Source organism: Hyalella azteca, unplaced genomic scaffold (assembly GCF_000764305.2).
Source record: "Hyalella azteca isolate HAZT.00-mixed unplaced genomic scaffold, Hazt_2.0.2 contig15776, whole genome shotgun sequence".
NCBI lineage: Eukaryota > Metazoa > Arthropoda > Malacostraca > Amphipoda > Hyalellidae > Hyalella > Hyalella azteca.
Genome location: NW_025945615.1, coordinates 76,082 through 146,433, shown reverse-complemented (window position 1 = coordinate 146,433; position 70,352 = coordinate 76,082). Strand labels below are relative to the sequence as shown.

At 37.2% G+C, this 70,352-nt stretch overlaps 4 protein-coding genes across 4 annotated transcripts; 3 read left to right on the top strand and 1 right to left on the bottom strand.

Annotated features, from left to right (window-relative positions):
• The first annotated feature begins 26,196 nt into the window (after positions 1-26,196).
• LOC108681774 (serine/threonine-protein kinase BRSK2) lies at positions 26,197-40,503 on the top strand. Its single transcript, XM_018170849.2, has 13 exons — positions 26,197-26,448; positions 27,434-27,528; positions 27,879-27,964; positions 30,083-30,223; positions 30,591-30,741; positions 31,026-31,241; positions 32,091-32,290; positions 32,816-33,040; positions 33,666-34,069; positions 36,644-36,810; positions 37,076-37,253; positions 37,494-37,669; positions 38,042-40,503. Exons 1-13 carry the CDS (start codon positions 26,367-26,369, stop codon positions 38,195-38,197), a joined length of 2,277 nt encoding a protein of 758 aa, XP_018026338.1. The 5' UTR covers positions 26,197-26,366; the 3' UTR covers positions 38,198-40,503.
• A 3,633-nt stretch (positions 40,504-44,136) lies between these two features.
• LOC108681780 (fibrinogen C domain-containing protein 1-A) lies at positions 44,137-47,217 on the top strand. The gene is made up of 5 exons (XM_018170858.2): positions 44,137-44,641; positions 45,036-45,264; positions 45,501-45,603; positions 45,974-46,107; positions 46,478-47,217. The coding sequence occupies exons 1-5, from the start codon at positions 44,186-44,188 to the stop codon at positions 46,672-46,674; spliced, it is 1,119 nt and encodes a 372-aa protein (XP_018026347.1). The 5' UTR covers positions 44,137-44,185; the 3' UTR covers positions 46,675-47,217.
• Positions 47,218-48,923: 1,706 nt separating this feature from the next.
• Positions 48,924-53,489, top strand: LOC108681765 (microfibril-associated glycoprotein 4). Its single transcript, XM_018170836.2, has 5 exons — positions 48,924-49,497; positions 49,786-50,014; positions 51,720-51,822; positions 52,067-52,200; positions 52,466-53,489. Exons 1-5 carry the CDS (start codon positions 49,258-49,260, stop codon positions 52,669-52,671), a joined length of 912 nt encoding a protein of 303 aa, XP_018026325.1. The 5' UTR covers positions 48,924-49,257; the 3' UTR covers positions 52,672-53,489.
• A 340-nt stretch (positions 53,490-53,829) lies between these two features.
• LOC108681778 (venom phosphodiesterase) lies at positions 53,830-61,279 on the bottom strand. Its single transcript, XM_018170855.2, has 14 exons — positions 61,069-61,279; positions 60,467-60,619; positions 59,884-60,027; positions 59,326-59,436; positions 58,922-59,029; positions 58,458-58,692; positions 57,968-58,113; positions 57,575-57,646; positions 57,129-57,311; positions 56,746-56,998; positions 56,171-56,359; positions 55,104-55,305; positions 54,670-54,823; positions 53,830-54,449 (listed from the first exon to the last, which is right to left on the bottom strand). The coding sequence occupies exons 1-14, from the start codon at positions 61,234-61,236 to the stop codon at positions 54,258-54,260; spliced, it is 2,310 nt and encodes a 769-aa protein (XP_018026344.1). The 5' UTR covers positions 61,237-61,279; the 3' UTR covers positions 53,830-54,257.
• Between the last annotated feature and the right edge of the window lie 9,073 nt (positions 61,280-70,352).

Sequence of the window (70,352 nt, the reverse complement as noted above, 5' to 3'; positions counted from 1 at the left end):
GTATGGTACCAACAAAATAAATTACGCTCAACATCACATGCACACGAAACCGTTTTTGATTTGTCACGGAAATTCCTTTCGAGTCAGTCACGGGGGAGATCTGGTCTCACTTTTTCGAGACAACACCAGTGGCATCGCAAGTCTTGTTTCAGTAGAGCGCCTTCATCTGCAGATTGTTTCAGTAGAGCGCCTTCATCTGCAGATTGTTTCAGTAGAGCGCCTACATCTGCAGAGGCGCTCTGCCTTCAAAGGAGTTCTGGTCTAACTTTTTCAAGACAACACCAGCGGCATCGCAAGTCTTGTTTCAGTAGAGCGCCTTCATCTGCAGAGGCACTCAGTGTCAGTGTAGAGCAGCGCGGCATGTTGCTTCTCACAACACGGCGGACGCGACGGGAATTTCACGTACAACTCGTCAGAGGTGGCGCTTCGAATGGGTCATTTACTTGTAATTTTCGACCATAACACGTAAAAAATATAAAAAATAAACAGACATGAAAAAATAATGGTGGAATAATTGTGCTACTCTTCAAGTGCATTTATTCGTTTGAGCACAAAAGTAGACAAACACTTACTCAACAGGCACCAACGCAATGAAATGCTACTGTTGTATAAGAAGCAAATGCAAATCGCAAGGACAGCTTGGTGTGCCATAATTGAGCAATAATGAGATTCGTGTTCTGAAAATAAGGCACCAAGAATATTTAACTAAGAAATTAAATATCTCATGAGTCATGTCTAGCATGTAATGATTTCTACTGTTTAACAAACTAGTAAAAAAAAACTTTATTATTTGTATGGATACATTTCAATTTTTTCCGCAAGGGTAGACTCTTTTAAGATCAACTTTGATCACGACTGGAACCTCATAAAAGGTTAAATACTACAGTTTTCGACTTCTACATGAAACTTCGTTTAACAGACCAATGTGTAGCTTGACTTATAAGATCGAGATACCCATGAAAAATTACTCATAATATCGAGATAAAGCTATTCAGAGTCAAGAGCCCCGAATTTGCCTCACGCGGTGCAGGTGTCAAGCGTACACAAAAAGAGAGCAAGAAGAACCGAAAATATGCGCTGCATCTTAACAAATAGTTCGATAAGTTAATCATTGAATAGCAAACTTGTATTACCATTATGCATGCTTGCAGGAGCATCATGAGCTAATAAAGAATATCACTAGAGTGAATAAGAGTACTGACCACGTCGAACCAAGAAATAACGTATCCACGTACGGATCTTCATGTGCATTAGAGGTGACACGAGAGCAGAACTGCTCACCATACACGTATGAATAGCTCCTCACCCAACCACGACGGCAAGCCATGTATACGTGAGGGTAGCTTTATCTCATAACGCAACAGCAAATTAGTAGCGAGGGGAGACGCCGAGCAACCGAGGGAAAAAACTGAGGGTAGCCTTTGCCAAGTTCTGAGCAATGAAGACGTTTCGTCTATGTTTTAGTCTTTAGAAGAAGGGACTTTGGGAGCAATACCTACAACGATGAATACCCTAGATGTATTGAAAACGTTAATGTGCGATTGTTATTATCAATTATTATTATTGATCGCAATTATTGAAAAGAAGTACCGTATAAAATTATTGATTTGTGAAATTACTTTTATAAAAATTTATCAACCGCCATCTTACTCAAATTTTTTATTAAAAAATGTACTCAAAATAAATCGATGACAGATTTCCATTTTTTAAAATGATAAATGATTGAATGAAAAATATATATTTTTACAATAAACTTCTATAATTGAATAGTTCGCAAACGCTGTGAACACAATAAGAATACAAATTCATACCCATGTACCGTTCAAGTTGAATGGATAATGTAGTTGTAATCTTGAAGCGCTTCTATATGCTGGTAAGGATTTTAACGATGTAAAATTTTACGTTAGAATAATAGAGATTGGCATGCATTTGAGAAATTACAATACATTATTGTCGAACCGAATTCAATTACGACAGCATAATAGTGGTCTGACAGTTCGTGAACACGCAAATGAATGACAATTTTACAAATTCAGCGTTTCAGTGTCATTGCTGAAAAATGAATGCCGTCATTATGAAAATTACAATGAATACTGGCGGCATGCAACTAGCGATCATCAGACAGTTGGCCAAAAATATTTCGGGTATGATTTTCAATGGTGAGAATACGACAATTGCTTAGCTAAGAGCGACAGTTGCAAGAGGAAGAGCAGTATTTGTAGGTCCTGAAAGTCAACTATAGGCGGTTTGGTTCATTACACGAGCAATAACCTTAACATAAATACGGGGAGATTTTTATTTAAAAACTACTTTTAAACCGCGATTTACGTCATGCTATAACAAGCTATACATATCAAGTTCCGCCCGCGGTGTGGTTTGTATAGGTACCATAAACAATAGCACGCGAAATAAATTTTAGCAGTACGGTAAAATTTGCAGCCTTTAATGTGCAAATACGAACAAGCGAATAATATTCTTTACCTACGATGATGTTTACATCTATTCTTGCTTTGACGCCATAAATAAGGCGATACTCCAACTTCCCTGTGTTAAAAATCCTGCCAGGCATGTGAAGAATTGATGTGAGCCGTCTATAATTCTACTCTTATTCACACAGACCCATATATGAATGAATACTTGGAGCATCGGCCCTTAAGCCACAACTTATGACAAGCATGAAAATTACACGACATGCCACCGCAAGCACAAGAATAAATTGGTTGGAACTCAACTATCATCAATGCTGAGAAAATGATGAAACGGCATGACGGAATACGGCGAAACGTGGGCCCACGTAAAATACCTATGTCGACTCCGACATGCAATGTGTATGATAAATATGTATGCAAAAACAGATTATAGTCAATTAGTATGTTGGAGATGCAGTTCCAGTCACATTGGATTGGTAGCGTGACAGACTAATCTAAGTATCAATAGCGCTCCAACAACAGATATCCTGTTGGCATCAACCTTCGCATGCAGGAAAGTTCGCATGACCTAACAACCTTTGATGCGTATACGTCACTTTTAATAACACCTCACAATTTAAGCTCTACTCCGGATGCGTTATAGTGATGGTACAAATAACCTATAATTGTTTTGATTGTAATGGAGTCATTAATAGTATGTATACACATTGAGATTACTCTTTACGGTTCAGTAGTATAAAAATATAGTATGCGGATGTACATTTTTTCTACGAGTACAAACCAGGCATCACCGAAAGCATCTTATGCATTACAAACACTCCCTAATGGCGGTTTTAGTATTCATAACAACTGTCCCCAATTCTTAATTAAATAATTATAGAATAACAAAGCATTTCACATTGAATTCAGTAGCATAAAGGGCGTTTGCACCACAGGGTGGATGAGATGGATTTAAACAAGACCAGCTAGGGCGTTTCCTTAGCAGCAGGGAGCGTTATCGGCAGCTCATCATACGGGGCATTTCTCGCATCTACGCCTGCATTGCGATATGCTTATTATTATCTCTCACCTAAAATTAGTTATCATACTCTGCATTACAGCAAAATTACTTCTTAAAGTTGATATAAATTGAAATAATACCCATTGTGATTTTTCTCGACACAAATTATTGTCAAGACGAATGTATATGTTTAATTAAATGATCTCGGGGATAAAACCGAAGCCGCAAGCATAGAGACAAACAAAATCATGGATTCTATTTTCCGGATACAAATTATTTGTGTCGACAGAAAAACCTTTCATTCTTCCTTGGGTTTACGCACCCGGCAACAGGGAACGGGTCCGGCAGCTGCACCAGCGTCACCTGCCTGCAGTTGGTCCTTACTTGGACGCAAAGTTGATTCCTAAGATGGACACCATTAATTGAAACGAATGGCAGATCGAAAATTTATATTATTTACATTAGACTTTATTAGCAAAGGAACTACTCGAGTAATTTTCGTTCAATAAGAGTAAAAACCAACCTTCGGCCAAAGAAATTGTTCAGTCAACGCATTTTCATTTTGCCAGAGTTGAAAAAAAATTTTCAATTAAGACTTGCGGCAAACATGAGCGATATAAACGTGTATGTTACCACACAGTAGCCGCAGTAGACCAGTCGAGCTAATGTTTAAGGTATCATGTCCATGGATTTGCCCTTCCTGGAAATCGATACATGCGCAGCCTCGAGCTCGCAAGCGAAAGGCTATCGATAATCGATGCGAAAATGTAGTGCATGAAATGCCACAGGCCTATCGATTGCCGATGCATGGGCAGCAGACCGAGCCCAGACTGGAGTTACGGATGTCTGCTTGCGCCTTGCGTGGAGTTCATCCGGTGCTTTTGGGGGTTCGATGAATATGACTAATAAGGCATTATATTTAAAATGATGAACATGTACAAATATACAAATAGGGCTGGAAAATAAGTTCAGACGCATATCAAACGTGACATGACAACTCATGAGGTGCTGGCAAGATGTCATCTATTGCACAATTAACTACCGTACGCTAGATTTTCAGAATTTGACTAATCAATCGCTTGCGTTGTAAACGTTCAGTGTAGGAATATAGAGTGGATGGAGATTTATCGGCCCTTTTCTACTTACATACATAATGCGTAGACATTGATAATGATACCTTCATTGATAATAGTTATCTCGTTAATAATTAGCGCTATCTCGTGTGCGTGAGCTACATTTACCATTCGTATTAGAATATCCAAATTCAAATACCAATCATTTTCAATTTTCCAGAATTATACGGCCATTTCAAACCAATCCTATACCACAAAAATATAATACACTGAGAATTCTAAAAAGGTGCACACATTCATATTAAACTATTTCTTTAACACATCAACTAAGGGCAGAAGACAGCTGATGTAGACGGATAAGGCTAAAGAAAGATCGTATTAGAGCGAGCGTCATGAAGAGCGCCGCCTCCCCCCGTCACGGCCGTCTGAGCAGATCAATATACTGGCGCGGCCTCCGCCCCCTATTGTGCCCCTTACAGACGTTTTCATGAGCGAGCCATGAACTCTTGTCAATTGCAAGATTAGAAATGAGCTCAACAGGATTACAACAAAATTATAATCAACATGTGAGGCTCATCCGCTCATTCTACACAAAAATCGATCATTGATACGACCAAAACTGCGAATATTTTCAGCTAAGATTTTCGAAATAGTTATGAAATTCTTTTTTATACTGGTAATGGAAGATGAAAAACTATTCTACAAGGCTTTTCGATTAAATAACAACAACAAAATGCGAAATTCAATTCCTTCACTCCACCAAGCGCATGACAGGAAAAACGGTTCCAGCTTAACAATTAAGTTATGGAAACGAATCAACTATTGACCAACCGTATAAGCGAGATATTGGCGGTTTAATTATAAATAGTGAGCTTTTAATCGAAATGCAGTGAATGAGAGGGAACAAATAATTATTGAATGGACAGATATTAAAGTATGCTGCTTTTGTGAGACCTGAAATTGCACGGTTTAATTCGTTATGACTTTATTTATTTCGCTCAAGCGAGAATCAGAAATAAATAAAATAAAAATACTCAAATGCCTCGATGCTCTTAAAAACGTCGTAAATTGTTGCCATGAAATTAAAGTGTAAGTACACAAGAGAGTTTAAATACTTTTGCATCACGCATTGTATTCAAATCAATATAGCAATAGCGCGTTCTCGACGTCCGCAGAGGCGGACAGGGCGGCGACGGCAGTATTGACCGCACTGCAGCAAATTCTTGCTTGCACGATTCCGGCAATACAAACCGTCGATCATTACACGGGCGTGGTGTCGAATTGCGATGACCTGCACATTTGGTCAGAATAGATTTGTTTATTTGGTAGCAAGCAAATAAATCAAGGCTTGTTTTTCGGGCATAAATACGTGTGGCTCTATGCAACGACAGCACCTGAAGAGGTAACTACAAAAAAAAGTGTGGAATTGAGTATGATGAAACTCTCGTGGAATTCAAATATATCTTTCGTAGGCAGTAGAATTCAAATATATATCAACTACGCTGCTCACTTATGAAAAGATACAATCTCACTCATGTTAGTAAAAAGTACGAAAATAAAGTTTTAATTAATTATTATCAAGGTATGTAGTCGTTGAACGATCAATTGCCATTAATAACGATAAATTATGACAATTCTTTTGGAAACTATTTTATTTCCCAAGTAATTCGACTGCTTGGCATCTAAGTTGAATGGAGAGTAATTTGAGCTCAGGAATTGACAACAAAGTGATGCCTGTTTTGCTCTATCGATAACTCGAACCTTAAACTAAATTTTATGTGGCAGAAACAATGTATACCTAGAGAGGAACAACGAAGAATTCATATTATTTATAAATATTACGGCATAAACAACCACCATCAGGTGCGTCGAGCTCAACGCTCAGGATGAGATCACGTCGATGCATGACGGCATGCAAGGATGGATCTACAACAAGCGCTTAATTCCGTTGAAACAAAAATAAATTCTTCCTTGCAAGTTCGCTTCACATAAATTTTTACATATTAAATACATATAAAATAAAATTTTAGAGAAAAACTGTAACAAAAAAGGCAATTATATATGAAAAAACATGAATTCAATTCAATATTTGTTCCTCAAAATGAGTTTGTACAGATTAAAAAATGAACTCACTGCATCAAAACTAAATTTTGTACGAAGTATTTCGTAGTCAAGCGTTGTTAAAGCTTGTTAAAAATGCATTCAAGGACTTTTGTAATAGGAAAAACCAGTCCTGCATGAAGAAAGACGAGGCCTTGAATAAATAGTTGAGCCATCACGATAGCGCTGGATAATACAGCAATTAAGCCGACCATCACAAGAACAAAGATGAAACTGCAAGTCACGGTACTTCATCTCACGCTTATTGCAGGATAAACAATCAAGGATGATCATATGTGCCGGACGATTGGTTCAGCTCCTATTACATTAATGGAACAGCCAACTCCCGAACAATTCAAAATTCAACGATTATATATGTGCGTGGCACGATGATAAAATCTCAATTTATCGCTTGAATGGCGATACAGGGGTTAAATTTTAAATTTATAAAGGAGTGTTAAGTCCCGTTAGAAATATTTTTAATGTTATTTTCAAAGGAGACAAATACGGGAAGCCAGTCACCTGTGTGAATAACGTCGGTGACGCATGTGCAGTTTAAAGCAGAACAAGGCAAACAAAATCTCCCGCGTGTATTACTTGAAGACGAATTTGCACATTAAAACAGTAAAAACTAGTTTGCTTATATAAGCTACATGAAAAGAAATACTTGTACTTTCATATCAAGAGAAGTGAACCGCAGATGGTCAGATTTCCAAATGGAGAAAGCCTCAAACGAACAAGTTAGATTAATGAATAAAACTCCAGTGGAAGAAAGTAAGAACTGAACCTAAAAATAAGAGGACCTTAAGTAGGAATAAAACGCTTAATTAGTGGATGACCGAAGAGATTTGTCTCGCATTCGGAGACACTTTTCAATTCTCGAAGCTACACAAGCACCATGCACACCACGGCTTCTTTGTGCGACACTCGCTCGGTTCTCGTGACCACAGTGCACGTGTCAGGCAACCACGTGACGCTCAAACATGCTGAGAATATTTAGCGGCCAATGAATGGTCACTAAATGTGTCGCTGTCAGTGTCAGTATCCACACTTCAACAACGAGAATACTTTCACAACACTATTTGTCAGATAAATTCAATAAAACTTGTTAAAAATTATTGTCGGAATTTTTAATGTTTAATATAAAATTATATTAATCAAACAGTTATATATTTTCATTCTTACAAATGCGCTCATGTTCTCTTGGACTGCCGATCCCTTTCGCCTGGGTTCACAAGGGTTACTAAGGACCGATAATCAGAGGATCATAAAAATTTCGAGATGAACGAACTCGGGCGAAACTCAGTCCAGAGTGCAGAAACCCAGCACGACTTGCTCACTTTCTACGACAGTCGTTGAGACGAGCTAGGTAGCATTTTTCTTCTCTACTTCTGAATAATGTAAGCGATGTCTTGGAAAAAATGTATTTAGTGTCACAAAATAATACGTGGAGGTGCTTAATAAGATAACACGGAGAATATTAACAAGCTTAGGGAAGATTAGAAAATTAATAACTACGGCAGTTATTCTGAAAGATAATTTTCTTCTAACCTTTAAAGTTCCAGCTTTCAATTAAACGACGCGCGTGTATTTCTCGTACAAAATTCCTCGTTGAAAAAGCACATCTTGAACATTCTTTTGCTTGGGAGCCCATGAGAATTGAAGACGGCAGGGTCTCTTGAATAAAATTGCCTTCGAAAAGTGTATGGCCAAAGAAAGATAGTCGAATAAAATGCATTAGACGGAACTGGGCTTCGAAATGAATGTCCTCGCGCAAGTAAATGACACGGATGAGTCAGCGAACTTTTGTCACGAACAAATTAGTCTCCTAACTCCACTTTCTAGAGTAATAGTTCCTTCACGGTAAAATGAGGATCTTATTTACTGTTTAAGGATCTTATATTTAATCCAAATTCGGAAAATAATTTTATACATTTGTGATAGCAAACACAGAATGTTGATGCACATAATAAATGCACTACTTGCTCGCAGTAAATACACATCAAAATGATCAAACGCAGTTTTGCATTGAATATATACATATATTTCAGAAAAAATATTATGCGTATCAAATTGAATAAATGTTACATCCAGAGAAAGAAAAAAATCTATCATCAAAAGATTTTGTGCAGTTTGAATGAGGCAAATGAAGCTTTTATTAAATAATTCATTTAGTAAATATGAAGGCCACTCTCAAACAGAGAAATTTATTTGGTATCACTGGTCACCTTGCTGCAATCTTGGGGAGTAAAGATATCATATTGCCTCGGAAGCTGAAGTAGGTGAAATGGTTTTAAATCAGTAGAGAGGAGACGATGGAAGGATCCTTCGCATCGGCAATTCTTGTGAGCATTCAAAGCGGTTTTTGAAGATGGCTGACCAGCCTCTATACACATCTTCCAACACGTTTCTTTATTGAATTTAAGCTTTTTGAATATTAAAACAATGAAAGCAGATCCAATCTCTTTTATCGCCATTTTGTTATTCATGAAGATTCAGACATTTGGATATTGTAACAGCCAGAACTACCGAGAAAGGTTCACGATAGAACAATTTGGATTGCACAATGCACATAACGCGACCTGTACGAGGTTGGCAATTATTAGTCACAAAACCCATACACTGCATCGAAACTACGAAAAGCAGCTTGAAAATTCAAAATTCATAACAATACGTTTACTCACACTCTGGATTTAACACATATTCAATTGGATACAATTGGATACGCAATGTTGTTCCAAAATACAAAATGACTACAGAAGTCTTAAACGTTTAAATGTTTATGTTAAAAATGGAAAACCAAAAGTTTTTCAACTCAGAGAGTGGAAATATATATAATTACAATGTAACGAGCTAAAGGGTCACGAAGAGAAGCCACATACCGCTAACAACAGACACAACAAATGAGAACTTGTAAAAAGCAGAGGTCTGCACTAACTATGCAGCGGCGCACGACCATAACAGCAGTGTTACCTCGCTGGTTAACAACGTCGAGCGAGAACCGCAGCAGTTACAACCTGTAACTACAGCTCATTATGTTTCATATAAGTATGCATTTATTAAACTATGTCTATTCTGTGCGAATGTTATGCCACGTGTATCTGTCTGATTCCGAAAAGGACGCTAATGAACACGTGGTCGAAAAGATTGTAGTCAAACGAGTTTTATTTATTTGAAGTGCGATAAGCTGGAAATCTTAAACCATGGAACAATCAACAATAGCACTAGCTACTTTCAATACATCGTACGTAACATCAATAATTACTTGACAATTTCAATTCTACATAAACGACTAAGCCTAATTTCTGTCAGATAAAAGTGATGTCCCTAATTGCTAGTATTGAGTAATAGTGCTGAAAAGCGGGGATTGGAACGAAACAAGTTGAAAACAATAAACTAAAAAAATCAGCAATATTAGAGTTGTTCCTCTGTTTAACATAACGGGCAGCAGCGTAATGTTCTACCAAAAAAATGACTCAATCATGATCTGAGAAAAAGCAAAGCGAATTTACAAGGAGCTCTCCAATAAAAGATCTTGCTGCCGATCACAGACGGTCTGATTGCGTTGTCGTGTCGGTGTAATGGAGATGCGAGAGTTGATTTAACTATGAATGAAACTTAGTAATGGTAGAGGTTCCTTGGAATGGTACATGCATTAACTTCAAATTAAATGGACAGGAAATCGAACGTCATCAGTATAAAATTCTATTTCTTGAGCAGAAAATTTTGAGCATTGACGTAAAAATAAAAAACGGAAACACGCTTTTTTTAAACTTTGCGCAACACGAATTACGCATATACGGCCTGATAAATTGTAACAAAACGGTTGCTTCTAGTAAGTTGTTATCGAAACTAAACGATGAATCCATAATACATTGCTAAAACATACCAAGGCTAGATATGAGCTTTTTCAAGACAGAATGTATACAAAAACCACCTTGGCGCCACAAGAAATTGCAACGCAGCGATGCAATCAAAAGCGCAAGTCACGCACGCACGACCACAAGCTCGGTCAATTGGGCGATCATACCTAACACAGAAAAGCTGTGATTGACTACCACCATCGCAACCGAAAAGGAAATACTAAAAATAACAAATGCATCAGGCTTCGTAGCATCGTTGACACTGAACGGGTTTCAAATGAAGAGCAACTAAACGCTGCAGAGGAGTTATCGGTACAAAACGGTATCTATAGTTGAAATATGTGCCAAAGCACTAGTCTTGTACCATGTAAAATTTGAAAAGGCAACAACAACCCTTCAAAATTTGTAATCCAAAAAATGAAATAAACGGTATTAAAGTTAAGTTATTTTAGATTAAGTTAATGAAAATAAAAGAACCTGAAATGACAACTAGCTGGGTTCGAAAACGATAACGTTTACAGATTGTGTATATACCATAAACATTTAATTCCTTAAGAACGTGAACTCCGAGAATGCAACAGACCGACACGCCAGCACCACACCAGTGAATTTTCTTTAGAACCTCAAGAAAAAGAGCGTCACTCGAGCTACCGACGCCTGCACTCTTCCGCCGACTGCGCAAGATTGAGCCAGCGCGTTCTTAATACACTTCGTTGTACATAATCTCTCTTCTTCGTTGTACATAATCTCTATTGAACTTATAATCACAATTTGCATTAAATTAACTAAGGAGATTGCAATAATGAAGTTCAAATAAACTCAGAAATAACGTTGCAAACATCCGATAGATGTCTATGGGTTTTCAACGTAATCGATTTACATTTGTAGCTCAATTTGAGAGATAATTTTTTTAGTAATTTTAGAAATCGGTGACGTAATATTTAGAACACTTACAAACTATACTTGGACATACACATAATTTCGTAGATTTCCAATCGCAGTTAATTGCGAAGAGTTTTGATTGCAATGATAGCTCATATGAATTACCAAGAGAACAAGTTTTATTCGCTTACAAGTCTCTAAAACAGAATCAGTCGCAGCGAAAAGGAGCGCTCGAGCAATCTTCGATTTATAAGACACGAGTGTTAAAAGATACCGGAAAAGAATTCCAAAATACAGAATTGACTGTCGATCAAACCATACATGTGTTACATTACGTGGATATACTGACGAACTCTTTCGACGAGAAGCCATGAAAAACCCATCTTATAAATGAAAGAATATGTTTTCAACGGCTTATAGACTGCCTAATTAGAGGATTAATTCGAACGAATTGAGCAACATTCCGTCAAGTTGGAAGAAACTTGAATTCACGGCATGATTATTTTCCAATCGAAATCCATCAGTAATACTCGCGAGATAAATAACGCTTAAACTTTAATACATGTGCTGGTCCCATTAGTTTGGATGGATTGCATACAACATTGATGACTTGACAAAAATATTTTCAATATTTGTCGCGTCCAAAATACTTTGACCATTCAGGACTATTTGCGATAGACGATTGGAAGTCAACCTAAAAACATTTTTTGTTCTGAAACAGGTCGGAACGGCTTAGAATTAGATCATGAGCAATTTTTAGCGTTTGGAAAAACATTAAAAATTTAGCGAATTCGAATTGCAAGCTTATTATTTCGCGAGGCCTTAAACCCATAAGTTAATCGAATTATTTCGGACAAATAACTCAAGGAGTCGAAAGCTAAGAGAAAACCAATTTTAGACAAATTTTAAAATTACATAGTTAAGGTGAAAAGAGCACGTGCGGACTAAAACAATAGCTGTAAACTACGTGCTTCGAAGAGTTTCAAACATATATACACGAGTTGGGGAGAAAGGCTCGATTCCGGCAGCAGCTATTTGCTTTCTTCTCCTCAATTAAGCGTGCATGATAGGAGCTCTTCTAGCAGCCCATGCCAACATCATTACAGGTGATCAAGAACCGTACCGGAGCACCTGAAAGGATCACGTACTTCCTGTTCAGGTTCACAAACGTTACCTTAGGTACGCCCACAACTCTCATGCACTAGACTAAGCAGAGCGTAATGTGGAATATACCCAAAAAATGTCTGCCTTTCACTAGCTTATACATGTATACGAGTTCATAGTTCACTCGGGTTTCGTAGAGCATACCTATCTGGCAATTTACTCAAGGTGCATTTACTGATTTTTATAGCTTTCGAATTTCGATCCAAACTATCCTCAACATACCGAGCACCTGGTAACTCTGCGAGTGTTTTATGTTCTTTCATTATTGTTACGTATCGTGCATACGAAGCCGCAAACTATGCATTTAATACAAAGTTATGTGCATAAAACATTCATAAACATAAAAATTTTTTGAAAAGATTTTCCTTCAAAAAAAGTCCAAAAGTTTGTCTGGATGACTAGAATAAGTAAAAAAAACATCCTGACAAGTCATCAGACGACACCCGGAAGACAAGTTTAAAACTTCCAGTCAAGGGGCAAAAAATGTTCGCGCTCTTAAACTGTTGAGAGCGCGAACCTCTTGAATTAGTTTCGTTTTTTCCACAATAGTTACAATACTCCATTTACATTAGGCTGTTTCAGAAAACTCGACAATCGCAAAAAAAATATAAAATCTAATTACACATTGACTTCAATTGATTGAAATTTAATTCAATTAAAAAAAATTGATTCAATTAGGCGACAACGATCATCGTAACGATAAAGGCACCCGACGTCTATTACAGAGATTAGGTTTAGTCAACTTGACACATGTTGAACGGTAACATGAAGCAGGATGTATCAGAGGATTTTAACACTCAGTCACTCACACCAACAAATCTTTTCCAACTAGTTTTAAATAGGTATATTTTAGTCATCATTTGCTACCACTAGTGGGTGGAAAATAGAAGCACAATGCATCAGTAGCTCTTATACCATCTCAGAAGTTTGCCACGATAGGTTGGTCGTTCATATTGTCACATAACTCATAACATTGAACCTCAATTTGGCACCGGAAGTTATAAAGCGAGTCCTCTAACGCTCAGCACTTACTTGTTCACGCCTCCTAATTATTGCACTGAAATTAATGGACACGAAATATACGAGAAGCAAGTTCACACTATTTATCGTGTCGTCATTCAGTCACTATAATGTCGAGGAAAATGCCAAGAACATGCGAGATAACTAGGAGCCGTAATCGGGAATAAGACTCGACTTATGATCATATGAGGATATTGCACTGCATGAAACGAAAACAAGTTGGCACTTAAAAATAATTCTGAAATTTGATATTACAGTTCCCTAACCGCGATCAGGAAAGGAAAGATTTTCCAACCTATTCGTGTTAACTTTCAATGCACTAATTCAAGGGGTTTTAAACTGAGGTCTGCGGGCCGCATCGCAACGTAGCCTTGTGTCAGTTGAGATTCTCAACACATCTGAATTTTCTATTATAATTTTATTCCTTTAACGTTGGTTATTAGTAGAACAAATGCAGGAAATTGAGTTCACAATACATAATTTTCACCTACGTCATCATTTTTGCATGTTTGTATACGTTGAATATTGCTTTTGAGTATAAGAAATATATCTCGTATATGCTGCCCCCTGATAATCAATTTTCAGTGTATTCATCGGTATAAAAATCTTGCTTCCTCCAACAAAAAGACTCCGCCCAATAAGCAAGAGCAACGACTTCATAAAAATTGTTTCGAGGGACAATTACTGGCTAATAGGCGAATGCCACAAGGTATCAACCAAGTATGGAATCTGAGTTCATTCAATGGATGTCAGAACGTCAAGCGAATGCCGTAAGGTAGTAACCAAGAATGGGATGAAAATTCATTCAATTTCTATTCGAAATGTTTAGCAAATGCCGTAATGAATCAAAATCAAACCAATTATGACATACAATTAATTCGTTATTATTCTGGGGCTATACTTTCAAAACTCGCTAAGTAAACGTAAGTACTTACGCTCTATTTTCTCGTCTATGATTGGTGGATTTCGCTTGAAAGGCTGTCAATGATTGGCGGATGAACTTACGATCTCTTAATTTCTGAACGTTAAGCGAATGCCGTAAGGTAGTAACCAAGTATGGGATGAAAATTTATTCAATTTCTATTCTAAATGTTTAGCAAATGCCGTAATGAATCAACCAATTATGACAAAAATCGATTTTTTCATATTCTGAAGCGCTAAGAGAATGCCGAAAGATATACTTCGCTAGGCGAACAGGAGGGATGAGAGAGGTTATGAGCACGAGTGCAGGCAGCCGGAGGGGCAGTACGGGCAACCGGGCATACGCAGCGGCTTCCCCGCATCCGGGCCTCAGGACACCGAGCAATGGATGCGCAGCACTTGCGATGATCGACGCCAGAGCGACTCATGACTTCGCTGCTCAGCTGAAAATATCAATAGGCTGGCGCCTTTGCACAGAGCAGATATTCAAATAATCGTAATTCCTTATAACTGGTAAGTTTTCTATAGATTTCAGAACACTGGTCATTAATCAAGTTTATGGAAAAATTATTTAACTTGTTGTTTTTCAAAATTCAATGTCTAGTCGGTTTCTGTATTTTATGGAATATTTATCAATAAGCAAGTTTATTGAATTTTTTTAATTTTTTTGTCTTATACCTATATATACGTTATCATGACCAACGATTGGTAGACCAAATTTTTTTCTGGCCAAAAAGGCCAGAGCATGAAAGTATTAGCTTCGTCGATTCCTTTTAACTAAGCGCATGCAGTTTAAAAATAATTATTTTCGCGAGACAAGCTAAGAAACATCTCTAAAAAAATCAAGTAAATAAATGGGAGTAGTGATCACATTGTAAAGATTTAAAATTGCTTATAACTGAGAAATTTATATACATTTAAAATTGCAAGTGAGTGAGAAATTGCATATAAATATATACTAACTCGTGCCCATTTTACCTACTAAGCTATGACCGGTTATTTCATATATCGTTTACGTTTATCCATCAATGATGAATGAAAGACATAGAAACATTCCAGATCGATGTAGATGTAAATGTGTATTCTCTAAATCTTATGTCATACTAGATTAAAAGCATTGAAGTATGAATATATTCAATAGCGATGAAGTTTCATAAGGAAGAAGTGTTGCCAATAGGATGATTCTACATCCTTCAATGCAGACTCTTGCGTGGCCGCGTATGTCTGCAAGTCAGGTACATATAAAATATCTAAGTCAAGCACATTAAAGGTTGCGGCATCCACCAAGCACAAGGAGATCTTGTTATGCATTTCTGAAGCCAGACCCATGATGAGGGTAACAACTTCCCTTCTGTGGTATGAATGAAGTAAACCACACGTGATTCTAACTGTAGTACGGTATTCATTTTAGCTGTTCAGCCCAGAGCTGCCTGAGCTTTATAATCTCAGATTATTTTCCAAGATATTGGAAAATTAATTTGCTCATTTTCAAATAAATCTTAGATGTACCAATTAAAACAACGCTTCAAATTTTGATCAATCTCTTTTCCCCAATCTGTTCCTCTAGTCTCACTAAGAATAAAGTTTCAGGCAAAAGTATTATCCTGACGATAAGAATCCTGGATTCGCGCCGGAACAGCCTCTATGTACTCGTATATGGGGTGCCAGACTTCAATCACAAACATTTACATTAAGAAACTTTGACAAAATGTATAAATTGGTGAAATATTTGCAGTAAACAGCTTCACAATTGTTGTGAGAGCTTTCAAACATAATTTGTTGAGATCCGATTTGCGGACCAACTCTTTGAACTGGTTGGTTTTAGGAGTACACATCGCGTCGTTCGGACACGTGAGCGGGTTGAATTGCTCAGACCTAAGCTTTCCTGCGAGCCAATAATGATTTGATTAGGCCGATCACAAAGACTGTTCCACGGGAATACTGACGTTACCAAAGTATTCGTACAAAAATTCGCCATGGCGATCTCATAAATTAATAAAGTGTGTAGGTCAGCCAGGGAAATGGTCAATTCTATTACGAGAACGTTTGTATTAAGCACATTCTCGTCAACTGATGTGGCTTTGGCCGACACCTAGCTCCGATAAAAATATGTAGATATTAACCAGTCACGCCAATGCTGTTGAAAATTTATCGCAGAGGTCACAGCTACTGCAGTACACGTCATATTCATTCAAAGTAACAGTAGCGAATTTGTTATGAAACCCGATAGTAATTCATTTTATTTTCCTTACTTTTATTAGAAACACTCGTCTATTAATTTTATCTTAATTAAAGACTGATAATTTATGTTATCCAATTGCATTATTAATTTCATAATATCCTATTACACATTCCGTTTGAAAAAAAAAATGTTGGTGGGAAAGAGCGCCCGCAAAAAAATAGTTATGTACCATACGCATTGGCTTGAGGCAACGGAGCTCTAGTCGGTCGGCTGTCCGGCTGTCGCGGCCGGAAGCTCCGGAAGACGTCGGAGTCTTGACCGCCGCCAGATGGCTGGCGCACATAACTCCGCCGAAGACGGTCACGCAAAATTAGGTTACCGACTTACCGTTTTGAATAACGGAAGATGGGAACACAAATTAGCGTGTAATTATTAGGTAAAACTAGAAAATATACTGCGCTAAAGGGTGGAATAACACTTGAATTAGCGTAAAGGAAAACGCGAGGCAGTAAACCTAAAACTTAGAACTTACACTTAACGTGAGGGGCTTCGTAAGACTACGTGAGGGGCGAGGCATTAAACCTAAAACATACACTTAACGTGAGGGGCTTTGTAATTCTATCAATGATTACCAGAGGAAACACGAAATACTACCTTATTAGGGCACGAGAAAAACTACTTTAAAATCACGATAATAAATTTTTATTCGGGAAATGATAACAAAGACTGTTGCCAGTAACATTAAAGTTTTGAAGAACTAAAATTTTCTAAGAGACAGGTCCCTGCTTAAAGTATAACCTTCGGTCTACTAACGGTAACTAAAATTACTAGCATTTCACAGAAAGCGTTGCTGACCGTCAATCAAACCGTCAAATGATTAACAGCGACACAAAGAGGAGTAACGCACAGCATTAGGGAAATGAACCTCACCAGCATGAAAGTTAAGACATTGCCAGCTAGACCCCAGGCCAGTGAAATACTTTCGTGTTCAACCACCCATTTAATACATTAAACTATTTTGGAACTACATTTGAATTCATTCCTTGGCTTGCATATTTTTAAAGTGGTTCAACTCGGTTCATCTATTGAAATGGAATTTTTAACTAGGTTCATTTATTGTTTGTGATGAGATTGGCAGGTTATAAATTAGGTCGTTTGGATGTAACGTCCTCGAAACCGTTGATAATGAATTCGAAGTTTGGGTGAAATCATTAAAGAAATTAAAGAAATTATCACAAGAAGAGACTTGACGTTTGTTAATCTACGCGATGCTATTTTGAGTCGTCTCGGAATTTTAATTCGTGCATTTAACCGAGCAATTGCAGTAATTTCAACAAAGAAAACCATAAATTTCATTACACGTCCCTTGTTTCCATCACGTTGTGGTTTTTTGCGTAGCAAATATTTCTGAAGCCATCGTTTTGTTTTAAGAAGAATACTTTTATGATATTTTTCCGGCCACAGCGGATGTTTGAGCAAAGAAGTGGCCGACATCGGGAACGCACTGACACGGTGTTGGGAAGGACGCCGCAGGAGCGGTCGTGCGCAATACGACTACGAGCCCGCTGGCGTGACCGCAGGCCGGCATCATCATCGAGAGCGGGTGCAGCAGACTGAGCAGAGCGAACGTTGAGCGAGTGCTAGCTAGGTATGATGACGAATTTATTAATTAATTATTTACTGATTCAGGCTGTCCGCTATCTTGATCTTGATAACCGAATGAAAACTGATCTACACGTTCTTCTCTTTTCAGTTTTTCTGGGAGATTGTGAAGCCACAACTTGTAAGCCATGCATTATTTTGGGTTTTCATATTATCAATAGTGAATGCACAATGCACATACATGACAGGGAATCACTCAATCAGTGATGCTACTCAAGCACTCATTACCTACTCACAGTCGGAGAGTCACAGACAGGGGCGAGGGTGGCAAACGAGACTTCTTACTTCCCTTCCCCCTCATTTTTGATCTCTTTTATCTCTACTTTGGGATTTCAATCAGTAATCTTATGTATGATAATGCAGGTATACATGATACTTTACTGGTCTTCCCTCTACACATTATTAACACATAGGACTAAAACGTGAATGCTAAATGAATTCTTGTTAGCTAGCGGCCTAGCCACTATGACTGCTCACTAATAATAGTACTATAGTAGGTAGGTAGTTACTAGTTAGGTATGTTCGTCAGTTGAAAATCAAAGTTCGTAACGTACCTAGGTAGGCCTAACTCTCAAGTATCGATCTTAAATTTAGAACAGCTTTGCACAATCACAATTGGAAAAATTACTAAGATGCTCCACTCTCCAAAGTTCAAACTCAATATGAGAAATAGGTAGGTATCACCGGCGTAGAAACATTTTCCTAACCTGACTATGTTAGTACCTAATACCTATGTAGTTTTGACAGAAAGCATCGTTGTGCTCAATACGACTACCAAAATTATTTGTACACAGCGACTAGCCTATATTTGGCTCAAAATTAAAATATTCCTGATTAAATAATAAATTTACTTGAAAAGCGATCAGTCGTGCTTCGGTGCTGCCACCGTGCTAGGCAAAACAGCATGATTCTTTGAACATATTTTAGAGTTAATCAGTTATAATGGGCGATTGCACTAATTGATTATTTTTCCGGGTCACGCTTAAGGTTAGAATAACAATCTGATGCACATAAGTTAAAATTCACGCTCCACGGAAGAGACAGCCGGCATATCGCCGAGGACGAGCACAGAAACGTCTCCAATGTCGCCAGCACAACCTACTCTCACCACGGCCGAACTGCAACTGACTTTTCTGATTCTGACAGTGTTGCCAGGTTTTTTCTTGGCGAGAATACCAGATTGCCTAGCTCAAAATACCAGAAATATACCAGAAATTCTATCGTTCAAAAAAAGACTAATACCTCCAAATTTTATAAAACTATTCGTCAGAAACGTTGGTTAGAAAAAATTACCTTATGTACTGTGCAGTTATCTGGCTTGACGATAATTAGCCAAATTGAACACGCTATATTTTTTTCCCCTCTTTTTGGAACATTTTGACACTTTTCTTTCCTGTGTTTGATTACATTGACACTTTTTCCTTTTTTTATCAGTGTCATTGTGGCACTTTTTCTTCTTCACTCAACATGAGCAAGCCACGGAAACAGGTCATCTTCATTTTGCTTATTTACGTACATGCTTGCATAATGCATTAATTAATCTAACATTTCGGGTGTGATCACTTGTTGCGGCTGAGCAGATAGCTTTTGGTCCGAATAAGGGACTCCATTCCTACTCCTGGCGAAGACTTCTGCGCAGCTTTCCTGTGTCAAACAGAATACAATAATTATACATTTGTGTATTCAAATTTTGCAATGATTCGTTAGAAAACTTATTATTCACCAAGTGACGTGAGTGCTTGTTTTGGTATTCATTGGTCGCAAAAAAATTATCAGAAATAAATTACTATTCGCTCAAAATGTAGCCATGCTCATAAGTTTGTAGTATACCCCATACCATAATCTCATAGTATACCTCATAACCTAGGTTAAATGCAACATCAAGCTGATTTATTTCATTGTTTTCTCTACAAGATTTTGTGTGCACCATTCATAAATTAGTTTATTACATTTACGCTGAATTAACACGAGGGCAAAGTGATCAGCAGAATGCTGAGGAATATCGATGATCTCCAGTCAGCCTAACTTGTAGAACGGTGGAAATCTGTCTTCGGCGCCAGCAGTCCTGTGGACGTTACGTTGGCAAAGGACTTCCTGCTGTTGGTGCACCCAAGTGTAACGCTTCCTCCGACGTTTTGCTGCCCCCGCACAGGGAAAAATCGTCCATATAATCTCGAATATAATCTTCAATTTCACCTAATATTCAAAGGTGTATAATAATTGAGCCTTCTAAGTATTTATTAGTGTATTTTGTTGCTGATGCGGCATCGATAAAACAACTGGAATAGCTTGCCGAAGTTTTTTTTGGAACAAAATTACTAGCGTGCTTTTGAGGCTTGCAGCTTGGGGTGGTGAACGCTGTCTTCTGTAAGAACAGCCCTTCATCTACTGGCGAGTTGTCCCACTTCTACTGTCTTCTGAAAAATAGCACGTCAACTATAAAATAACAGAAAGCAAACTATGTAGTGTTCGCTTTCTTGCTCGTGATAAATCCTAGACGTAACTCAAAGGATGGATTTATTTTACTTAATTTTATTTTTAAGATAGTGAAGTCATTACGTTGTCGGACTTTGCTTCTCGGCTCCAATGAACGTTACATCAGACCAATAATCAAGATGTGCACTCCACATCGGAGAATCTTCGCACTGAATGTGATCATGCGTCCAAATGCGTTTTACAATTCATACTTAGCTGATTTAGATCTCGAACGAAGTGAATTTTATACAGAGTTAACATCACTACCGTACCTGCCATATTTCCATACCGCCAACGCGTTATTATAACTTATTATGTACCATTCATTTTGCTTGTTGAAGTATTTATATAACGTTTCGGTACCTCCTCAACTCTATTAGTAATAATTCACATCACAAAATTGATATTTCCCTAATGGTTGACGTCAAATCTAAAATTTAATAGCGTTACAACTATATTTGTAAGTCATATATTGAACGATAATTCAAGTTCTCAATGTGAACTTGAATTCTCGTTCAATATATGACTTTACGCCGGGTTGCGGGTTGATCGTAAATTATCAACACTGTCTTCGAAATTTATATGTGCCCACCTTCGTTTCGGTTATCATTTATTTAAAATCGAATAGCGTATTCAAAGAAATACCTGTAGTGTCTCAGACTTAGTGTTTCCTGTACATGAAAATAATTTGCGTTGACGGCAACCGGTCGTACACTTTTGGGATCTAAATAGGCCGAATGGGTACGATTGGAAGTTTTAGACACCACGTGTGTTGCGAAATTCTGCATCTAATACGTGCTTAGAAATTATCGATAAAACATAATTTGAACATCCAAAATTTATTATAGTAACCCCGTATTAAAGTCTCATTTAGATATGCGTCTAGCGTTTAAAATTATGGTTGCCCATTAACATCGTTCTTCGTGATTACATCGCCAAGAAAATTGTTTGATGAAACAACAGTGAAAGATTTTGAACAGGTTTCCGGATCAAGATCACAATTAATACGTAAAATGCTTTATATACAAGAAATTATCATATGGCAAATTATATTCTGAAAGCTTACGTAACCTTCTCCAATGATGTTGAAATCCATTGGCATCGGGAATCACCGAAAGTTTTTATTTTACGTTTAACGGCAGTTCGCCCTTTTCTGAAGTTTAGAGCGACATCGATGGTGGCGGTTTCCTGGGTGATCCGGCCCAAGAGTCACGACGGTTATAAGTACCCGGTTGCGGATCGTTTAAAGAATAAAAAGTAATGATGGCTGATGGTTATTGTTAAATTTATTTCAGTATAAATTTATAGTCATTCTTAACCCTTCACTAATATACTTCGTGTGTAACAAATATTTTTGAACATTCATCCGGTAACCTTATGCTTAACATTGCTTGTGTCAAAAAATTGTTTCACATTAGTGACCGAAAGTTTATAAAGTTTAAACGGCGTCAGTTTTCGAAATTTCATAATTGAAATAACCTGACATTTTAATATGTTATTGAATATTTTAAAGGAATTTTTGGCGCTGAAGCGCAGAAGGAGTTCGGGTCACGTGGTTAAAACCTCAAACGTTTACTGAGATCACAGTTTTCGTCGCACTGACTTTTATTACGAACAGTTTTTGAGGTTATATGGAATCCTGGGCAGATGGCGGATCGTTATTTATAACAATCGCTGGAATGTTTGGCAGTTTTATAAAAATTTGTTCGTTCAATTTCAAACATACGAATGCTAACCTTAATGGTAAAAATTCGTTTAACTGACTGCAACTTTTGCAAAGTTATTCTAGTCTCTGGATTTAATTGTAGATCTGGAAAAATTCGAAAACAAAATTTTTGTACAAATTTCGGTAAACTTGACTGGCATTCAACTAAAAGAAAACAATGACATCTGTAGGAGGAAAAATGCAATTTCAATAATACATTATGCGTCATTGTAACGTAATAATTGCGAATCCCGATAAAACACATAATTTCCTCATTATATCTAAGATTATTGAGTCATTGACGGTCAAAATTCTAAAGATGATTTTTCGTTTTTTTTTGCGATTCCACTTTCTTTTTTTTCCACAAAACGATTTCGTCCACTTTTTAAGCATAACTGAACACCTCGAGACAAAATTAACCCTCGTTCGTATGTTGCACGTGAACAGTGCAAAGGTGAAGCTCATTTAGTTTCGGCTCTGAATATTTCAGAGTATCAACTTCCTTTAAACGATGTTTTAGTAGCAATAAACTTGGCGTCAAGTGATAAGCACTTCCCTTGTTTACAGTAGGAATTACATTCCTCCGTTGCGTTCGCGCAGCAGAGGTTCGATGAGTAAAAGGAAGCTGTGGATGTTTGAATTTTTCCTCGAATCGAACATTGTTGAACAGAATAGTGAATATATTATGTAGTTTTACTGACTACCCCGTTCAATTAACATCGTGAAATAAAATTATCGTCCAGCGAGACTTTTGAAATTTTTTAAACAATGTTTCTCTTTGGGGACTCATATTTTATCCCACACAGATATATAAGTGCCGATAGGTGACATTTATTTTTGGTTTTCATTTTAAATTAAATCATTTATAAACTTTTGACGTTTCCAGGACCAGCCGTGTACCATCCAATAGTTTCTGCCCTCTTCCATCATCTTTGATTATACAAATTGATCGTAAATTACTTCCATTTCACCTATTTCCTATCATAAATAATTTCTATAAAAAACTATTAGAATCACCGTTTACATTAAATACAAAATAAATGTTTACGTCATCAAGTTTCTCTCATAATCTCTATCTATGCTAAATTGTAGATTTATACTTTTGCAAGGCTAGGTCCTGCGCAGCTTTCTCATACAGAAGTCACGTTTTGCAGGCTAACGACCCAACACGTTGACACGTTTGCGGTTGGCCTCCGAATGAGATGGAGGGAACTTTTATTCGAAAGGTTACTGCCGTTTCCGTATCTTATACCTTCCTTACATTACCAACTACCTTTCAGTTCTTATAAGATAGATGTTCCAAGAGCATTATTTCGAGAATTACATGCTTATCACGAGACTGAAAAGGTGCACTTTTTGATACGAAGTTATGAAAAAAAAATCCAGTAATATTAGTTTATATTCCAATTCAAAAGAAAATTTCTATAGGATTATTTTTAACAATATCTTATGATGATTACATAAGTCATAAGGTACAGTCTTACAGACTGAATGACTCATGGCTGAACTAGTATAGTTCAACCATGGAATGTCTGATCTCTTCCGAGTCTCTTGAATTGGTTTCTGTTCAGTTATGCTTTAAAAAGGGAGTTTCGAAGGTATGAATGAAATCCTGTTTATCAATTTTGTTCAACATAAATGTACAATTCTATCGGATTTTTTGCTGTTTTTGGTAAACTGCTTGATATAAGAATTAGTTATTCCTTTAATATAATTTAGTTTTTCTGACAATTTTTAGTTTTCTTCGATAATTTTACGATTAGAAAATTCATGTTTCGTGGCTGACTCTATTAAAATTGGATGCCTCTAAAAAGGCCTACCTACTATTTAGCAATCAATATGATAACGGAAGCACCACCAGCTACAAGGTATCAGTGAGGCAAAGTTTAGTTAGTAACTAAGTTTTTAGTTTAATCAGTCGTTTGCATGTAAAAATCATAAAAAATTGGAGAACGTTATTGCTTGAAATTCCTTTTATTGTACTATACTAGACGAAAAGCGCTTATTTACAGCTAAAAAGGACTTACCAGGTACTTAGACAAAATTTAAAACTGAAAAATTGAAAATCATTACTGTTAGTGCTTTGCTTACAGGCCTGACAAAGGTTAATGTGTAGCTTATATACTAGGCATTATGATTGATTTTGAAATTTTTCACTGTTGTACACATTTATTATTTAAGCCTCCTTGCTGAACAGAAGAGTCATATGGTCTTTTTAGCGCATTTTCTCATTTATGGAAAAAGGCGCTATTGTGCTCGTCATATCCATCCGTCTGTCCGTCCGTTTGTCTGTCTGGCTGTCTGTGACTTCACGTTTTCGTCGAATTTGAGAAAATGCGCTCCATGGTTGAACTGATGCGCTCTCTGTCACTCAGTGCAGTGAGTACTGAGTTATATTTTTTTCCAAGCGTTCAAGTACTCTGGTTGGGTTAACACGGTCGAGTTTTGGGATGCAATTTAATCAGGTCGCATTTTTCTTGTTTGCCAGAATTACAGGAACCATGACACGTAGAGCTAAAATTTTTCACTATAATTGCGAATTTTTCATTACAGACATTATAACAAAATTGGATTATCAGCAAATCCCAGGTTACGCATTTACCAGACTTCAGTACTGCATGTCTCAACAACAAGCACTTGATGAGAACTTGAATTTATTAGCGAGCGTTTAGTGAGGAAATTGGAAAAACACAATAACTGGGGCTAAAATTTATCACTGCAATGCCTAAGCTTAATTAAGTATGCAAACAGGGCATTAAATGTCGCAAAACGAAGTTAAAACCAACTGAAACTGGCAAAGTCTTGGATTATATTCAACTAAGCATTTAATTGCTGCACGAACGAACGAGAAGCCGTTTTTTCTTATTCAAGCAGCGTTCAAGGAAAATTCGTGAATTCCCTCGAAGAATTTGAGTTTTGTACGTTTAACGCTGTTCCAAAAACTTCCTGTGGTATAAGATTGGGCCGTGAGTGAATATTTTAGACCCTAAAACTGCCATACTAATGTTCATACGATGATGTCGATGCGTCACTGCCAAGTGGCCTTATGGTGGAACGTGAATTAGTACAGTGCAAATTAAAATGATGAGTAAGATGTTGAAAGTATGATGATTTTTGGTTCTATAGCTGATTTGGATTTTATTTATTTATTTTTGAAGCACTAGAATGAAACTTGGCTCACACAAAGGTCTCGGATACGCAAAATCGTAACCATTTGTGGGCTAATGGTAAACTCCAGCAGCAGCAGTCGGATTTTTAGCAAATTGCAGGGAAATCTGGATGATGATCGTCTGCAAAATCAAAATTACGATTAGACATACTGCATCACAATCAGTGGCAGGTTGACCCGAAACCCTTCAATTGCTAACATTAAAATCAGCGTTGGACGGACCACTAGAAGCTGCTGCAGCATCAACATCCAGCAGCATTAGCTTTAAGATCTGCCGCAGGACTGTGACCAGATTAACAACGCTTACGTCAAACAGCACGAAAGAAAGATCAGGCGCGCCATAGTCACTGGTCACTATGCCAATACCAACAGGAAACGCATATTCAGGATCATCATAAGAAACTTTAGGACAAGATCCCCAGCTCCAGAATCGCCACAAACAACATCGAGATCAGCTGCGGCAGGATCAGCAGGATCACAAGCAGCAGCAGCAGCAGTAGTGAGGGTGCTATTGATCGCTGCTTCGGCTTGTGAATGCGCAGCCGCCGCTGTGGAGCAGCGCTAGCCAGCAGTTTCCAACATGGCTCTAGGGTGCGTGCGTTATGTTTTGCTTGTATGTTTGTCGTCTGCGCTGGCAACATCCAAGTGTTGTTAATGAGAGCAGTGAGAGAAATTAATTGTTGTGATTTAGTCCCAGGCGGGGGGAAATATATAATTCATTATGCAGAAAGAGCCAGCTCTTGACCACCAACAGTTCGTCGGGCCTTACCGACTCGAGAAAACCTTGGGCAAAGGACAAACTGGTGAGTTTTAGATAATTTAGATAACTTTTTCAGATAAAAAAGTGAAGTCAGTGCAAGACCGTAATCCATCGTGCGTATCTACGGAGATCTAGATTTGTATGCGCACGTAGAGGTGAAGAAAAACTGCCGATCATTCGATAATTAATTTTCATGTAGGTAACATTTCACTTGAGGTATAAATAATATTTAACTGTGCATTTTTCATTTATGCATTTATTGTAAAAATGCTCCACTATTATGTGTCAGACGAATCGCACCTGGAGATTTGTCACCCACGTTTTTTTCTGACAATAGGACAAACAATAAATGGGTTCTAGCAAAGCATCAAACACGACTGTTTTTTTACTGCGTTTGCTCTTTAGGATACGAACTGGCGTGTTGCTACGCAATTTAATCTTGTCTGGGACGAACTAAAAAAAAAAATAGCGTAGGATTGTTTTTGCGATAGACAATTTTTTACTTCTGCAATAAAATGTATTCACTGCATACGTTTGCCTGATTTTGAGAGCAGTCGGGGCGTGAAGGTGAAATTCTTTGCTTCGGCACGCTGATTACGAAATTATTTCCGCGCAGGGTTTTTCCCAAACAACCGATACTTACACATCGTCCATTAATTTATACTTCAACAACAGGTTTAGAAATGTAGTAAGCTAGAAGCTATTTCTCTTATATTTTCTATATGCATCGCCCACCAACTCGAACCTATACAGATTTTATGGATGCCCGTTTGTAAACGCCCATATTTGTTCATTGCACATTTTATCCCCCGTGCTTTAGTTACACATAGATTTATTTATTGTATTCTGATGCAAATTGAATCCTTGGTGCTATAATTGCAAATACCTCTGCTCACTTGCTGCCAATGCATTCAAAATATCAAAGAAATTTGCCCATTAAGACCTGCTATCAGCGTATAATTATTCCTACTGACATTGTTAAACTTCAATGATTCATTGATTCGCTCAATGAAATTGTTAACCTGCAGGGCTGGTGAAGCTCGGCACAAACTGCATCACCGGCAAAAGAGTCGCCATCAAAATAATCAACAGAGAGAAGCTCAGCGAGTCTGTGCTTCAGAAGGTATGGAAGTGAAATAATATTTCATTTTCTCTAGCTTGGCGAATTAACTAACTTTAAATTTATGTATGATATTATTACCCGGATTTTCGTCGCTTTATTCAATAAAAAACATTGTTAAAATTATACTAATATATTAACTCTTATTAGCGCATTTTCTCAATTATGAAAGAAATGTACTATTGTGCTCGCCATGTCTGTCTGTCCGTCCGTCTGTCCGTCTGTCTGTCCGTCCGTGACTTCACGTTTTCGTCGACGAGAAAATGCGCTCTCTAGCTGTCACTCATTGCAGTGAGTTCTGAGTTATATTTTTTATTTTTTTTCCGCTACATTAATGTATGTGGTTGTTTCAGGTGGAGAGAGAAATAGCTATTATGAAACTGATAGAGCACCCACATGTGCTGGGACTCTACGACGTTTATGAAAACAAAAAATACTTGTGAGTATTACTGCTTATATATTAGAAATTGGGTTAACAAATCATCTAGTTGAGTATCAAAAGGGATTTTTTAATTCACATATTTTATATACAATTCTTCATATTCAAACACATATTTGGTAATCTATTTGTCGGTAATAGATTTCTGTACCGAAATTAATCGCAAAGCTGCAGCCTCAAAACTTACACAGAACACAATTAAAGTGCAACATAATTATAACTATAGCATATTGTTGTCAGGGGAATAATTTTCAACTAGTGAAGTTAAAATTGTACAAAAAAATTATTATATATTGCATCTCTACGAAGTTAAAATTATACGTTATTTTCGTTGTCACCCACGTTTTTTTCTGACAATAGGACAAACAATAAATGGGTTCTAGCAAAGCATCAAACACGACTGTTTTTTTACTGCGTTTGCTCTTTAGGATACGAACTGGCGTGTTGCTACGCAATTTAATCTTGTCTGGGACGAACTAAAAAAAAAAATAGCGTAGGATTGTTTTTGCGATAGACAATTTTTTACTTCTGCAATAAAATGTATTCACTGCATACGTTTGCCTGATTTTGAGAGCAGTCGGGGCGTGAAGGTGAAATTCTTTGCTTCGGCACGCTGATTACGAAATTATTTCCGCGCAGGGTTTTTCCCAAACAACCGATACTTACACATCGTCCATTAATTTATACTTCAACAACAGGTTTAGAAATGTAGTAAGCTAGAAGCTATTTCTCTTATATTTTCTATATGCATCGCCCACCAACTCGAACCTATACAGATTTTATGGATGCCCGTTTGTAAACGCCCATATTTGTTCATTGCACATTTTATCCCCCGTGCTTTAGTTACACATAGATTTATTTATTGTATTCTGATGCAAATTGAATCCTTGGTGCTATAATTGCAAATACCTCTGCTCACTTGCTGCCAATGCATTCAAAATATCAAAGAAATTTGCCCATTAAGACCTGCTATCAGCGTAATTATTCCCACTGACATTGTTAAACTTCAATGATTCATTGATTCGCTCAATGAAATTGTTAACCTGCAGGGCTGGTGAAGCTCGGCACAAACTGCATCACCGGCAAAAGAGTCGCCATCAAAATAATAAACAGAGAGAAGCTCAGCGAGTCTGTGCTTCAGAAGGTATGGAAGTGAAATAATATTTCATTTTCTCTAGCTTGGCGAATTAACTAACTTTAAATTTATGTATGATATTATTACCCGGATTTTCGTCGCTTTATTCAATAAAAAACATTGTTAAAATTATACTAATATATTAACTCTTATTAGCGCATTTTCTCAATTATGAAAGAAATGTACTATTGTGCTCGCCATGTCTGTCTGTCCGTCCGTCTGTCCGTCTGTCTGTCCGTCCGTGACTTCACGTTTTCGTCGACGAGAAAATGCGCTCTCTAGCTGTCACTCATTGCAGTGAGTTCTGAGTTATATTTTTTATTTTTTTTCCGCTACATTAATGTATGTGGTTGTTTCAGGTGGAGAGAGAAATAGCTATTATGAAACTGATAGAGCACCCACATGTGCTGGGACTCTACGACGTTTATGAAAACAAAAAATACTTGTGAGTATTACTGCTTATATATTAGAAATTGGGTTAACAAATCATCTAGTTGAGTATCAAAAGGGATTTTTTAATTCACATATTTTATATACAATTCTTCATATTCAAACACAGGTTTGTTAATCTATTTGTCGGTAATAGATTTCTGTACCGAAATTAATCGCAAAGCTGCAGCCTCAAAACTTACACAGAACACAATTAAAGTGCAACATAATTATAACTATAGCATATTGTTGTCAGGGGAATAATTTTCAACTAGTGAAGTTAAAATTGTACAAAAAAATTATTATATATTGCATCTCTACGAAGTTAAAATTATACGTTATTTTCGTTGTTATAAGATTCAATGCTCATAGAGGTTGTATTTTTAATGTTGTGCGTATAGGAATCAGGTTCTAGAGCACTTGCCTGGACGTGGTATTTTTTAGCTCTGTATGATGCAACATAATATTAATACGTATCTATCAGGTTATATAACTTATGTTTAGTGGTTGTATTTATAAACACCAAATAAATTTTAATGCAATTTTGTGCTCAGGTACCTGGTTTTGGAGCACGTGTCTGGGGGAGAACTTTTCGACTACCTCGTCAAGAAAGGACGACTTACTCCTAAGGAAGCCCGTAGATTTTTCAGACAAATTATTTCTGCTCTCGATTTTTGCCACAGTCATTCTATTTGGTGAGTAGCCTCAAGAATTGTAGACAAATTCGACCACAATACATGTAGGTGAGGTAGCAGACCAGCTCTCAGCACTGTGCGATGTCATAGGTCATGAGTCTTATTTTTGCTGTCAGTTTCAGAACGCAACCTAACCAGTTTCCCCTGTCAATCACAACAACAATGGTGACGAAGCAAAAATATTTCCTGGCGTCATCGTTTTGATGTCCCTTTACCTACACTTATCCGAATACGATACAAAAATATTAGTTTCCCCAGCTAAAACTGGGAAAAAAGGCATTGTTATAAAAATAATTTATTGTGAATACCGTCGCACGAATGCAAAAAATCAATTCGTAACTGAATGAATCTATTTGTATCCTTGCAGTCACCGCGACCTGAAGCCAGAAAATCTTCTACTCGATGAGAAGAACAGCATCAGGATCGCTGATTTCGGGATGGCTTCCCTGCAGCCGGACGGGAGTATGTTGGAAACCTCGTGTGGGAGCCCGCACTACGCGTGTCCGGAAGTGATCAGGGTAAGAGTCTTCCATGCTGAAAAAAACTATCAAATAAAACTCATAAAAGCGAATCAACCATCTATAACAATTAGTGTGTGTATAACAATCAACAATGAAAATCATAAACAAAACGATGTCGCTCGTTGAGTTGCTGTAAATCATGCGACGAAGATTTTCAAACGTGCTCGAAATCGGATTTTCAAACCTGCTTGAAACGTAATCCGATTTACACGCGGCAAGTTCCTTATCCTAATCTTTATTGTAATTTCTTCGCTAATACAAAAAATTACTTTCCATTGCAGGGAGAGAAATACGATGGCCGGAGAGCGGATGTGTGGTCGTGTGGGGTTATACTTTACGCCTTATTAGTTGGAGCGCTGCCTTTCGATGACGACAATCTACGACAGCTGCTTGAGAAAGTCAAGAGAGGAGCCTTTCATATACCACATTTTGTGCCCCCCGACTGCCAGGAGCTACTCCGGGGCATGATTGAAGTCAATCCGGAGAAGAGACTTACGGTAAAGAATATTCAGAAATAATAAATCGGACTTTATTTTTATATAGAGTTTCAACAGTTTTTCAAGTTTTCTAAAAACTTCCTTTTCAATTACACTTAATCGTCGAATNGTTTTTAGTCTGCGATATTTTCTAGGTATGACTCCATGGATACAAAATACAACACTAATGTCTCTATTGCAGAAACAGTGCATGGTACTTCTGCCGAAGCACGAGAATTTCACCTCGATCCCGTGGAGGAGATAGGTTCATCGGGTGGCAAGACTGCTTATGTCCTGTCTCTTATACACATCTAGATGTGTATAAGAGACAGCATATAGACTGCTCTGTCTAATATTACTACACCTCCACCCTTGTCGGGCCTCTGGATGGTAATTTGGTCGTTGGTCTTGAGATCTTGTAATGCTTTTTTTTGTAATGCTTTTGTAAGTGTAATTGAAAAGGAAGTTTTTAGAAAACTTGAAAAACTGTTGAAACTCTATATGGTAAAGAATATTAATAAACAGGGCAGGGGCGAAGATATCAGTAACCTATTATTTATCAGCTACTATATACAGATATTCTGTTTCTCGTCACGCTGAGCAAGAAAGCAGTGCCCAGTTATTCATGGTACAGTTAAACTTTCTTTACGATTCATTCAAATTTCAGAAATAGATTTTAGGTTGGTATTGTTATAAAAACATTAGTTGAATCGCAATTCACGTCTTTGCCTGGCCCGTTTTAGTGATTAATTATAATTAAACAGTATTACGTCATCAATTAGTTCTTTTGCCAGAACTTAAACGCTAATTTATCCTGCTTCAAACATTTTTAAAAATAGGATATACTAACAAATTTCTATCTTATATCAGTTGGAGGAGATCAACAAACACTCGTGGGTGATCGCTGGGGGGAAGGGGGAGTTGGAGTTGGAGAGGCCGATGATGGAGGTAGTACAGACCCACATCATCCCCACCAGGGACCAGCTCGATCCTGACGTCATCAAGAACATGGCGTCGCTTGGCTGTTTCAAAGACAGAGAAAAAGTTACCAAAGAACTGCTTGGCAACGCGTGAGTTTAGATATACTGTATATATGTGTATGTTAGTAACTTGAGTAGTGGTGTAAATTGTTAATAATCACGCTGGTTCCATGACTATTAAATGCCTAGCTCCTTATCAAACCCGGTGGAAGTCTAGTAGCTACTTCAAACTATCGTCAGTCATAAAAAGATCCGGTCAAATGACACGAATTTAGATCTATGAACAAGGCACGAAAAGGAAAAAAATCGGCGACAGGCCACATCAAGCCTACACTTCAGCGCCGACATCACTATGTTATGGTATGTTATGTTACTAGTAATACTATATAAGTAAACAATAGTAACTCAAAAACACTGTCGATATTTTTTATATGAATTTTATCATAGAAGGTTTCAATTTTTTTGTATGGTATTCAAGCCGACAGACAATTTTTGAGAATCATTGACCATGCATTTATTAATTCGATACTTTGGTCGAGAATTCCATCGAAAATTATTGAGTATATTTTCTAAACCCGAAGAACACGAAATAATTTTTATCCTAATTTTGTGCAGGCATAACACGGAGAAAGTCATTTACTTCCTATTGCTGGACCGGAAGAAGCGACGACCAGCGTGTGAGGATGAGAATGACTTATTACACCGGTTCACCCACCGTAGCGACACCCCCGACCCTCCCAGGAAGCGGGTAGACACCTGTTCAGTCAACGGCACCATGAGTCACTTCGATAGACTAGCTGAAGGCTCGCCTGTCACACCCAGGAGGCATCTGGTCCATCAGTACGTCAAATTATTTCATATAAAATATTTTCTCCAACTTAATTAATGATAATTAAGTTGGAGTAATTTTCGTTAATAATTTTTATTAACGTCAAAATACTGCTTACCTTTGAATTTATTCTTAGGGAAAGCAATGTGTCCGTTAGTTGGAAGTAAAATCTATTACATCGAAAATTTACTGACAAATTTCATGCCTAAATAATAATCAAAGGCCATAAAATTTGCATAGATATGAGTAAATGCAATTAAATCGACCCAACTCGAAGTTTTTACCAGTGATACTTTCACTGCACTGTGTTTTTTTTACTTGAGATTTCAAGGCTTTCCATTTATTTCGACGTAGTAGACATGAACTGCTCTCGGATGCCGTTAATTTTGATAGTGAATAAAAAATCGTAAGTTTTCTCGTGAGATCAATTATCATGTTTTCTTCATTTACACTTGTAAAATTTACCAACTTATGACAATGTTTTTTTAACGAGCATTCAACCCTACGCAGCTATACGGTATCGAAACAAGATATCTAAATTTTCAATACGGTACAATACAATTTCAAATACAATAGTATTTGATAGGGAAACGAAATATTGTAAAATATTAGAGTATTTACCTTGATTTTCAACAGGACCTCCCACACCCTCCCTACGAGCCGCAGCCGTTCCCGGAACAACAACAATAACAACAACACGAGCAGTTCAGGCACTGTTGGTAGCACTCACTCCCCGCTGCACTCGAACAACGGCACCCCCAACGCATCCCCATTGTCATCTCCCCGCACTCCACGACACCATCACCATCACCACGCTCACCACCATCACCACTACAGCAGCCCACATCACCACTCGTCCCCTGTAGGGTACGGTGTAGGGGGAGGACCAGTGCATGTAACCTCCACGTCCCCTGAAGACAACAATGAGACACCCTCTGCACCAGGTTCTCCCTACTCCGCCCCCTACTGGAAATCAAGGCTAAACACCATCAAAAATTCCTTCTTGGGATCTCCACGTTTTCATCGAAAGAAACTGCAAGGTGAGAAATTATTATTTCCTTATGAGATTTGTTGTTCATCGTTGTTCAATTCACTAATTATTCGGGCGGTTATGACTTTATATCAACGAAACTAAATCGTTCACGTGGGTGAGACGGTTCATGAAACGAAGCAAATTGTGTCAGCTACATGCGTGACGATAAAAAAACATAACATATGGTAATGTAGATGTTAAATAATTATTTAACATCTACATTAATTATGCAATTATCCAAGTTAGCTAATTTGCATATAATCTTGAATATTAATACGTCGACTGGTTTGATAGGCAAGCCAATCGCATGAGGATTGCTTGGTTTCTCTTAATTAGTTATTTGCGCTTAATATTGAGTTCTTCCGTGTTATCATTCAGTTGATTCATGGAATTCACGTTCACCGAATTCAATTTATTACGTATTTTCTTGTCACCCTCGATCATAACTTTAATAAGTTTGAGTATTTTCAATATGCATACAACTCTACAAGGATTAAAATGTTCATAAGATGAAATATACGGAAGAAATGGGAGCGAATCGAACATATATCATGAGGAGAATTGCAAATATTATTTCTTATATGTACTGGATTTTAGGGCCAAATTAAACTTCAACAAAACTAATTCGTTCGATGTATAAATAAAAAATCTCACCGGGAGGTATAAAGTCGTTCCGAAATCACAAATTAAATTTCATTTTGAATTATGACCAGTGTTTATGATGATTAATAGTTCACAATTTTTTATAATAAAAAAAATAGTGCGCAAGTATTGTATTTACTGACGGTACTGATAAAGAAGCTGGAAACATCGTCCATAGATGTATTTTCATGCTGTCGAAGTTAGAGCTTATGTAATCATAATTAGAATTGCTTTAGACGATTCTTTAACACTGCAATTTTTTTGCTTCAGCCACTGCAACGAATTAGTTGTATTTATTTCTTACCTGAACAAACCAGTTATTAGATATTCTGCATATTATTCATGGCTTGTTAGTTAGTATGAGTATATGGCTGGATTTGTTACATCATGGATCTCAATTTCAATTAAAAATTATTGTTGGTACATTGTAAGTTAGTATGAGTATATGGCTGAGATTGTAACACCATGGATCTCAATTTTAATTAAAAATTATTGTTGGTATATTGTTAGTTAGTATGAGTATATGGCTGAATTTGTTACATCATGGATCTCAGTTTCAATTAAAATTATTGTTGGTTTATTGTTAGTGCGAGCATATGGCTGAATCTTTAATGTCATGGGTCGCAATTTCAATTAAAAATTTATGTTTGATACATTGTTAGTTAGTATGAGTACATACATGGCTGAATTTTTACATCATGGATCTCAATTTCAATTAAAAATTATTGTTGGTACATTGGGATGTTGCTGTTATCCACAACGGAGTGTGGCAATTCATGCAATGCGCTCTTCACCTTGAGAAATATTTCATTAGAAGCGAAATAATAATTGATGTAGGCAGGCATGTGACGCCAAGCTTCTGAAATCGTTACGAGGCGTTTGTTTGTAAATGTACATAAATGCCCCCACAATTTCCGTCCAATATGAATATGTTTCGTTTCTGGTCAGTAAGAGATGGACCTCAATTGGCAGGTGTCCCGCGATCTATGGTCCAAATCTTTAGAGAATACTGTTATCTCCTTCGTGAGTATGTAAAAGCAAGAAAAGATTTTGACTTTTTTATTCCTGTTCACTGTTGTTCTTGAATTGCTTGAATTATTATCAGGATTTATCTCAACACGTTCGTATTGGATGAGACCAGTCAAAGTCGATATCTACATAGTTTTCTGTAGTTATTTTTTCCTATAGAGTCGATATAATTGATGACCGTTTCCAAATAGATGCCTAGAAGAAGTCACCCATTTCGTATACGTGTGAATGTTTTCGTAATCAATCCTTTGTTTGTGTCATAACGGAATGTTCGTTCCTTACACAGATGTACAATATAATTACTGTTATATAAATAATGCATCCTATACCATATGTGTCGACAATAGTCCGTAGTTTGACGGCAACGATGATATTGTGAACTTAGGAGCCATTTTCAGCTCCCGTTTAGTCATAAATAAACCTAGCATGAGGAGAGCAAGAAAGACTGAGGTCAATGCCACCCGAAAAGCAGATAAAATAAAATAAATTGAATTTAAATAAGCATTACGTAGATTAATATGTGATGCTTATTTAAATGAAAAATAAGGAAAATCGCACATCATTTTAAAATCAACCAAAGAAAAAGATTCAACTCGGATTGATTCGAATGACCTCAATCTTCGAGCGTTCCTGTTTTTTTAAATATTGATAGCCTAGTTACTTGTTCCATAAACCTACATCCCTCACTAGCTGCATTGTAAATTTATGAGCGGCTCTTGCTAAAGCTCATTTGTCTAAGAATTCATTACTAGAGCAAGAAAGGTGATATACCTTGATTTGAATTATATATCGTAATTCGTAGAGGCACTAACAATAGAAGGGGAAGATTAATCCTTTGCCCTCATAAAAAAGCGCGGTGCTCCAGTTCCCTAACTCGTGGAAAAATGTATGCTTGGTTTTTGTTCCGCAGTACCAACGGACGAAGTTCACCTCACGCCGGAATCGTCTCCGGAGCTGACAAAGAAGTCTTGGTTTGGGTCTCTTATGAGCACCGAGCGCGACGAGACTTACACTATCCTGGTGCGAGACAGGGCCTTAGCCATCGTCAAGGCTGACCTCATCCATGCCTTCTTGTCGGTAAGAAAATATAAAGTTCTAGCAGCCAGATAGCTTTCGTATAACATTAGCTTTGTCAAATTATTGGCCAAGGCACAGAAGCGAAATGTGTTTATTCCTCAATTAAAAGTTCCAAAATTCTATAGATTATTCCGTACCTGTTACGATTTTTGCGTTCTCAGACTTGTTTTCTAACGTGATTACGCATTTGTTAAAACAAACTAAATTAATTTGGTCTTTAGAAATTCGCCTTCCAGAATAGCGTTATAAAAACAGTCCTCAACAGGTCGCCGAATTGAGCCATAGCGTCACGTCTCCCATGAGCTTCCGACTGGAATACAAGAGAGGCAACGCTGGACCGGCGGTCTTCCAGAGACATGTCAGATTCCAGGTTGACATCACGGCAGTTTGCTCTTCCAAAGAACCTGGACAGCTCTTCGCTATTAACTTCATACTCCTCTCAGGTGAGAATCCCAAACTAACATTATATTAAGTTGTTTATAACTCTATTCTTGACTGTTTTCTATTCCTATTTAGAGAGGGATGGAGAATTTTTTTGTGCTTATTTTGATTTTTCCTTCTACTTTTCAACATGTTTTGTATGAATAAAATTAGCCACCAGAGTTCTTAACCTGCGATATTACCTCAATTCTCAACAGTTTTCGATGATTTGATCGCGATGGAAAATATTTTTAAATCTGCAGGTAATATTCGACGTTTCCGCCGCATCTGTGAGCACCTGCAATCGCAAGTGTGTTCGCGGCGCCCCCCGGCCTCCCCCCGCGTCGGGAGAAAATTCACCACCGAGCTCTCCGAGTCATCGTCCTGCGGCTCGGACACGTCTGATCGACTGTCCCCTTTTACAACTCCGATAAAACAGGTGCGATATTCACGAAATAAGTTTATGTGAATACTTAATTTAGTCCTTATTTCGTGATTAAAATAAAGCTTATCGTCAAGACCAATTGATAGGCCTTAATTGAACAATTTTTGAGCGATTATACATGGTAAAAAAATTAAATTATGACACGTGATTCAAGGAAATGTACGGTCGTATTGATTTCTCACGTGCATTCATCTCCGAAGCGATGCCCTCAAAAAGATTAGATTTAGTTAAGTGTGATAAATTCATGTCGGATTTAGAAGTTTGAAGATCTTCGATTGAAAATTGTTTAGAATATATGTGAGCTAATGAAGTAAAAACTGCGAATGTATTATGCTGAAATATTAATTTGAAGATAAATATTTTCAGACTGGGGACAGCGACATAGAAGGCGACTCGAACGAGGCCCCGGAAGCAGAAGAAGCCACCACGCCCCCTGAAGACAAAATTTCTTCCGTCACAAATGGCGCTCGAAGTTGTTCTGATCCTGAAAGCCAACAGATCAGTAATAACGAGTCAAGCTAATTATTTATTTTTCATGAAATCTGAGATAAAATGCTCTGCTCTCTCTCAGTCACAGAAGCGGAAGGTTGGGACTAATCAACTTTAAAACCTCACACGATCGCAGTACGATTTCGCGGTGAGTCCGCATCCATTTTTCACGTCGGATCAAAATTCAAAGCAAGAACCTCACATCGCACATTAAAGTAGAGCTCCAAGAATACAAGAATATCCTCTTGCTCTGGCCCAGGTGCAATCTCTAGTGAACATTAAAAGTAAAAACTTTTGGAGGGGTGTGAAGGTGAAGCTTCAAACCACTCTTCAAAAGAGATGTTCAATCTAAAACAGAATTTGTGTTTAGTGCCTTTGTGGACACAGAGCAAATACTCTTGAATCATTCACCAAATTATGATAAATATTTCTGATAATAGGACAAAAACTCATGCTAACTCGAAGGCCGATCACCCAGGTGTGCAATACTCACTTTAATATTTTACTTTCTGAGTCTATAATTTTAATTTGACTGGAGATTAACCGTTAGTGAGATTACGAACGACCAGTGGGGAGTGCGCAAGACTGTGATGCTGTGGTTAAAATGGTCGTGGTTCTTTAAGCATTTGTGCATGCATCTGTCCAATTGTACAATTTAAGGCTTGTTGGAATAATAACTTTCAAGGCGTATAAAGGCTTTGAGAATATCTTGAACCATGCAGATAAGGAAGTGCAATTTGTAATTTAATTTTAAGTTTACTAAATGTTGTTTTGAAAATGGATGTTAAATCACTTTCCAATGATTTCCAGGTTAATTTTCTTACGAATGATACACAGGAATTAAGAAAGTTTTGATATTGGATAAAAATTGATCGCAAGCTCCTGAGAATATATACAATGTAAAGGATTTTTAGAAAAGTTTTACCAGGACGAGTTTTTCTCTTGTTCCAGTTTGAGTAAAACTTAATTGACCAGTATCACAACAGAAAACTTTCAGCTAAATTCGTATCACTGTCTCAAATTCGTCCCTACTATTTTCTACTGAATAACAATCCGAACTGAATAACAGTCTTAATATTTTAGTCAATGTGCGAAAGCGCTCATTTAAGGCTGGAAACTCACTTGATACTGTGTTATTTTTGTTTATTATATAGAAATAAATCCGTTATAATGCGCTACACGTTGGTACTGTAAATTGTTCAATTGGCTTGCGTATAATTGGAACTATAACTATAACCATTTGCTCTGTATATATATAGAATTTTTTTCGTCTTAAAACGCTTCAACTTCCAAAAGTCCAGTTTCATTTTGTATCGCAGTTGCTCACTTCATAGAACGTTATATGCTTCCCTGTGTATCGTCTCGCTTGTTGCAATGCTCATCCTTTTGTACTTGTACTATAAATTGGCTGCAGATTGTGCCATGTTTAGAGATCTGCATGGTATTTCACCAAAACCTGCAAATCAAATCCCCCAATTTCCAGAATTTCTGAAGAACAGTTCGCAGTAAATGGTCTTGTGCCTTGCTTGGCTGCATCCATTGATTCTGATAATCCATTAAAAATTTAGTGATTTCCGAAATAAAAGCCAATTGGCTTCTTTATGCCGATAAATTTTTATTTCGGGATGCAAGATGTAATGGAGCGTAACAGCGTTAACTTTAATAAAGTTGATGCATCCATTAAAAATGCTCTCTAAAACATAAAGTAAATCCCTGACTGAGGGAGCATATGGGAATAAAGATATCCGACATTTTGAAGGTCCAAAAAACACAAGGCATTGATCGATCTGTAATATGTGCATGTCGTCTGCAAATGAGCTTTTACACGAGCGTCCATGTTTGTGCACTTTTCTGCGTTGCACTCCAGCCTTTTATATTAACTCTGAATTCCTTAATAAAGTGTCGTCACCTTGTGCTTTATAAAACCGAGATTAGGCGCCTATATTTTGCTTACGTCTGTCGTGTCAAGTGCTTCTATAAATTAATAAGCTATGATTTAACCCACTACCGCCAGATACATTAAAAATACATACAGTATACATACTAAAATTAACAATTTAACTTAAAAAGTAGCGTTGCCTTTTCATTTGAATGGTGAGTGGCAACGCCAGCAAATAATACAATATGATATATATGAGGAGGAATTTCTTATGCAAAATTTACTAAAATGAATTGAGCGGTGGTTACAAGTGCTTTTGCGAGGTTTCGTTCACGAGTCAATGTTTTTCATCCTAATTTAGTTAAAATCACGGATGGCTTTGGTCATTGAGGAATTGATCGGAAAAAAGTGTTTATTCCAAAATCAATAATTTTTTGAACACAGGCAATACTAAAAATGAATTTACTCTTATTTTTTTCCTGAATTGCAGGGAGAGCATTTTCTCAGTTTATTTAGAAGAAAACTAATATCATATATATTGAATAATATTTAAGAATATTTTGTACTCCATTTACATTAGCTCCTGAAGCGATTTATGTTAAACTTCAGTCGACAGTTAAAAATTTTTCTTATTCGTGTGTAATTATCTTGAATATATTCACAAAACATTATAGCGATTTACGATGTATTTTGTAGAACATTGAAAGTAATCTGGCGTCTGGAATTCTTTAACAAACTTTTAGAAGATAAAATGTTTTGCTGACGAGCTACACTGCTAACTTCGCTTTCTACTAACGTATATAGATCACGCTCTTGCCTACTAATTGTATAAATAATATACTTGTTAGCCTCTTTAAACGCTTCACTGACGATACTTTTACGCATTTTGCGAAACTAAAAACGAAGTCCAATCAAATTTTCTAGTGAGTGAGCTTGCTTGTTGATAAGGCTGTAAGGCGATATTTTCGTCTGCCTCTAAGGTAGCTTTTTGCGTGTGGTTGTTGGAGACATGGTGATTCAAATGTTGAGCCATCTTAAGTCTTTTGTCGTGTTCATCATGTTCAGTTTTCGGGACCAAATTAGTGGTATTTAAAGTACTTACACACAGCTGATTCGACATCGAGGTATAGAGTTGTGAGTTTGTGCACACGTGTGCAATCAAGCGCATGAACTTTTTTCCGTTTATCGACGCGTGAAAAACGGATAAAAATTATCGACTGTGTAATTTTATCTGTTTCAGTTTTGATCAAAAAATATTCAGATGATAGAGATGTTCACAAAAAGAATTTACCCCATCGCAGCTCATTCGGCTTGTATAAAAGATTGGATGACACATTATTAATTTAGTTAAATATTTCCGTGAGTCCTAATTAAGTTATGGCTGAAATTAAATTAAATTTAAAGACACGTAAATGGTACATGGATGTGTGAACCAATAAAATATTTTACTCGTATCAGACTCTGCCACCGCGATCATTTTATCATTCGATCGGAATTATTGGGTTATATGTGGTACCATCATCTATAAATAACTCAACGTATGTCATTCTTAAGCGATCAAAAAACATTAAATAGCCGCACCGCATTCGATTATTTGCGTTCAGTAAAAACGATCAGGTCGAAGACGAGCGACCGACAAGTATTTTGTCTGAATAAGATCCGCTTTTATTGGTTCGGGATTAATTATCGTAAAAATCTGCATTTACTCAGAAAGTAGAAGTAATAAAATCCCTCACAATCATTACTTCCTATCAGTTCTTGTTGAAAATAAGGAATGTTCTCTTCAGGATAAAAGGTGAAAAATTTAAATTCAAAGGTAAAGAACATTTTCTAAAATTCATTTGTTAGGTTGAAATTATCGTGTAAGAAATGTATATTTTTATTATTTACGGGTATCGTAATGTTAAGTTAGTGGAATAAATTCGAGATTATGCCGGATAGAAGTGACCATGTTCACTATAAACTAATTTGGGCGTCATTCCAATTATATTCTAGTAATTGTTTTGTTACGATGTGGAATCGGTGACATTAATCCACTCAAATATTTTGTCGCTCGCTCATCGCTTGAATTTAATTTTTGTCAGAAATAATTAAATAAAATTACAAACTTACAAATAATTGTTCTGAATGGAGTCTCGTTTTGAAATCAAACGTTTATCGGTTGAATTTATTTTTTGGAAGATATAATTAAGTAAAATTACAAACTTTCAAATAATTGTTCTGAATGGAGTCTCGTTTTGAAATCAAAGTCCAGTGAGTATGAATTTTGTTGTTTTCTTGGCGAGTGGCTGACATGATATGAAGGGATTTTCACCAAAACTACAAACGTATAAAATAAACGTATAAAATTTATTGATAAGAATGGTGCGTTTTGCACGCGCTTTAGTGATCTCATGTATAAATGCTCTTATTATTACCGTGTTACCATATGATGAGAAGGAGTCTCCAGCCGCCGAGATTTCTGATCATTTTTTCCGTCGAACTTTAAAGGCTTGCTCATGATTTGCATCCCCAAACCGAAGTCATTCTACGCACTGCTGGTTGACGGGATCCGCTGTACAGGTTTAGTCTTAAGTAACTAGCGTTAAACCGTTGTTATCACCAGGTCAAGTGGCAATTTTCATCATGAGAAACCAGTAAATGACTTCGCTTCGAATTGTTTTTCATTGCTCCTTTACTTTATAAGTAACGGATTCTTATCACGCAGATTCTTAACACGGATTCTTATCACGCAGATTCTTAACACGGATTCTTATCTTTACAATCAACGGATTCTTATCACGGCATAATTATATAATGAGGTGTTTATAAGGTCATCTTTATAGGCATTTATGAAAATGTTTCATCATTTTAAAAATACTATCTCTGGAATACAAGCTCGTTGCACATGCAACCTTATAATTCCATTAAATATTAGCTGTACAAATATAATAAGAGAGAGGCGCTATTAATTCCAGTCATATATTCAAGAACAGTTTTTTGCTATTCCGTGTTAGTGCCTAGCAAGATCTTAAATTTATGAGAATATTGATTACTGTTAAAACCTTGATACGAAGGGTAATGCGGAGAAGAGCTCTAGAAACTCGTATCAACTGCCAAACTTAGAGGCTAATTAAGTAAATCTTCAAATTTAACCGGAAAAAATATTTTAAACATTATTATTAAAAATTAGTGTCCCCAAGCAAATCGTCAATAACAGCAAAGAAAATAGGAAAAAGATATAATTTTCTATTGAAATCGTATTTTGTCACATCGAAAGGTATATACATTTAGTTTTAGCCGCTTGTAACGTGCCCTCGAAGTTCGATCCGAACGAGACGCCACGACAATCTCTTCGTGGAATAATAATAATAATACATGCAAATTCTATGACGCATCTAAATTCTCGGAGAGTGAAACAAAAAAACTGACGTGTCCATGTTCATGTCCTAAAAGTGTTCAATCAAATTTATATAAGTAGAAGATAATGAAATGTTGTTGTACAGTTAAAAATCACGTAAAATTTTGTAGGACTCACATACAGAACTCAACCAAGTTCGGTAACAGTAATCGTGACAGGATGTGCAGTTGTGACTTCATCAGCAACGTCGGCGACCCAGGGTGCTAATTAGTCATTATATCGCAGGTATTGCGTCTTATCATAGTTTCTTGTTAAGATCATAAGAAATAATGAGCAGTTTCGTGAAGTTTGGTGAAAATCAGGGAACGACTTATTTTCGAAATTTAGCACGACACCAATAATTAATGAATCGACGAAACATGAGGTACAACGTTATCATAATTAATCAAATTTTAATTAATTATGAAAAAATTTGAGCTGAAGGCACAAAACAAAACTGGCGCTTATTTTTGTCAATCATCAGCGCATAACTAATTAATCATCTAGGAGCATGTGCAATATTATCATTACTGAAAATTTCGTTAGTTAATAAAGGAGGATTAACGTCTCACCCTTGAGGCTAAAGGTAATTACCGACTTCAGGGTGAACGTCAGAAGGATCGACTTGAGCCGATAGACCGCTATCTATGCGCAAGGATGCAGTGAGAAAAAATACCTCTCTTTGCTAATGAAGATCAGTTCAGTTCCCAACTTGACACGCTTGGAGTTACTACACTGGCTTCTACGTGTAGAAAAGTACGAGATGAAGTTGTCGAAGGACAAAGTCAGATTTATACTGCTTCTAATAGCACTTATTTTTCCTGCTGCAAAAGGGAATGTCCATTCAGAAACTTTGTACTCTGAACTTTCTTCATTGCCAAACAAGCTTTCTTCTGTTTTATCAGGTTTTGAAGAAGATCTCGCTAGCGTTGAAACTGCATTGGAGTCCATAAAGGTTCTTCGGAATGATGGAAAAACTGCAAACGCAAAGTTGGAGCGCTGGCAAAACAGAATTAAAGGGAATCTTCAAGAACTTTCAGAATTTTTGAGCAACGAAACCAATGGAATAAAGAGTGAAGTGTCAATTGTCTCGAATTCGCTCAAGTCCTTAGAGTCTTATCGTAATTGGATTGAGCAACTTCAAGACGCGGTTGAAGATGTTGATATGGGACTTCCACATGCTTCGCCTCGCATCGATATCTCACCTGTTCAAACAGAGGTGGTTAACAAAAAAGTAATTTTTAGTCAGGGATCTTTTAGTGTTTTTCTAATCTGTAGCAGCATTGAATCCGCTAACCTAGCTGGATAAAGCAGAGAAAGTTTAGTTGTCACATCCACCCGCCTGGGTTCCGATTACATTTAGTCTATTTGGCTGAAATGTTCGGTTTTATCTGGTAAAGTCAAGGAAATAATTTCAAACTGCATTCATAATTCATTTGTCGTTTCAGGTGCCGCTCACTCCCGCGGATTGTTCGGAGCGGCCGGAGAAGACATCGGGCGTGTACTGCCTGGGTTCTGATTACATTTAGTCTATTTGACTGAAATGTTCGGTTTTAGCTGGAAAGTCAAGGAAGTAATTTCAAACTGCATTCATAATTCATTTGTCGTTTCAGGTGCCGCTCACTCCCGCGGATTGTTCGGAGAGGCCGGAGAAAATATCGGGCGTGTACACCATCTACCCCAGCGGCGCTGCCGTCCAAGTTTACTGCGACCAGACGACTGACGGCGGCGGCTGGACGGTCTTCCTGCGGCGCCAGAAGCAGGAGCCTCAACTCAACTTCCGTCAAACGTTCTCCAAATACGAAGAAGGCTTCGGGAGTCGCAGTGGCGAATACTGGCTGGGTACAATTTGCATGCAATTTTAAACCGTGTAATTGAATTTGTTTTAATTTTTGCTATTTAATCGTGGGATTAAAAGATGACATTTGAAAACAGTAAATTTCCAAGGATTTGGATTTACGCGAGAAGTTTCATTATGACCAACAATATGAGATATTTGCATCTTTAAAAATTGAATAGTCTGTCAGCCTATGAACTAATATAGATAATGATGGATCCTACCGACTTCTGCTTTCCAGGCCTGAAGAATCTTCATATTTTGACGTCACAGAAGCAGTACGAGCTGCGCGTGTTGGTAGCCAAGGGAGCCGAGTCCGCCAGCAGCCACTACCAGAAGTTCCAGTGAGCTTAACCGTAGTCAATTTTTGTTAGCATTGTTTTTCTAGGTTTAAACCCATGGCAATTGGTAAAACCTTCAAATTTTGTTGCATAATATATTTGAAATGTCTCGATTAAATTTTCATGTGTATTCCATACGTTGTAATCGCCTGAATCATAGGGAAACCAGAGATCATTTCATATTGATGCTCTTTAACGAATTCAACGCTTAAAGTTTGTTTTTAGCGCATTTTCTCATTTATGAAAAAGGCGTTATTGTGCTCGTCATGTCTTTCCCTCCGTCCGTCCGTCCGGCCGTGACTTCACGGCATAGAGAAAATGCGCTCTCTATCACTCACTGCAGTGAGTACTGAGTTATATTTTTTTATCTCAGAGTTGGAGGCGGGAGCTCGTACAAGTTGCAGGTAGAAGGCTACGACAAAGAGCGCAGCACCGCGGGCGACTCCTTCACCTACCACTCGGGTCATCAGTTCTCTGCCATCGACAGAGATCGGGATTCGGCTAGTGGTTCGATTGACTATTTTAATATCGAATTATTCATACCACAAATATTTTAAGATGATCGTAAACCAAAATCCCAATTACTCGTCCTGGAACACTTATAGTGTATCGGCTGTCGAAACTTCTAATATCGCGATGAATGTTGCATTGAATGTTGAACATGATATAAAAACCTTGAAGAAAAGAGTCAGAATTAAGTTTGACTAATAAAAATTTCGAAGTAGAAGATGCCAGAGAAGCCGTGAACTGCATTATGTTTTTTGATATTCATTTAATTGGTAGAATGTAATATTTTCATTTTTCTCAAGAGTCTGATGCTGTAAACGTTGTAGATTTAATTCGAAATTTATTCTTTGATAAAAGTTTTATTTCTCAGGAGGAAGTTGCTCGGAATGGAGCGGTGGGGGTGGTTGGTGGTACAACTTCTGCTACATGACAAATCCCACAGGCCTCTTCGGTGGTGACAAGCCTGCCCACGAAGATAGTGACCTTTACCTTGAATGGCGCAACTGGCAGGGGTACTATGCCTACCTCTCTAAACTCACCTTCATGATCAGACCCAAAACTCTGTAGCTGGGCTAATGGCACAAGACCGGAATCAATTTGAATAGCACTTGGCAGAAATCTATCACAGTTTTATAGCTTGACACTGAGTGATGAGATATAATGTTCTTATTCACTGAAATGCACTTGAGAGATATAGGTTTCACCTCACGATCAGACCATAACTTACTAGCTCAGCTAACGATACACGAACGGAATTGGCTAAACTAAATAAAACTTGGCTGAAAAGTTTTGCGTGATATTCTTCAGTCTTTTTTTAATCAGAAATAAACTACTTAACGCTTCATCAAAAACTCCTTGCTGATTCCACATCATGAACAAAACCGGACGTGAAAAATTGCGTAACATTGATGTGAAAAACTGGTTATTTGCGTATTAAGAGAAGAAACCTCGAATTGTGCATAACCTATTTTTCGTACTGTTTGATTTGATATTTTCATTTAACTGGTGTTTCTTGGTTTTGCTTTGGTATTGTGGTTGTTAGCCTTTCTTTCAACCCATGTCCAATCTACGCTGTTGAGTGAATTTGAGTGCATTAAAATTGAATTTCAATTATAGTTTCATTGACTTCTAAGTTTCATTTTATTTCTTTAAGTGGAGGTTAGAAAGGAATGTAATTATTCCAAGTTCTGACAGATAATTTACTTAGTGCGTATTTTTTTAAAATTTCTTACCTTACCGGCTTTTTTTCATCCGAACGAACACGAATTTTCAAAATAGGTCAATTTTCAGCACATCTCGCTGCTGATCCTGAAATGACTGAAGGTTCATTGATGTATTGTTGGAATATAAAAAACACATGTACAAAAAATAATAACACGAGATTACCTTTGCAGTTTATAACAAAATTATTGCCCTTCAATGAAATACACATATCTTAGAATAACTGTGTATACCCTTTTACAAAAACACTAAAGTTTTATTTGTATAACACGTTTGGATTAAAAAAATAAGTGGTAATAATTTAATTTAATAAATTCTTCAATTTAAAGCCTCCAGATTCCATTGTACTGAATGCAATGACGAAGGAGTGGCCTTAATCTAGATAGAGGAGAATGCAGAATACTTAAGCATGTTATTCGAATTCTTTTGGTTAAAAAATAAATAAGTCAATGCACGTTGTAATAATAAATTTTACCGGGAAGACTTCAGCACAAAGACTTGTTGCGTCTTGCATATTTTTATTAGTTATTCGTTTTACCTCAACATATACTGACTCACGTCAAAAACTAAATTCAGCAAAAATATTTCAAAGAATTTATTCATTTATTTATAGTAAAATTTATAGTTCAGTGTAAATAATTAAATTTATTTATTGCGAAAATTTATAGTTCAGTGTAATTAATTACCTTCATTTTTCAATGTTCAATCAATCGTGCATAATTAAATTATCGAAGTCGCATAACTAATCGGTTGCTAGTTTTTGCAGGAAAATACACAATACCAGTCAAGAAAAAATATAAAAAGATGAGTTGCAGGAAAGGAATCGTTCTCCTTTCTTATGTGAGATTTTTCTAACATTGCAAGAAAAAACAGCCGTGCAACATCGCTTTAGTCCAAAAAGCTGTGAATGAACCTAGAAAGTTATTTCTGCTGGAAGCCAGGCATCGAAAATAGAAGACATATAATAGTTCCAGCGTTGGCTATCCATCTCACCAACACCCATCTCACCAACACCCATCTCACCAACACCCATCTCACCAACACTCATCTCACCAACACTCATCTCACTAACACCCATTTCACCAACACCCATTTCACCAACACCCAATTCACCAACTGCCATTCCACCAACACCCATTTCACCAACACCCATTTTATCAACACCAATTTCACCAACACCCATTTCACCAACATCCATTTCGCCAACATCCATTTCACCAACAACCATTTCACCAACACCCATTTCACCAACACCCATTTCACCAACACCCATTTCAGCAACACCCATTTCACCAACACCCTTTTCACCAATACCCATCGTCCCACACCAACACCGGTAGACGATGTCGAGAAATGGGTTACTAATCGCAGGAAAGCTTGGTAACAAGTGAGCTAAGAGCTTGAATTAGTCTAACTATTCTAAACTACTTCGTTGAGATTAAGATGGAATTCTAATAAAGTTAAATTTATTTGTTAACAAAGTTTTTGAGTAGGTTCACACCTCTAACAACTGGTTATCGTCAGCGTATCCGGCAAATATTTGAGCGCGGATGCACACCGACAGAAGATATCCTTCAGTGTCCGGTTGGAATCCTTCGACGTGCGGTGTTGCCGAGTGCGGTGAAATTTACGATGTCTCTGCCTAGATATACCCTCGCCTGGCTGCAAATTCTGTTGTCAACTGTTCTTCTCTTGACGGCGGTAGATGCCCAGACTTCAGCCTCGTCCTCTCGGTCCCTGCCACACCAACGTTACCCACTCATTGACGATGTTGATGAATGCCTCGGCCTAGTCGAAACTGCGTTGGACATCCTCGGTAATCCTGAGAGCGACGGCGATATTAAGTACAGTAATTTTGACAGGCAACAACGAGAAATTTACGACAGTCTCAAGGAACTTTAAGAGTATTTGGAAAAAGAAGCCAACGTAATGGTGGGGGAAAAGTCGCCTGTGTCTGGAGTGCTCAAGGACCTCATGTCCTTCCGAGAGCGCATCGTGGAGCAACCACTGCCTTCTGAGCCACCGCTTCCTCCTGAACCACCGCTTCCTTTTGAGACCACTTATCCTTCTGAGCCACCACTTCCTTCTGAGTCACCGCTTCCTTCTGAGTCACTACTTCCTTCTGAGCCACCGCTTCCTTCTGAGCCACCACTTCCTTCTGGGCCGCCGGTAAATAAATAGAAATAATAAGTGAAGTAAATGAATCTCACTTGAATGCTCTTGTTTGAAATATTTAAGACAAAATTTTTGCATGATATATGAATTCTGAGGATGCAAAAAATCTCGCAACACCAACTGAACGAACCGCCAAATAAACCTGAATTCACTTGATTTTCGAATTTACTTAAAACGCAATTAAATTTTTCGGTCCGGTCGACAGAGATGAGTTGATAAAAATATTAAAATTCAACTCTTTTGAACTATGAGGGAAATGGTCAAAATTATTCATCATTCCAGGCGCCGTTCACTCCCGCGGATTGTTCGGAGCGGCCGGAGAAGACATCGGGCGTGTACACCATCTACCCCAGCGGCGCTGCCGTCCAAGTTTACTGCGACCAGACGACGGACGGCGGCGGCTGGACGGTCTTCCTGCGGCGCCAGAAGCAGGAGCCTCAACTCAACTTCAGTCGAACCTTTAAGGAATACGAAGGAGGATTCGGCAGTCCCAGTGGCGAATACTGGCTGGGTACAATTGACATGCAATTTTAAACCATGCAAATAAAATTGTTGTTGTATTCAAAGTTAACAATCGCAAATAGTTATACTATTTGGAATACAGTCACTCGCATATTTATTGGCAACACGCTTGAAAATATTTAATTTGAGATATAATATAATTTGAAGCATTTATTGCAATTTTTGCATTTATTTTCAGTTAAATTGATCAAAGAACATCTAATTACTGTGAATAACGGATAGTAAAACGTCAGATCTTTGTTGTATTTATATTTATTAGAAAAACACCATAAGCAAAAGTAATGGCAACATTTTGAAAAAAAGCATATAAATTGTTGGCAACTCTAAATTAATACTTTGTGTGACCTCCCTTGGCAGCAATGATAGCAGACAGACGTTTCTTGTATGTTTCTACTAGGTGTTGGCATGTTTTAGTAGGAATCGTGCGCCACTCTTCCATGGCAAAAGTCTTCAATTCTTTGATGTTGCTGGGTCTTCTTTTATGAACACGCCTCTTGAGTTCCCTTCATAAATTTTCAATTGGATTTAAATCTGGGCCTTGGGGAGGCCATTCCAACACTCTCAATTTCTGTGTAGCAAAATATTTCTGTGATGATTTGCTTGTGTGCTTAGGGTCGTTATCCTGTTGAAAGACAAATGCCCGTCCAAGATGCAGTTTTCTTGTCGATTGCTCAACATTATCGGTTAAAATGTGCTGATATCCTTTAGAATTCACGATGCCCTCTATCACAGAAATATTCCCAGTACCTGCAGCAGCAAAGCATACCCACAACATGATGGACCCACCACCATGCTTCACAGTAGGTAGAGTGTTCTTTTCCAGTAGAACTTCACCAGATTTCCTCCATACAAAGCGGTTGTCATTCACACCAAAAAGTTCAAGCTTTGCCTCCTCCGACCACAATATATTATTGAGCTCTATTATTGCTTGAGTAGCATCGATGTGCTTCCTGGAGAACTCCAAACGCTTCTCCTTGTGAATTGGCTTCAACAGTGGCTTCATCCTTGGTACACGCCCGTGAAGGCCCTCACGGTGCAGGTAGCGTCGCACTGTTGACACATCCACAGTTTTTCCAGTACTAGCCAGATGTGATTGCAATTCCTTGGAAGTGATCTTCGGGTCTTTATTTACTATTTTCATGCAGGAACGCACATCTCTTTCGGTTAATTTTCGATTACGACCGGTTCGTGCTCGCTTGGCAGTGGTCCCATCATTCCTGAACTTGACAATAATATTCCTTACGGATGAAATTGGAACATTTAGAGTTGATGATATTTTTCGATATCCATTACCTTTGTTGTGTAGTTCAACTACACACTTCCTTATGTACTGTGAGTATTCAGGAAAAATAAATAATAAGATATACCTGAAAATATTAAATGAATAATATATTTTTAAGGTAAGAAATTAGTTTACACGATTACAGGCTATAGCATTTTAATACAAGCACACTAATATTTCATCTCTATCTTGGACATAGGTACAATATTTAAATTTAGAGTTGAAAGTTGCCAATAAATATGCGCATCACTGTTATACCTGTCCTGTTGTCTAAGAAAAATAGGTTGAGACCGAACATAACTTTATCACCAACAAGCAGAGATATTTGCATCTATGAAAATTACTCAATATGTGAGCAAATGTACTAATATAGAATGTAATGGATCCCATATTACCGACTTTTGCTGTTCAGGTTTGAGGAATCTTCATTTCCTGACGTCACAGAAGCAGTACGAGCTGCGCGTGTTGGTAGCCAGAGGAACCGAGTCTGCGAGCAGCCACTACAAGAAGTTCCAGTAAGCTTAAATTCAATAGTTAACAATCTTTGTTCTTAAGCTTTTACTAATTAAAATTTAAAACCTTCAAATTATGAGTTTATTTAGCATACATTATATAACATATTTGAAATACCTCGATTAAATCTGTTGGGATGTACTTCTGAAACTAGTAATCGCCTGAACAGAAGGAAAACATGAAATATTTTTAGCTTTATACTTTTTAATAACAAATTTAACGCCTAAAGCTTGTTTTCCCCGTCAGAGTGGGAGCTGGGGACTCGTACAAGTTGCACGTAGAAGGCTACGACAAAGAGCGCAGCACCGCCGGCGACTCCTTCACCTACCACTCCGGTCGTCAGTTCTCCGCCATCGACAGAGATCGGGATATGGCTGAAGGTTCGAGTGAATAATAGAATATCGTACGAATCCATGCCATGAATATTTAACCTCATCATTAACATAAAACCCTGACTTTTTTTCTGGAACATTAAGTATAGGCACTCACTACTTTTAAAATCGTGTTGAAAATATATGTTTGTATTATGTTTGCTGGCATTCGTTTGATAGAATGTAACTTTTGTATCTTTTTTCAAATGGCTAACACCCCTAACGTATGATATTTAATTTCACATTACTCATTGACATCATTTTATCTTCTCAGGAGGCAGTTGTTCGGAATGGAGCGGTGGGGGTGGTTGGTGGTATGACTACTGCTTCATCACGAACCCCACAGGGCTATTCGGTGGTGACAAGCCTGCCCACGAAGATAGTGACCTTTACCTTGAATGGCGTTACTGGCAGGGGTACTATGCCTACCTCTCTGAACTCACCTTTATGATCAGACCCAAAACTCTGGAGCTGGGCTAATGGTACAAGACTGGAATTAATTTAAATAGCACTTAGCACAAATCTATCACATTTTTATAGCTTGACTACGAGTGGCCAGTTCTAATATTCTTTTTCACTGAAAAGTTTCTCATGCATGGCACTCTCCAGTCTTCGCTTAAATAAAAAATAATCTAGATAACACAGAATCAATAAATTCTTGCTGATTCGACATCACGAACGGCACCTTATAAGAAAGAATGCGTAGTAAGAGAAGAAACCTAGAACTTTACCTTATCAGTACAAATTTTCGGCACTTCATGCATTGACAATGTTATTTTACTGGTGTTTCTTGAACTTTCCTAGGGAATGCGGCTGTTAGCCTTTTTAAAACCAATTTCCATTCTGTTGAGGGAATTGGTGTACATTCAAATTTATTATAATTTATTGCTTCATTGCCTTTTAAATTTCTACATCAATTTCTTAGAGTGGAGGCTAGGAAGGAATGTAATAATTCGAAGTTCAGACTGACAATTTATTACTGTTATTTATTCTATAATATGACATCTTTCCTGCTTTGTTTTTTCATCCATGCAGATTCAATTCGCCAAAAATAGAACATTTTTTGTACACATCTTCACTTCTAATTCTGAAATGACTAAGGGTTAATGAGTATGAATAATTTTATGTACATAAAAAAAAACGGTCACGAAAGTATAGTTTACAACGTGTTACACTTTACAACGTGTTACAGAATTATTGTCCTTGAATAAAATACAATTATATTACAATACCTGTATGTTTCCGTTCTCAAAAACACTAAAATTTGCCTCGAACAAAAATAGTGGATTAAAAAAATTTTTCCGTTAAAAAAATTTTTCAATTTATAGCCTAAATTTTCCATTGTACTGAATATGAATGGAGAAACATTAAACGAGGAAGAGGATAATACATGCTACTCGAAAATTAATTTGTTTATAATAGTGATAAATACGCCTGGAAACGTGCAACAAATTATTGATTATTGTATTGTCATCGGGAGCTGAGCTTCCCTAAAAGTTTCAGAGCGCTAGCTAGCGGGAAAGTTGGTGAAATATAGATTGCAAGATTTGATCATCACAAACAGACAGACAGACAGACAGACAGACAGACGGACACGAAAGCGAGCTAAGAAAAACGTGGTAAAAAACAAATAACGTCTAGCGTCTTGTAACGCTCAAATTCTACAAGGGGAACGTCTGCACCAAGAGTTGTGTCTTGTATATTCACATTATTTTTCGTCCTCCCTCAGCATTTATTGACTTCAATAAGCAAATTTATCATATATTTAAAAAAAAATACGATTTAAGAGTAGAAACTTTATAGCTGTCTTTGAACCCTATTTTCTTAATTTTATGTTTCAGCAATACAGTAAATTTATATTCCAGTGTAATTACCTTAATAATATTTTAAAGTTTTATCAAAAGTAAAGAATTAATCCGTCGAAGTGGGCATAATTATTAATATGTTGGTTTTTAGCTTAGAAATGCACCATACCATTCAGAAAAGAAAAATACTATCACGAAAGAATTCGTCCTCCTTTCTTAAACGTGATTTTTCTAACAGTGCAGCCAAATAACAGCCGTGCATCATCGTTTTAGCCCAAAAAGCTGCGAATGAAGTCTGTTTGGCCAAGTTTCCCGGCCCCAAATATTGGAATGAATTCTGATTTGTAATCGAATTCGATCCTGCGTAGGCAACGACGAGTAGAACTCAAGGCCCGTGATGAGCTCTACGTCCTTCACTTTTGCGCTGTGCTCTCGAAGAAATTCTTCATCACTCTGTAATGGATATATTTTTGATCAACTCATAACTTATGTCCATGTAGAGTTAATTTTTAATGCATTCAATGCTATTTCTACCATGAGTTTTACAGCCAGGGATGATAGATCAGCTTGATTTCCTTCCAACTACGAAAGACATGTTTCTCAACAGCAAATATCAATTAGGAGTATTGATAATTATATAATTTCTATAAAATTCTTGGCCACTGGCCCCTACCAGGCAGTTGGAGACCAGCAGTTGCTGAGGGAGGATGAAGGCCATCGCGTCGAGGTGTTCAGGTGGACAGGCATGGAGACCTCCGAAGCCGATGTGACACCGCGTGATGACCGCAAAGATATGCGTCGGAACAGCAACACCTTTGCCTTGAACTCTGCATGGTGGAATATTGGTAACGTAAACCAAATAATAGCAGAAGATTTGAGATGTAAAAATTGAATGAATTCCCCATCGTTGAATAGTTTAAATGACGTTCATGCGATTATTATTTTAACTATTTCTAGAGCAATATTCTATTCATATAGATACATCTATAGGGAAGGTAACCGTATTTCTTTAAATGAATCAATATCAATTTTAAAAATTCATATAAGTTTTATTAAATATCAATAAGATGCAGCAATTCAATTAGTGTTTTTATTAAAGAAACTCACTGCCATTGTGCATAATCATCCTTGAGGCTGTCACCATCTCTGTCGTACACCGGACCTACAACGACGTTCATCGCACCGAACTTCTTCCTCCATTCATCTATGGTATCTGCTAGGGATCCCCATACTTTCTTCATTTTTTGTGTCATGATGACTGCATTTGTGGTGCTTTTAATGTTAGATTTGTCACTAGAACTGGCCCATCCTGAAAAAAGTGTGTTTAATTCAGTACAAATCCGTGACATGGTAATGCGGATAAGGATTATATTTCGCACACAAGGGGTCGGGAGGTCTGTAAAGAGTGCGCCTGTTTTTAAAACATATTCATTATTACTAACATAAATACCAGTCAGCTCACACTAGTGGCATTTAAAATGCACCTAGTAAATTCCTTAGTAAATATCTATTTTTTTCACGTAAACAAGGGTGATTCATGGAAATTTACTGTTTTGTATTTCTCGCCAAGCAGCCAGATGGTGTAGGAAAAAACGGGGAGTATTTAATATGAAAGGCAAGGTCATGAAGTTTTGGGTCTCGCCTAGTCAGTTGCCACTATGCATTGGACAAGTGTGCAGCGTGCGTTTGCTGTTGAGGCGTACTTTCTTTGCTAATGGCCGTTCCGTACTCGGTTCCGTATTCGTCCTTTCAGTTCTGGTTCCTGTTCGAAAATTTGGCCCGATCCCCCGATTTGGCTCCTCGTGAATTTTTTCATGGGTTATCTTGAATAAATTGTTTACAATGGCTGTCCAAGGACTCTACCTCATTTGAAGAACGACAGACGCCAAACCATCGCCAACATACCCGTCAATATGCTTCAAAGGTGTTGAACGGAACTTCAAAAATCGACAGCTGAATGCATTGACAATGGGGGCCGTCATTTGTCTGATGTCGTCTTTAAAATTAGGTGATACAAAAATTCACGTAATGCATTTTTCAATAAAATTAATATTGTAATATCTGCACTAGTTCTTTTTTAATGAGTTTTCAAATCAGGAAGTTTCCGTGAAACACCTTGTAGAATAAAATTAATAAACATCTGTATACCATTTACCAAATACATGTTTTATTACTTTCAGGCATTAAAGTTTCCCACGCAGAATCGCCTAGAAGCGGTTGAGTCGCACACACGGGGGGCAAGTCGTTGACGTGGACGCGCGGGTCAGGAAGCCACGACCCTAAACGCACGCCTCGCGACGACCTCTGTTTAGCATCCAAGTAGAAGCTGGTCCAGAGGGGCACTCGCAGCGCCCGGGAATAGGCTGAAAAATAGAATAAATTTCGCTTTACATTTCAATAATTCGTACCAAGTGAATTGAAAAGTTAAAACAAATTCTATAATGCATTTAGGAATAACGAAGACAGAATTTTTTTATCCACTGACCGCACTAAGCACCAGTTAGTTTGACAGAGTCAATTTTGTTAGTCATTGCTTTCAAATTTAAGATTCCGTGGGTTTTTTCATTGAGACTGGGATTTCTGTATAGTTTTTCCTTTATGCAAAATCAATTAATTTGTCATTCTTATAAATCTAGTAAATCAAGTTATGTTGACAAAGTTTATACATTCCCAGCTATTATCTTGAGGATTTCTTAAGTTTCCGGTTGGTATGGTATTGAACAAAATACTTTTGCACGTTGAATCTTACCCGAAACGTAGGAAGCGTCCGTTACAGTTAGCGTTCCTGGTAAATCATTAATGCTAACAAGTGGCAACCCCCAGGGTGCATGCCAGAAGCTCAATGATGGCAGGCCTATGGACTCAGTATTGATCAAGCGTCGGACGTGGTTCTGTACTTCCTCAGCCTGCGGCAACACTTGACATTCGGACTCCTCTAGCAGCTCCTCGAGTTCCTCGGAAGCGTCTTCTGGCAATCGGGCCACAGGTGGAACCAGCGATTTCTGGTACAGAGACACATTTTAAGGAAGCCTAACTTAGGTATTGATTTCATCATGCAAGTCAAGACGCTTGTACAGCGTGTTATTGTTTATTGTGTTTCAGTTGTAATATAATAAAATAATTTAAACCTACTCTTCGAATAGTAGGTAGAGGAGGAGGATTGATGAGGAGATGGTGGAGGGAGCCCCAAGTTCCGTTGTTGGGAGCAGGTCTACTGTCGGTCAGGAGGCACATCAAGTTGTAAAGCTCAATGTTCTGGAAGGCCTCAACTTCAAGTCCAGTTTGGAATGCCGGTCCAAAAGCCAAGAACAAAGCCTTCGCAGGTGAAATGGTTTAAAGTGAGTGGTTACTTCCAAGATCGGAAAGAATGGTGGCCCATTGATGGAGTTCAACGGACGAAAGTGCAAAAAATTATTCTGTCAAATACACAGTCAACAGAACAGAGCAACGAGATTAATAACAGATGTAAAATTCAAGTCTATAAAATAAAAAATTATTAGCAATACTTAAATTTTACATAGGCGGGTTATTCTTTCGAGAAAATACTGTACCATTTACTTGCTTTATACTGTACGCACATTCATCTCAGAAATGTAATTATCGTATCCGTGGTCCCCGAGATCCGATTTATAGGTTCCGTCGCCATCAACCTGAACAATGAGGACAATTAATTATGTTGAATAATTATTAACAATGAGATTAACTGCCACTAAAATTAAAATATTTAATTTTAGCAAAGTATATTTAATACTCATGGGGTAAAGTATACAAAGACGAACAGTATGGTTTTATCTAGTTCGAATGAAATATGTTCATTAAAAAAAAACACCATAATAGGTGTATTTTTAAATATTCATTTGCAATTTTATTTATTTAAAAAGCTATCATTTGACGGGCGATGTTCCTGAAGCGTTTTGGGTTTAAAGTTCTAAAAATATTTGAATGTTTCAGGATTTCTGCTGAAGACTGACCTGGTATCCCTTGGACAGATCCACGAAGATATCTTCGACTCGTCGTTGACCGCCAAGGTGCCATCGGGCAGGGGAATATTGTCTGTGGTAGACGTTCATCTCGCGTCTCTTGCATGACAATTCCTCCATAAGCGACAGAGTGCCCCCTGGAAAAGACAAAATTAAAATCAGTATTAATATAGGCAGTGGCTATTTGTTAAATTAATGGGAAATGAATTTTCAATATTTTTAAAAATATATGTATTGATATCAATGAGAAGATGACAGCTTGAGGTAAAATATGAATGATTTAATTAGACAAGTATATTTGAACTTAGATTATTCGTTTGAGTTTTAATTTGAAATGTACCGATAAGCTTGAAGGAATTTACGACATCATCTATATGATTGTGAACCGATGAATTAATTGACAAGCCTTAGCATATAGGAAGACAAACTTCATTTTAATGTGTAAATTTATCTGCAAAATTAAAGGCACATTTGAGCTTACCGAAAGAACGATCTCTCGCATTGAAACGAGCAAAAACACCGTTGTATAAACTTGTGACTTTATTGGCAAAGTTTGGGACGATTCTGTTCATGTGGAGAACCCTCTCCGGGCCAGCGGCCGTGACGCCGTGATCCGCGACAATAATCAGGTTAACGCAGTCCAGCAATCCACGTTTCTGCAGCCCAATAATGAGCTGCCGAATGGCTTCATCCACCAACTGTAGAGCTTCATTCACCTAAGGAAGTATGCAAATTTAAATACTTTTAATACAGTGACAGGGTGCTTCGCATAAAACTATTGTCGTTACTCCTGGTTAAACTCATAGAAAATTATTTGAGATCCGAAAAATGTCACAGCTACAAAAAATTAAGTGTTGAACTATTGAATCAAATGTAGCTTTAGGGTTTTCTAATCATAATTAAAAATAGTTGACGACTGACCGCTCATTATAATCAGACATTCACCTGTTGGGAGTCGGGACCGAAATCGTGAGCTTTCGCGTCAGGCTCATGCAAATATAGGGTGATGAAGCGCGGCCGCTGATGACTCGGTAGATCTAGCCATGTCAGTACCTGCAAACGTAGATATTTATACTATTTTCAGGTTTTTAGACTGAGTAATTGATCTCTCAATCTTTCGAGTTAAACTTTAGTACAATTTGCTTCCAGCCTTTCAATATACACTAATATTTAACTTTAACTTTTTTGAGCGTTGTAAGCCTGAATAAAAATGTGTAAAGAGTATGGCAATCTTATTTATCTTTGTGAGTCTAAACTCCAAAAACATAAGCGAAGATCGGATTACAAAATTACCTAATAATTCATGCTGGTTATACTAAATTGTCATTTCCTACGCTTGCGACTTTCACCTGATTAACTCTGACGTTGAAAGGCGTTCGATCTGAGAACGGCAGCCAGTACGTTGGAGATAATCCTCTGACTTCCGATCCTGGCCAGAAGTAAGTGGCGGAAATCTGGCCCTGAATCATCAGGAATATCATGAAATTAAGTCAGTGAAAAAGACAGGATTGAAGGCTTGTGCTAGGACACGTTATGTGTATGTAACAAAATGTTTTAAATTAATGAATGTTAATCTCTATTTACATATATATTAACAATACCACTTTGCATGACATGGAAAGCACCATTCGTTCTATGTAACGAGTAAAAATGAAGAAATAAAATAGCTAAAATAGAAAAAACATAGGAGGATGACAAGACTAACAGATTTTGGGGATTAAAACGTTTTTCACCGGCGTTTATCAAACACCGATAAAAACGCTCCATATATAAGAATGAAAATTTAAAAATATAGTACGACCTGCAGATAGAGAGATATTGTAATTATTCTAAAGATTCAATCCCATTCGTAAGCATGGAGTTTAATGTTCATATTAATTCAATAAATTTTTTGTCCGCCAAATTACCTGATTTTCGACGGTCTTCCAGATCGGTTCGCCGCCCCAGAACCTCCTCTCGTAGCTGGTCGGCTTGCCAGGACCAAAGGAGGCGTTGAAGGCAGGGTCTCTGAAGCGGTTAGCTATGATCCCATGCGCAGGGGGCAGCAGGCCCTGAACATAAAATCACTATAATTATTTTTAACTATGCCCGATATAGAAAGGCAGGTTTACACACAGGTACGTTTATATAGGCACAAGCACACAGCACTACACTATAATTTGATGTTCGAAGCCACACGAGGATACACAAATAGATTAGAGTGCATAGAGATAATGGTCATTCTCGATGCCGAGAGACTGCCTATGCTTCGGAAATTAAATACAAGTGAAGCTTCTGATCTAATCGAGGAGAGAAGTGTTCTATGCTAGTTTCATGGTTATGGTAATAAATGTGAGTATTTTCATGCCAAATAATGCTGATAGTATTATGGTTTTTACAGTCGTCTCTCTATCGTGATTCATTTATCATCTTTCATTATAATTCACAAGAGATAGAGGGGCAATATAAATTCCGGCAATATGAATGTATGTATTAGTTCAATTTATTAACAGTGGCGATGGTGTAGTGATTGGGGAAGGTGATGCTAGGGTAGGAAGGCTTCACGTATGGGGCGTGAACTCCTCTCTTGGAGAGCTTCGAGATCGTTGGGGTGAGTCCTCTCTTCAGGAAGTCAGCTCGAAATCCATCCGTAGAGACCAGAATCTTGGAATAAATAATAATATTGGAGTAAATTTATAAATAAATAGATAATAATCTTGAAAGGAATTTAAAAGCAAAAAACGTCAAGCAAATTTATTTATTTTTTATTCATTTTCAGATTGTCGAACTGATGATGGAGCTGGACTCCGATTCGTTTTCAATATCGATAGGGTGAATTTGCTTGACGTTTTTTTGCGATTAAATTTCTTGTGAACTTGCGATATAAGTAGAGTGATAATATAAGTACTTAAATAATCTTGGAATCTTGGAATAAATAATAAATAATAATAAATGAATTTCCCCGTTATATCAGGCCAACAAATTTGTATCGGACACCGTTAGGTTCGCTAAAATATTTTCTATGGGCTTATGCGCTGCGACCACAAATAATATTCGTTTCAGGATTAGGTAAATAGAAAACAAAATAGAAGGATACGAAAGTAAAAAATTACCAGAGGATGATGACTGTATTCTGGAGGACACCTGCTCGGGTCCAGCGCATGTGGTATGAAAGGAGGGCCTAAGCTGGGCCCGGTGCCCCGGAAAGACTGGAAATGTGGTCCAGCACAAACACTCCCCACCAGCATGCACACCACGACTTGAAACACTACCCTACCCATCTGTGCAGTAGTAGCTTGGAAGGATCTGTTTCAAGAAATTTCTGAAACGAAAAGAAACGTAAGATCACGTATATGAATAACAATCACAGGAAAGAACAAAAATTCTTATAAACTTTACGTGGACCTATCGTGAAAAACATTTACCAAATAACATGAGGGTTGTAAGTTATATAAGATGATAAAGATGATGTCAGAAATTTTTACTTATTTTTATTCGGGTCTCTACTACATTATTATTTTAAGTAGAAATAATTTCGATAGCATGGTAAAATACGGGTACAGAATTTTTAAGTGAACTATATGAGCCCAATATTTCCGGAGGCAAAGCTTGTATTTAGCGTGACGTGCTTTGTCATGCCTGTAAATTATCTCATATTTATATACGAATATTTACATACATACATAATTTTATTAGGCAATTTCATGTATATTAAACTTCTGTTATTGTTTTATAACTACTTCTATTATTCATGAATTTTTGCGAACACAACATCAGAGTTTAATTGAAAATAAAAATACATTACTTATTCTTATGTACATATAGCGTAGCTAAAAAGACACAAGACATTCATGAATATTTTCAAGAAAATTTAACCCTTCAACGCTGTACGATTGGCCGTAATCGCCTAGCATACTTCGGTGGGCCATAATTTCAATGCAAAAAAACTGCGGTGGCTGAACAAAAACTCTAAATAAGTGAGTTGAATAAATCGTTGATAAAATAACTTCCTGCATTGCTTTCGAGGGCTCGACAGGCCGCGAAAAGCCAGCACGGTATCTTCACGAGCCTTGGTCTCCCCGCCCAACTTTTAAGCCATTTCCTGGTTAGAAAATAACACTCAAATGAACAATATTTGCATTCAAAACTATATAGCATTAATTGAAGCCAAAACTGGAATTTTTTGCCCTGGTGTGTTGCATTTGCATAACTGCGTGAATATCATTTATTATAAATTAAATAGTCATGTGTTTTAGGCATTTACGGCTTTGCTGCACTCATTTTCTACAAATTCTGAGCCAATTTCGATGCTAATGTACTAAAAAGTTTTTATTAATTTTCAGTAATTTTGTTTTCGCAATTATCTTACTTTGTTATAATAGTTTACGTTTCATGTTCCAATGTTATAACAAGAAAAAATAATAAGAAAAGTACACATTTTCCGCTGTTAATACAAATGAAATTTTTTATTAAGTTGCAAAGCAATCGCACAGCTACGCACTCGTACATATATATGATGAACTTGAGAAGATGAAACCTTCTCGACGTAAACTACTTTAACTCACGCAAATGTTATTATTTTTCTCTCCATCCACGCGGTACATTTAAAATCGCGCGTGGCCGTTGATAAGCAACTATCATGTCAGTCGTGTAGCACCTCATCATCGCTACAGTGATGAGCTAGAGTTCAAGTACGCGATAGCGCCTCTACAACGCGCGCGTGCTCGGGGCGAACTTCTGTATCGTGCGCAACAGCAGCGGCGGCGTACGTGGTCGTGACCTAGAGAACAATGTTACGCTGTACAGTCGAACGGCCTTCACAATCCAAAAACGCGCTACGAAAAAAAACCTGAACTGATTATTAACAACACTTGGGGCCTACAATTTTCATGGATGAAGAGCGTTCAATGTTTCTATAGGAGCTCCATCATAAAGTTGTGTGTTCCATGAAGGTAATTTTTTGCGTTTGCATCCACAGAATTCAGGCCTACATCGTTTCTGGTATTATTTTTGGGATGTATAATAGCATTGATTAGCATAATTGTACTTCATACGCCCTCAATATGAGAAAGAAACCAAAAATTACCACACGCTTTTTTGGTTTTCGTTTCGTGTTGCACGTGGGTAGTGCTCTGCTTGGGTAGAACACGCTATCAGAACTGAGGAAATTTTAGACAGCACTGCGGGTGTTTTTAAATTGCATGTGTTAAATAGAACAATACGCTTTAGTTTTCCTTCTCTGATGACAGTGGTAACCTACATTGTTTTCCGCTGTTGTGGCCTTCATTGCACTGTAATTACTTTCCCTCGCAGGAATCGACAGCACGCATGAATACATTTCAAAATTAATTGAGCAACCATTGATTCACTGTGAGCTAAATCTTTGAAAATATTCTTTCAAGCATTGTTCAATGCTTTAATAGACATTGGAAAGCATAAAAAATTTAATCTTTTTCAGATCAGATTATCATATTATGTTTCATGGAAGTGCATGATTGATTTGCCCACAATCATATTTCTATTTACTTCTTTGAAGATGAAAAATTACAAAAAGTTCATTTCACTTTGGAATAATTAAAAATTCTGCCGGTATATAAATTCAAATTAAGTAAAAATTCTGCCGGTATAAACTAAACTAATTTCATTGCTCGCAGCGCATGTATTCATATTCAATAGCTGATTTGCTGGGCACTCAATTTACCAAGGCGCACAAAAACTCAAATAGTTATTGACCTTCTGACGGCGTTTTGCAAGGAACGCTTCATCTTATTTTGAGCTTCGCACCAGACCATAGCACCGAATTTGGAACTATACGCACATATTTCGAGGACGACGCCCACGACGTACAACATTTCCCGACGCCCTGGCAATAATTTTGTACAGTTGACAACATCCAGTGGAGGATGATGTCCCCCACTAATGTCTGGCAATGATAAGCTGATCGTATTTATTACCGTAACTGACGTAAAACAATACCCCTATTCGGCATTAATTCTTCGTGTACATTAATTGTACATGGGTGAAGATGAAGCTTAATGGCTATTAAAAAAATTTTTCGTCATAAAGGATTGCTTATTTGTGATTAATTAGGTGCAAATGCGGTTAGTTTGTTAGAAAAGTTGAAATTCACTTAGTCAGCAAGGAAATTTTGAATTTATTATTTAGTCGCAAAATGTCATGTAACGCATACCAGAGTGTCAAAGCATATGATCCTAAAAGTCGTAATGAAATCTATCAGAATCATTCGTAAGCATTTATGAGATCTGTTGAATAATTTTCGGGCATCATTATTACATGTGGACAGTCAGTAAAAATCTATTTCGCGTCATTTAGAAGTTCAGCAAGCCTAATCATATAAATTGCGATAAGTTTCGGCATAACTTGCGGGCGTTGGTATTAGTCATCCTGAATTAGGCAATCTCAAAGCCAACTCAGTGCAAATATATAAGGCAATGAACGATTTGCCGGACTAACTAGCAAAAAAGCAGAAACAACAAAAAATTGCCCTTCGCTTGGTGGTTGGTTTTCAGTCGGGACCTTGCTGCAAATGTCGAAATTCTCAAAAAAAATCTAAGGACGAAACTTGGGCCTACATGCAGCTCTAAATGTCAAAATTTTGCTTTCAAAATTTTATGGTTACGAACCTGGGAAACTTGTTAATCTGATCAATGACAAAATCTTCTAGGGTGTCACACGTTTGGAAAATTTACTGATAGAAAATGAGGAAATTGGAAAATTTACTGATAGAAAATGAGGGAAGTTTCGTTTCAGCAGCATTCCAATCTACGCGTTTGACCACTAAAATGACTTATGATATGATTTACATTATTTGGTTAGCGTAACTGATGGACTATTTAAAAGTTTTTTCTTCATTTTGCTCAAACCAAGAAAAATTTGATTTATTGGAAAATTTCTCCCTGGCGATTCCCCTCAAGGCAATCATTTCGTTAAAATATTATCTAGTTAAAATATTGTTTTCGTATACAATTGGCTTTAAATATTGTACTTATACCTGTATATCTTTAGCATTTTCAAAGCTAATATTGGTGCATGTTATGTGTTATGTTGTTATGCGAATTTTCTCACAAGCAGAAATTCATCCTGAGTGAGGCTGCTTATATTTTTAAGATGCCAGCACTAATTGTTTCTTTCGTTCCATGACAAAGGAGATTTCTGTTTTGCCAAAACTTTTCTCTGTTTTGCCAAAGGGTAGTTAAGCCATCTTATTTGGTGGCTAAATCCTTTTAAACCACAAAATTTGGCAAGACAAATGACATTCATTGTTCAATGTGTGGGCGACGATTATAAATTTTGCCTTCCAATTAAAGGGCACAATTACACAGTTATCTATTATACGATGGTGTCCAGTTTATAAATGAAGTTGCCAATTCTCCATGAAATTTGCAGCGTACTGTTTTTTCTGCTTAGAAATGCGTATCAGCTAGTTACAATGCAAGTAATTATTAGTTCGCATATCAAAAATGACCATGCCAGGACACGGAGAATAAAATGGAACTATGATTGAAAACCACGACTAATATATGTAAACAAATTCTTTCTATCGCTTGCAAAGGAATGCTGGAAAATCGGCCGGTAATAAGCACCTTTAAAAAGTGTAAACTTGTGTAAGAAAACTTAAGTTACTTATGTAGAGGTTTGGCGTTTTTCTTTCCGCTAGTAAACTCTGTATTTAATATAATACACGCGCTCACATCAAACTATTTATTCATTGTTCCTGTTAAAATTTGGCCAACTCTCGGTCCACCTGCTTGCCACAACAAAACGAGGAAGAAGTAGCACATCTCTCCTTGACTGCCGTGGAGGGACTGAGCAACTGAGGCAGGTACAGCCAAGTTTAGGGTCACTGCTGTAGCGCACCTACCCTCGCAGCCTCACCCATGGAGCTGCTTGGTTCCTGACGTGCCAAAGACTGGCACAAAAGACTTTAATTTGTTCAAGGATAGCGACCAAGACATCCGCATCGATAAATAAAAGCTTCCTTTGAAAAGCACGCACTTTTCACTCAAAAATCAGCGCGGGACGAGCAATGAATGGAAATTGACGAGGGTTTGTAATGAGCATTACAATGTCGCATTTTCCGTTAAACCAATGTGATAGATGTAGCAATATTTACGTGAAATTTTCATTGGATCTTCGATATTTTAATTTTAACTTATACATGTTTATGGAAAATAGTAAAAAAAAACTTGAATAAAGGTTTAATGAAAGTAATCGTGGAAACTGAAGGTTTTATTTAACAATTTCGTTTAATCTTGATTGTATGCATATTGATTGAATAAAGTAGTTAGTCAAGCTCAGACAGCTCCTGCTTTGTCACACAACGAAGGTCAGAAACTTTAACGGCTACACGACCACACCTACTTGATCACTGGAATGTGATTGAAATCAATAAGTTATAAGAAACGTTCCTATAGTTAATAAACAACTAATTAACGAAACGATATGATATGATGTAAACTTATTATGCAATGAATTTTTAGCTAACGCAAGGTATAGCTATGACACATTGGCGAAAATTAGTTTGCTTAAGAGTTTGTTAGAAGATCGTAGTTGGAAATATTTAGGGCTTTTTGAGCGTATACACGGAACTTATCGGATCTGGATTTTTTCCCGAGAATTTATTTTATTTTATCGGTGGAATTACGTGAAACTATAAATTGGAGAAGGGGCTGTGCAAAATTATTAAAATAAGATTTTTACTTTTGTTGTATTGCGTTTTCTTTAGAAAAAAAAAACAATATAATGTTTCCCTAAAATTTCAGAATGGGGCCCAAATATGAGGTGCATGCTAAATATTCGATTGAACCGCTTTTTCTTCATTTCTTCATAAAATAATGAATAATAAATAATACTGTACTTTGAACATCATTAATCGGATTATAGGGAAATAAAATAATAAGAATGGAATTCATCGTTCTCAAGTTCTCGCAAGATTACTTATCCAGTGAGCAGCTAGTTTGAAATAAAAAATAAAATTTCCAATAACCGTAAAGATTGGAACTGATTACAACTACGTAAGATAATTCACCTCTCGCTTAAAGTGATTAAAATTTATACAAAAATGTTTATTTCGTAGTTTTTTTTGCAATATCACATTGAAATTCCGTCGCAGTCTAATTCTACTGTCACACATGAATCTGTTGTAAAAAAAGTCTTGGAAACGGTTTGAAATTATTTATCTAAATGGTTTTAATAAATTTGCTATATACCTACAATTAACCCAATTGTATATAGTTTATCTCACTCTTTCAAAACTTCTTTTTGAAAGAGTCTATTCTATTCTTCTATTTTTCTAGTGACAATCGGAATCAAATATATAGAATAAAAAATATCCTTATCTGAAACATGAGTTAGCTCAAACGATTAAACTCGTATTTACATTTCGACCGAACTGGATAGAGTTCCAGCTGTGAACCAAGCAAAAAACTGCGTTTCAAATGCTAAGCGCTACCTAAACACACCACATCTTCATAAGGAAAAATTCCCCACAGATAAATAAGGCTACACGATTTCGACCTTGCGATTTATTTTGAATTCGTGCGCTTTTTACTGCGTATGTGAATACTTTTCTGACACAATGTTTCTTATCGAGCCTACCGTCTCATTGATCTGCATTCAGCTTCGTCAAGAAATGCCAACTTGCAAGGTCGTATCCAAGGTACGGGATAAAATTTCGAAGTAATTGCCGAGAGCAGCCACTGTACAGAATACCGTTAGTTGACATTTAGAAGAGCAAGGTGGGTTTTGACAAAGCCGCCACGCAACATCGCTGTCTGAAGGCGACACTAAAACGTATGGCAATTATTAGATAAGTTGTGTGTCGGATAAGCTGGGATTGTGTTGATTTGTTGGCAATCCATTTCAGAAATTACGCAGTGGTCAGCGAAGCGCAACACTAATATCTAATGTAATGAGGGATTTAGAAGATCCTCATGGCACCATAGCACTGACGTATCTTCTTCGTCATCAAATAGAAGAAAGGATGCGTCTTGACTCGTTATCTACGCTTTCAGAAATTACGCAGTGGTCAACAAATCGTATCTTTAATATCTAATGTAATGGGGATTTAGACGATCCTCACGGCACCATAGCACTGACGTCTTCGTCGCCAAATAGAAGAAAGGATTCGTCTTGACTCGTTATCTACGCATACACTCGTCGCTGGCAATGTTATCCGTATTTAAAGGCCGGATACCAAGAGTTACCGTCAGTAGAAAAGGGTTGAACAGAACAGAACAAAGTCCTGTGCTGAGTATACCGGAAGAACACGGAGGTTATCATGCCAGCAAGAATATGAGAACATCTATCGTGTTAGGACATCAATGTTGGGGTATTTATAGAGATAAGATAGATTTATGGCTATTGTGGATAAAAATTTTGCGATATCGAATGATACAGATTCTTACTAATGCATAGTTTTTTATGTCAGAGATTTTTCGATTTAATAAGATAATTTGTGACTGTAGAGAAGGAAACTATCGAAGGCCTTTTACACGCTCCGTGCATACGTAATGACACTAAAGGTGACAGTCTGATGCTCTGCATGATACCCATGACCTCTGCGACGTGTTGAGTTATTGTATTCATTTTAGATTCCGCGTCGTGATTGGCAAGCTACAGCGTGACTGGGACGTCCATGGGCACAACAGAGGGCAGCGTTTTCTTCGACGTGTAAAATGTGATTTCATCTACACGAACTAAGGGAAACATTTTCCTGCTTCTCACGGAAAATATCTCTCATGCAGGAAATAAGAAGTAATTTCTGTGCATTTTTTATACAGTATTTTTAGCACTGTCGCCTTTTCCGGTCATATATGCATATATATAATTCTAGTCTTCTGCCCTTGCATACTTAACTTAGGTGTCTTATCAAAATGATATTTAAAGGCTTGTAATATTCATTTACTGTAAAAAAAATAGGGTTGTTTAGCCAATTCCGTACACGACCAATGATATTTTTGAACTATATCAGCACTGGATGCATATTTTGTACGAAACTAATAAAATGCCTAAACAAAAATTCTACTAAGTGAAAAAATTAGTTACGTAAAACTGTTTTTAATCATATACAATTGAGAGAGCCGCACGTAAGCAGCTGCATTTTGAAGCTGAGGGCCATTCGAGCTCGTTTCTGCAGTTCTTATTCCACACTTCCTGGTTACCCAAACAAACAGGCTCCATATATTGCGTTATGTACAGACAAGTTTTTATTATTGTAGTTTCTAATCTACGGGCATGTTTAAGTTTAAAGATAAATCCAAAGTTTTCTTCCGTGCATTCATGAACGATTTATAACTTATAGTTTTTAAAGTAATTCCGTTAAAATAAAAGGATTAAACTAAAAATTTTACCTAAATAAATAATTCCAAAGAATATTTTTCGAAAATATCTTTTTAACGTTTATTAAAAAAATATGGTGTGGCGATACACAAAACTGTCTAGGGAATATGGAGGCATTCAGCGGATCGATGCTTACCTGAAGTCCCATGTTTCTTAGTGACGAGTAAAATGCTTAAAAATGTAATATTTAAAGCTGAATTATTTCATATAATTTCAACTTTTCGGGTGTCTACGAGTATTTATGTTATTCGGTGATTGCTTGAATCGCAAAATAATTATTCTTTTTTTTAAAACATAGTTCATTTGCACTAATGAAATACACTAACATTAATCCTCTTTTGCGTCGCTATTTACGGTACAAAATTTCATGTAGAGTAAATTCCCAGCATAACTTGATATCTAATTGTGCCTTGTCAACTAGGTGCAATTAGGTCTGAGCCAAAATTTGTAACGTGAATTTCGTATAAAGAGGTTAATCAAATTAGTAATTTGAATTACATGGGAGGCTGTTTTTTTCCTAGGCCTTACTGGATGTTTATAAAAAACTGTAATCTGGTAATTCTGAAAAGGTAAATCGAATTGAATAAAAATGGTAATTATTGAATGGCATCATTATTTTCATAATTTTATCTTGCATATTTGTTATGAACCAATTTGTTTGACTCGACGTGCAAGACGTCACTATTGTATCTATAATCTGAGCAATTAACAAGTAAAAATGAGTTATACAACAATTATGGATAGTAACCTTTTTACTTCCAGAATTTGTTATGAATCGTTCGCTCGTTGGTCCAGAAACACCGTTTACCGCTGCATTATTTACGAAGAAATAAACAATATAAAGACAATGAAGATCCGCAGGATCTTACTTTCCGCAGATTTAAAAAATATAACTCACTACTCACGGCAGTGAGTGACAGAGAGCGCATTTGCTCGTGCATAAATCAGTTTTCATTGCGATTAGTACGTACAGTGCATTAGAGCTATAGAGATGTCGTATCTTTGATACAGGCATGCCCGCTTCTCAAAATCGACG

Excerpts from the sequence above, each read along its gene's own strand:
- LOC108681774 (XM_018170849.2), top strand. The coding sequence starts at position 26,367 with ATGCAGAAAGAGCCAGCTCTTGACCACCAACAGTTCGTCGGGCCTTAC. Across the intron at positions 33,041-33,665 it reads AGGAGGCATCTGGTCCATCA|GACCTCCCACACCCTCCCTA; the intron begins GTACGTCAAATT and ends GATTTTCAACAG. Across the intron at positions 34,070-36,643 it reads TCATCGAAAGAAACTGCAAG|TACCAACGGACGAAGTTCAC; the intron begins GTGAGAAATTAT and ends TTTGTTCCGCAG.
- LOC108681778 (XM_018170855.2), bottom strand. The coding sequence starts at position 61,236 with ATGGGTAGGGTAGTGTTTCAAGTCGTGGTGTGCATGCTGGTGGGGAGT. Across the intron at positions 57,647-57,967 it reads ATCTGTCCAAGGGATACCAG|GTTGATGGCGACGGAACCTA; the intron begins GTCAGTCTTCAG and ends CTCATTGTTCAG. Across the intron at positions 57,312-57,574 it reads ATTACATTTCTGAGATGAAT|GCTTTGTTCTTGGCTTTTGG; the intron begins GTGCGTACAGTA and ends TCACCTGCGAAG.
- LOC108681780 (XM_018170858.2), top strand. The coding sequence starts at position 44,186 with ATGAAGTTGTCGAAGGACAAAGTCAGATTTATACTGCTTCTAATAGCA. Across the intron at positions 44,642-45,035 it reads TCTCACCTGTTCAAACAGAG|GTGCCGCTCACTCCCGCGGA; the intron begins GTGGTTAACAAA and ends TTGTCGTTTCAG. Across the intron at positions 45,604-45,973 it reads AGCCACTACCAGAAGTTCCA|AGTTGGAGGCGGGAGCTCGT; the intron begins GTGAGCTTAACC and ends TTTTTATCTCAG.
- LOC108681765 (XM_018170836.2), top strand. The coding sequence starts at position 49,258 with ATGGTGGGGGAAAAGTCGCCTGTGTCTGGAGTGCTCAAGGACCTCATG. Across the intron at positions 49,498-49,785 it reads CACTTCCTTCTGGGCCGCCG|GCGCCGTTCACTCCCGCGGA; the intron begins GTAAATAAATAG and ends TCATCATTCCAG. Across the intron at positions 50,015-51,719 it reads CAGTGGCGAATACTGGCTGG|GTTTGAGGAATCTTCATTTC; the intron begins GTACAATTGACA and ends TTTGCTGTTCAG.